Raw genomic sequence first — 72,089 nt, 5'->3', positions numbered from 1 at the left:
ATACATTCTTTGCCTGATGAAGCACATTTGTGAGAAAAAAGCTCTGACGTTTGTTTTTATGTTTTTGTTTTAATTAAATAGTACTTTTACATTGCCTTGTCTCTGGAGTACCTTCCTTTTTTGTTTTTCTGTTTTTATTTAAATATATTAAAACTATATACTGGTCATCTGAAAGGGTACTTTTAACTGTAGAATCTTACTTGATATATTTTCTTTTCTTACCAAAGTATGACTGACATTGTCTTTTTACCCATGTTCTATATCTTTTACCTGGAGTGTTTTTATTAATTCTTGTTATATTACTATGCTCAGCATACATGATGTAACCTGTTTTGTGTATTATGCTGGATGTACTGTATTTGTATAACTTGATGTTGGAGCTTTTCTCCCCGGGCCTCTGCTGAAAATGGACCTGGTCCAGTCGGAATTTCCCAGTTAACAAATGTAAAATAAATAAATAAATAAACTAATATTTCTGCAAGAGACACATTTATTAACTGAAGAGCTTAATTTACTCACCTTCAATGGTTATACAGTATTAACAAGTTCATCACATAAGAAAAAAACAAGAGGGGTAATGATTTTATAGAAAAATTCTGTCATTATGCCTAAAATAATAAGCTCATATCAAGATAAATCTGTTTTGTATTTCAACTATCTCAATAAATGGTAAACTATATACTTTTATTAATATTTATTGGATACCTGGGTTGAGTGCAAGTATAGTTAAACAATAGTTAGAAGAAGTAATCCAGCACTCCAAAGGGAACTTGCTAATAAGTGGGGATTTCAATTGTACACTAGATGATAAAGACACTGACTCTATAAATACCAGAAGGAAAACTGCAACATCAAAAACACTAGCAGAATTTGTTGAACTATATAATCTTAATGATGTTAATGAATATGCAGACAAAGATTCTCTACATTATACGTTTTTTTTCACATAGGTATAACACACACTCAAGAATAGATAGAGTATACAGTATATATCAAAGGAAACAACCACCTTCCTTAGCGATGTTAAAGTAACCTCTTGCCTATTAAAGACTACAATGCAATTATTTTTGAAGTAGAAGTTCATAACAAACAAAAGGTTCAATCACTAAAATATCATCCTATATAATAAGTCTAGAAGAGTTTAAAGAATTTTATATAAAAGAATTAAAACAATTTCTTGAATTAAACATAAACAAAGACACTTTGGAAATCTATGTATGGGATGCATTAAAAGCATACATATATGAAAGAACATTAACTTGGTACAAAAGTAAAAGGAAGCAATGGGACAAGCAATTAATTGAACTTCAAAAGGAGTTAGATATTATTAAACTTAATATACAAAAATGACATTGTCAATTAAATAGTGATTTAGCAATGAAGAATAAAGAATAGACTGAAATATCATATCATATCATAAAATACTAAAAAAAAATAGAAAAAAATCAAACATTTCTTATTCAATGAATCCGAAGAATCAAAGAAAAATAACAAATAGAACTAAAAAAAAGTTATTAAAATGAATCAAATTAAATAAATATATAATTTCGACATTAATAAGAAAGTCAGACTTAAACAGTATACTAGAAACATTTCAGTTGCACTATCAAAAAAGTAATACTAGCAACATAGAGATGAAATCGGAAAAAACAATTAGAAACTTTCTTCAGACTAATATAAACCTCAAGATACAGGAAGAACAGAGTAGACACATTGACAAGCAGATAACAATGTTAATCAAATTAAAAAAACTGAAACCCAATAAAGCACCAGGAAATTACAACATAACACCAAAAATGTATACATTATTGCCCAAAGAAGCTAAACAGTTATTGTTGATCATGTTAAACAAGGAATATTAGTTCCACCTTCTTGGAAATACAGTTTAATCTTACCTATTCTGAAATCTGAAAAAATGCCTTAGAATGTTCTTCCTATAGGCCCATTTCATTGTTAAATGTAGATTACAAAATGTTTATGGCAATACATACAGAGATAATTAAACATATATTAACATCATTAATTGGTCACAACCAGACAGGTTTAATAAAAGATGGAAACGCCTACAATAATATTAAAATAATTCTTGCCTTAATAGAGTATGTTGATTTAAGTAAGTGAGACATGACTCTGGTGAGGTCTAGACATTAATAGCACCTTTGATTCAATAGATTGGAATTATTTACTGGTGGTACTAGAAGAATATGTTTTTTTTTTTCACAAAAATTCACATTCCTAATTAAAGCACTATATGAAAATTTTCTGGCCTATGTTAAGATTGGGTCATGTCTCTCTACTTCTATAACTATTAGAAAAGGAATGAAGTATGGATGCCCACTTTCAACTTTAATGTTTGCATTAGCAATTGAGCCTTTTGCTAACTATGTTAGAATGAACACAAATATTAAAGGCATAGTAAATGGGAATAAACTTAAAAATGAAAATACAATTATTTGCTGATAACATCCTGTTGGCAATATCTGATAAGGATAAATCATTAACTGATTTTTTCCAAACAATGAACTTCTTTCAAACTATTTCTGGTCTTGCATTTAATGAAATCAAAACTAAAATTTTATTAATTAACTCAAATAAAAAGGAATTAAATAATGACTTTGTTAAATACTTACCACTTGATTATAAAATGAAATACCTAGGAAACTTACTAGCTAGCAACACTAGAGAAACAATAAATATTAACTATATTCACATACTAAGGCAAATAAAATCATTAATGCAGAAATGGAATAAGATGTTTTATACAATGGAAGATAGGTTGTATATAATTAAATGAATAATTTTCCCCAAATTGTTATATTATATACAATCCTTTTCCATTCCTTCTACTAAGAAATGTATACAGCTTCTTCTTCTTCTTTAGGCCTTTCCCGGTTAGGGGTCGCCACAGTGGATTATATGTCCACTCATGATTGGCAGTGGAGTTTTTACGGTGTCAAGTTGCCAGCCTGGCGCCCAACCTTCCACAGAAGGCACACACATGCACACTCTCACGCCTAGGGGGCAATTTAGAGTATCCAATCCACCTACTGCATGTCTTTGTGATGTGGGAGGAAACTGGAGCACCTGGAGGAAACCCACATGACCACAGGGAGTTCATGCAGACTCCACACAGAAGGCACCCCAACCGAGAATCGAACAGGGGAACCTCTTGCTGTGAGGTGGCAACGCTAACTGCTGCACCACCGTGGCCGCCCAAGAGCTGTATAAGAAAATTATACAGCAATACAATAAAATGATGCTGAATTTCCTTTGGTTTAACAATAAGCTTAGAATAATGCTTAACAGCCATTTAAAAGGTTGGGAGAAGGGTGAAATTAATCTACCTGATATAGAGATTTATTCATTAGCATCTATTACTAAAACAGTTACTCTGTGGCTGAACTCAGCCTTTACAGCCAAATGGAAATTAGTTCTTTGAATCTATATGTAATATCATTAGTAACTCATCCCATAAACAATATAATATAAATTCAACAAAAGTCTTTTATACTGTGACAAGAGATAACATAATATTTAATAAAAGTATAAAAACAAAGTATAGAATATTTACTGAAACAATAATCCTGTTTAGAAAATATATAAACATGAACCCAGATATAAAGACATGTTTTTTATACTGCATCCTATAGCTTGTACACAAGAATGTATAACTACCTTTGATTCAAATATAATTAAAGAGCTTAAAGAAAAGAAGTGATCTATTGGTGTCAGATACTCAATGGCAACACATTGCTCACATTAGATAAAATCATAAGGAAATTTGAGTTAGATGATAAATTGTGGCTACCAATACAACAAATAAGACAGTCCATCACAAATAAGTTGGAATTGTGACACCAACTTTTAAAAATAATATTCCTAAGTTTTACAGATCTTGTGATACTTTTAATAAATAATACTTATAAAGGACAAGGATATCTATCCAAAATGTATAAGACACTTAAAGAAACAAAGAACTATACCAATAATAGTTATTGGAATTATTATAATCAGGTTAATCAAACGGATCCTAATAGAAATGAAAAATAAATGATTCATTTATCACCAAGCCTTGCTACCAAGTCAGTTCAGTGGAAACTATATGCATGGAAATTCCTATATAGATCCATTCTAACCCCTCATATATTAGAACTAATATACAAGAAACATATTGATTGTTGGAGATGTAAAACGCTTACAAAAGCAGATTGGGAACACATGTTTTTTGATTGTCATTCACTGAATAAATATTGGTTTGAAATTATTTATTTCTTTCAAACAATTTTGAATGATACTTTTCAGTTAACCAAGTCATTAGTTTTGTTTAATGTACCCATACTACAATGTGCCCCGACTCCCAAAAGTAAAATATCCTTTACTGTGGACATTGCTTGCCATTGCACATAAAGCCATAACAACTTTCTAGAAGAATAAAGCACCACCAAATTTTCAAGATTTTAAGAAAATCAGTCTTTGTGTCTTGAATGGAAGTAGCAACATAAAGAACTGATAAGGCACATCATACATCACTTATTGGCAGAAAGTTGAATTATTGGACAAAAAATTGAACTGATAAGTCAGCACAGCATCTTAATACAAACTGCATATGGAAACGTGATGTTATTGATTTTATACTTAGGCAATTGTATATAGTTTCTTTTGAAAATTGTTGACTAGTTGACTGTTATATTATTTTTGTGTTTCACTATTTTTGGTTCAATCTATATGAATATAATGAAAAAAAATTAAAAATAGAAATCTCTGAGTAAAAAAAAAAAGAAAATACATGGTAACAGAAAACCGCCCCTTCAAGCAACTTTCAAAGAGCAAAATGCAACATAATTGGGGGCAAAGGTCTAAAAATAGTCACTTATTTTATTGCTCTTATAAATTTAGAAAGTTGCTTGAAAGAGACGATTTCTGTTCAACCATCCCTTCCTCTCGATTAGTCCTGTCACTGTCTGTTGTGCAATTGCCCACTTACGTGATTTAATAACTACTTCTTTAATAGAACTATGGCAAGTCTCTGCTTTCACATGCGTTATGTTTGTTGTGCCTCAGAGATAAGAGCTTGGGCTATTTATATTTGTGTTTTTATTAAACACCTTGGCACAGATCATAGACAAACAATAATTATTTATTTAACATTTATTTATCTGGAAAGTTTGACTTGGAATGAAGCCAATTTTCAGTGGAGGCCCAGGGAGAAATGCTCCAGTTGCATGTCTTTGTAATGTGGGAGGAAACTGGATCACCCAGAGATAACCCACATGGATGACATGCAGACTCCACACAGAAGGCACCCCAGCTGACAATCAAACCAGAGAACCTCTTGATATGAGGTGACAATGCAACCACTGCGCCATTCATATCCCAATGATTCTACATGATTCTATATGACTCTGTATCAGGTACAATGGTTTCTGCTAGAAGATGTATCTAACCTAACTGGTATGTTGATATTTCTATTATCCCACCTCTAGGTACTGTTGCATTTGCTATATAACTGCCTCCCCTGTACTTTTTAAATATTTCACAGTTGTTTGGTAATAATGTTTTTGTAAGTAAATTCCACTGAAACATAACAGTCACCCCCAACTGTACACCTCTGGTACCCCCCTTAATGGCCTAAGCGATCACCTTCTCACATATGTAATTAAGCACAAAACCATTAATTCCCAACAACCCTTACTCAGAAAGGTTAGAAACAATAAAAACTTTGACCCTGCCAAATTCCAACAAGAACTAAACTCATGTAATTGGTCTATTCTAAAACACCTCCCCTTAGAGGAAGCAGTAGCATACTTTTACAACAAATACCTTGAGATCCTTGATTTGCATGCACCTGTTAGTTCAAAGAGAACCAAGGCAAAAACTGCACCATGGCTTTCTATAGAGTCTAAACTCAAAATTACCCTTAGAAACAAAGCATGGGCTTTATGACATTCTTCTAAAGACCCTCAAGATCACATTAAATACAGGCAATCTAGGAACGAAACCAAAAAATCAATTTTACAAGACAAAAAAAACAATACTACTGTAATTTACAGACAGTAAATCAAAATAACCCTCAGAAGTTTTGGGCAGGTTTAAATAATCTATTATATCCTGGACAAACTTCAACCCCAATCCCTGCGGCTACTATTGATAAAACCCTTGAAGATGTTTCTGATAGTTTTAACCAATTCTTTACTGAGACAATTCAAGCCCTAGCTAGCCAACTACCTCCTAGCTCTCCTGGTCCTGAAAGTAGCACCCCTAGAAACCTACTCGCGTTCAGCTTCCAACCAGTCACCACTTCACTTATTCATACCTTGATCAAAAAATTAAAACCCACTACACTTTCTGCTGATCAACTCCCTGCCGAGTACCTACAAAAATCAGCTGATGCTATTGCTTACCCCGTCTCAATACTAATCAATCGAACCATAGTAGAAGCTAAAATTCCCACCATCTGGAAAATATCCTATCTAATCCCACTTCACAAAGGATGCAGCTCTATTGAATTCTCCAATTATAGGCCAATAGCTATACTCTCTCCACTTGCAAAGATTATGGAAAAATGTATTCATAGACAACTCATGCACCACCTAATCCAAAATCGCCTTATGGCAGACACTCAGCATGGCTTCCGTCCTCATCACAGCACTACTACAGCCCTCCTAGCCTTTACTAACACCATAAACCATAATCGCAAAAATAATTATATATCCGCAGCCCTCTTTTTGGATCTTTCAAAGGCATTCGATATGGTTGATCACCAACTTTTAATCCACACCCTGCAAACATTCTGTATAGACACTGGAGCCCTCCAATGGTTTCAATCCTACCTGAATGGTCGACAGCAGGCTGTCCTCTGGCAGAACAAACTCTCTAACCTTCTACCTTACACCCTTGGAGTACCACAAGGCTCTATACTAGGGCCCTTGCTGTTCTCCATCTTCATTAATGACCTTTATACTGTCATCCCAAAAGTCAGCTGTATCCAATATGCTGATGACTCTACTCTGATTTGCTCAGCCACATCTCCAGTAGAGTTATGGTCAGCTACCCAGACCTCCTTTAATACAATAGAAAACTGACTTTCTGAACATCGTCTGATCCTAAATCCCAAAAAAACTAAAATGCTGTTATTTTCACCAACACGTAGGTCTACCGCTTTCACCTTTACCATAAAATCAAATGATGGCACAATAATCTCCCCTGACCCATCTACAAAGCTATTAGGTGTCATCATAGACAATAATCTAAAATTTGACCCACATGTTAACCAAACTATCAAAACCATCAATAAAAAACTAGGGTCACTTTACAGAATAAAAGCCTTCCTAACCCCTCCAGCTAAAATTGCCATAGCTCGCTCTCACCTTCTTTCAACCCTTCTGTATGCATCCCCTCTACTCTCAAATTTAAACAAGACTGTCCTTAACAAACTCTCAATTTGCTACAACCACATTGTCAGGTTTGCCACTGGCCTGCCTTTTAGGACACATCATTGCATCAATCTAAATCAACTTGGGTGGCTTGAACTACCCAGCCTAATCCAGTATAACCAACTGATTATGGCCTATAAAATCCTCTATAATCCGGACAATACTCCTGCACTTAAAAATATTATCACCCCCTATAACAATCCTAGACCGCTTCGATCCTCTAACAAACTACTAATTCAGACTAGCAAAATTAATAACACAGCCGGTGATTCTCTCTTTGCAAACTCTGTAAGTAGATCCTGGAAGTCTCTTCCAGCTGATATTACCTTACTTTCCACCTTAGGTCAATTTAAAACTAGACTCAAACAACATTTGTCACTTAACTGGCTATGTCAATATATCAAGCCTGGCTAGCTCTCTCTAGAATGTGTAAAAATCTGTTAAGCAGTTTACTGTGTAATTTAATATAATCTTGACTTGTGCTCAGGACTAACTAACCTGTGGAACTTGTTTAACTTGCTTACTTATGTAATCTCTGTAAATAGTCTGTTTGTGATATGTAATGCTGGTATTATGTATTGCTGTATCTGCTTACCCTTGGAGCTTTTCTCCCTGGGCCTCCGCTGAAAATGGACATGCATCCAGTCGGACTATCCCAGTCAACAAATGTAAAATAAATAAAAATATTCCGTGAAACCTGTCACCTCTCACTGTCTCCTAAATACAGCTTCACTATATAGCAAACTCACAGCACTGGATGCTTAGTTATCTCAGCACCCAGTACATATGCCAGGGCACTTGATGCTGAGATAACTTCTTTTCACACAAAAACAATGCTGTTAAAATAAAAAAGTTTTTGCTTTCTTAAACAGCTTAGTGCTCAAGGCAATATTATGCTGCATATGTATCAATTGCAAATAGATTTATTGTAAATAACTTTATTTACATCACTTCACCATTGGCAGATTCAACAGTGACAGATAATATATAACTAAAAGAGTACTGTGAGACTGAGTTACCCCAGTCTATAATTAATATGTCTTTAAAGACTACAAATTCCATACCCATCAAATCTGCTTACAAATCATACTCTACAAAAAATCATTATATGGAAAAAGAAGTAAGAATCAAATGAATAATATTTTATTAGTACAATGAATGCATTAATGAAATAACTAGCCTAGAAACATTAATGAGATAGTGTTCCACAAGCAACTCAATTCCATCCTTTAGTCTTTGGGACAGTAAGACACCTTAAGTAAATTATGCAATTAATGGCCTTTGGTATTCAAAAACAGACATACTGATTGGACACCTGCTGGTGATGGTATTTTAGTTCAGCAATGAAATATTTTATGCAGGACAGGGCAAATATATAAAGAATATAAGGGGGAATACTGAAAAAGTGGGTACATTTGAGACTTCTGATTACTAGCAATGTGGTCCTCATACTACTGGTAACATTACTTCCCAATTACCCAGATATTTACTAAATGCCCTTGATTTTCCACATGCAAAATATTTGATGGCATTATCCATAACTTCTTATACTCACTCTTCTTATTGGCTGAAAATGTAAAGTGCAATTATCAGACTTTCAAGATAACTGCATGTTCAGTTTAGATCCACTTTACCTACTGAGCTGAACCCTAAGATAATAGTAAGTAAACCAAAAAAAAAAAAACAGACAATATAAGAACACTGAATGCCACAACATGTCAGATTCTGTAAAATCAAATTTTCTTGGCACGCCTGTGCTCAGGACTGTCAGTTGTTCTTTAAGAATGTTGAACTTTCCATATAAGTAAAAAAATGGCCTGGATTCAATAAAGCCTACACAGTAATATACCATTTTGTATTTAAACACGGTAAACATTGTGACATGCTAATTACAACATAAGCAGCTGAACTGTATGCAAATTAACCAATCCAAGATGGAGGAGCTATTCAATAAGCTAAAGCAATCATGTACACTCAGTGCAGGTTTTGGACTCAAATTCCAAAACTTACTGGAATACATCCATGAAAAATACTCTACAGAGAAACAATGTTAGGGGCTGCTGTTGCTGTTATGCATATGTATGTTCAACAGGCCCAAGTATATGCTGCTGCTGCTGATAGGCCTCGTTCAAAAAGAAAAAGGGTGTTTAGACCCCTTTTAAATTTTCTTGGTCTGCATAAGGTAGAAATTGTAGAGCACTACAGGATGAATAGAGACACACTAGAAGAACTCATCAACATCTGTCATCCTCAACTGAGAGCAAGGACAAACCAAGGGGAACCAGTACCTGTGGAGACTTAGGTATGTGTAACACTTCAAATATTAGCTACAGGAACCTTCCAGTGACAAACTGGAGATATGCTGGTGGTGTCACAGCCATCAGCATCCAGGATCCTACATCAATTTCTGAATGCAATGCTACAACATACCAGTGACTACATACATTTTCCCTGTACACCTGAGAGAGCTACAACTAATCAGGATTTCTATCTTGTATCAAGCTTCCCTGAAGTCTTGGATATCATAGACTGCATGCAAATTGAAATCAAAGCACCACCTGGGAACAGGGAAGGGTGTACATAAACAGAAACGGTTTCCACTCCATTAACAGTCAGGTTGTGTAATTAAGGGAGTTATCCTAAATCTGTGTACTGGCAACCCAGGCAGTTACCATGACTCCTATATCTGGCACAACTCTTAACTGTATCAGTGGTATTCTATTGGGGATATCCCACAAGGTCATTTGCTGGGGGATGCAGGGTATGCGCTCAAGCCGTGGCTGATGCCCATCAGAAATGCACACCCACCGGAGAACACTACAATGAGGCACACACTCAAACAAAAAATATCATAGACCATGCATTTGGGCTGTTGAAATCACAATTCTGGTGCCTAGATAAATCAGGGGGAGCCATGCAGCACAATCTCCATACTTGTGCTGAAATTTTCACTGTCTGTGCCATCCTTCACAATATTATTCTGAGAAAACAGCTTCAGTAAAATGCCAAGGGGGAAGGGGCACACATCCCACCACCACTGGCAAGGGCACCACAGCCACACACAGGTGAGGAGTCTAGGGGTGAACCACCATCCCTGTGGGTGTAGGTAGATATAGGCATGCACAATATGCACTTGTCCTGGCCAAGAGGAAATGGATAGCACACTCATGCTTACCTCCTAATAGGTTAAAACATTCATCCTATGTATATACATACAGTATAATTGATGTCAGGCAATGCTCACAACCTTTAATTACCAATGTAATAGCTGTGCACTGCTAGCATCACACAGAGCCCTGAATTAAAACACTTGTAACTGACAGCCTGTCAAGGTACGTGTTGGGCATGGAATAGGAAACTAAATGGGTAAGAACACAAATGAATGGCAGATCCTTACATACTGTTACTTGCTAATGTAACTAAGTAGATGGAGGGTGATTTTTACAGCAATGACATCAATATCTGACAGCACTGACTTATGTCAATAGATGTGTTCTCTATCGTCTAATAGGCCTCATGCATCAAAGATACACACAATATAAAATCCTCTAAGAAGGCAGTACAATTTGCAAGTGCATCACAAACAAATATACATTAAGCACTCAATCAGCTATGCACCTTGGGCATCAGAGAAAACACTTATGTATCCCTGAATCCAAAAGATAGAAAATCAAAGCTATGGCACAGTTATCATAATTTGCACAGGGTTTTGCTGGGAGGTGGGGGGGGGGCAGGAGGCCAAGGCTGACACAAAAGGTAATGAGTGCATATGAGTTAGAAAGACAGGCAGGCAGGTAAAGTATCAAAGGGCTACTGAGACAGAATGAGCTATAAATCTCACAAATGACCCATGTAACTGTTGTGTGTGTGTGTGTGTGTGTGTGTGTGTGTGTGTGTGTGTGTGTGTGTGTGTGTGTGTGTGTATGTGTGTGTGTCTGTATGGACACTCTAGGTGAAACTTGTGTGTGAGTGTATGCAAGAACACAGTCAAGCTCTGTGCTAGCTCTACATCCTGGTATTTTGGACAGGTGTGAGCCGTACTTGGTAGAGATAACAGTTCATCGTCATTGCCCCTGACTCTGAGAACTGGCTTTGCCAGGAGTTGTACTGGCCCATCCACCCCATGGGCAGATGTGCTGCTGCTACCTTTACATGACTGATGTCTGCTGGATGAGCTCTCTTTATGAGTACAACCAGGACCACGACCCCATGGCCTACAACATTGGGGTGTGGCCACTGCAATCACTGATGGAACAGTGGAAGTGGTGCTGCTACGGAAGCATGATCTGGCACGGCCACATTGGCTAAAATCAGATGATAGTCTTGCTGACCTATGTCCACGTGGATGCTGTCTCCCTCCCAGCAGATGTTCCATTTCAGACAATGCCCATTCCTTCATGTCATTCACCCAATATATTGAATCAGCCACATGGTGGAGGCAGTCATGCACATCAGCCTGTACCACATTTACAACCCTAAACATGTCTTTGAAGGCCCTAGTGGAACATGCCTGCACCTGCATGATGACCCTAGACATGCATTGAATGGTATGTAAAGACACACCAGGATCAGGTGGAGAGTGGACAGCAGGCCTCCTCCGAGCACCCCTAACAACCCTCCTGTGTGACACGTCACTCACAGTTTGACTATGACCAGAGACAACTGGCACTTAAGCAGCAGTAACCACACTACCCTGATCAAGGGTGTCACCCTCCACCTGTTCAATATCTGAGAACTCACTGGAATAGGTATGCGTAGGCCTACTGACTGTGTCTGAGGGAAATAACGAGAATGGCTGAATGTCAAGCTCAGTGTCACATTCAAACTCTGCACCTGCCCACCCCTTCCAAACTGTGCCTGTGTTTGGCCACCATCATCATCAGAGTCTGCTGTTACTCTAACATCAGGTGGTAGGAGTCCTACACTTCCACTGTCAGGATCACCCGTGATAATAAGCAACACACACAGGAATGAAATTAATAGCTACAATAAATATTTAAAACAATTAATATGAAAACAAGCTAACACTGGTCACACTATTGCAGATGGTATAGCAATACACACAGATATTACACCCACCTCACACATACTGATAAATGCAAATATCTGACAAATGGTCATCAACAATCAAAGAAAAATATTTGGCTTGCCATGTGCAGATGACTCCACACATCATAGGGAAGATGGTCCTGGAAGAAATAAGGCAAGATATGGATGCAATCATTACCATTGCAATATCTCAGGAGGACAGTGAATACACCATGTTTGTCTTTATATTAGTTAACAATACTTTTAACTGAAACTTGACTGACATGTTCACCCAAGGCCCATGTGTTATGAACAAAAATGTGTCATTAAGTCTATTAATTTATCAATAGGTTCATCAAAGCACACACACACAAACTATTAGTTGAATTTTTCTATATTTTACTATACAAGCAAATCTTAAAGCTTGACATATGTAAGCTTACCTGGGAGTTCCTCCTGCCACATATTTGTCCTCCCACACTCATCAGCATGGACATCAATCACATGTTGGTGTGCAGTTTCCACATATGTCTCTGGATCTCTGACAGTGAACAGAAACTCTTCATTTGTTGTCAGTGTTCTTCACGAGCAACTGCAGCTGTTCTCCTCCAAGCTAATGAAATTATATCAGTGGCCCTATAAAGTACCTGATCAGAAGTCCTGGTGCAACCCTCTATGCCATTGATATCATTCACTTACTGGTTTCAAACTTGCATTCTGTCAGTCATATCCCATGTCTTCTTTCAAGCAGAAAGGTGCCATGGTGCCTGAACCACTGCACTATGACATCAGCTTCAAAGTCATTGACAGGGGATTTACTTGGATTTGTATGCTTGGGTGTCATAATCCTATGTAACATAAAACAGAGAAGGATACAACACATAAATATAACATAAGTAAATTCCTGCTTATATACACACACACATATATATATATACATATATATATATATATATATATATTTTCACCATTAAGCACTGGAGACACACATTTCAATTATTAAAATTGAAGATTATGCAGTTGTACCATATCACACTCAGACACAAACAAATGTTTGGTCCAAAACAAAGAATGCCACTTTAGTAATATATTGTTTTCCATGGAAAAAACAGGACAACTACACAATTTCAAGAGCAAAACTCCTGAAACACAACTTTTGTTGTGGCAATACACAAATGGTACTTGGCTCCCCCACCTCAAAAACAACAGGCAAATGAAAGTTTGTACACACCAACAAATACTACATAATTCAATTGTTATATAACCTTTCAACACAATTCTCACAAAATGTGTGCACATTTACAACAGAAGAGACAATGTTATATGATTGTCAGTCATTTTTCATTTGGCCCACCACTCCCATGGAGGTGTCTATGGGCCATCTTAGAAGCATAGAACCCCAGTGTCATTCATACATACAGTCGTCATTCGTCATATGTTATTCATACATTACACTTCCTTGAAATAACATGTAAGATTGTAAGAAAATCAGTTTTGACAATAACACTTCCAATGAAAGTTAATAAGCTGTCTGTCTGAGAAAGCAAATGCCTGCCAAAAATGCCTATGCCAGCTATGAAATACAAGAAATATATACAGATAAAAGTTCCATTTTCTAATGTGTGTGTGTGTGTGTATATATATATATATATATATATATATATATATATATATATATATATATACACATATATATATATATATATATATATATATATATATATATATATATATATATATATATATATACATATATATATATACATACAGACACACACACACACACACACTCACACACACATATATATATATATATATATATATATATATATATATATATATATATATATATATAATTTTCTTTGTAACATGATAACAAATCTAGAATACACTTGAAAAATACAGTCATACTTAACAGGATCAGAAGCCTTCACTGAAGATAAATCAAAAATATAAATTTTTCTCTGTTCTTCAAACACAAAAGTCTATTCGCCTTTAAGTTGCCTAGCTACACACTTACCTTTTTATAGTATAGATTCAGGCCTCTAAGCATGGTAAAGATGCAAATGAGGTATGAACTTGTTAGAATAGCAGAATCCCAAACTTTTGACTTTGTGTAGCACATGTAAACATAGTACTGGCACTACCTCAAGTTTTATTTGCTAATGAATTGCAACTATGAATTATAGTGTGAAGGAGAAGGAAGACACAAGAGCAATTCAGACTACCGTATCTACAGTGGGTGTGTTACCCAGGATACACTTACAAAGTGTAGATGTAACTTTAGCAGTCTTTTAAATGGAAATAAACAGTGCATATTTCTCATTGCTGTTTACTAATAGTCAAACTCTCCTGCCTTTGCTGAAAACTGTTTTTCACTGTCATGTAATTTTATCATTCATTTAAAGGACAATGATACAAAATGCCATATAGACTGCATGTCTGAGAGTACAGCACAGGTAAGAGATGAATGAACACAATACAAAGAGAAGACAGAGCTGCATTGGTGGAAACAATGCTCATAAATGATTGTTTGATGATCACTTATTTTAATAAATATGTAAGCAACACATGTACAAACAACTGAGAGTGTACAAGTGTATATGTCTTGGTAATACTGTGGAGGAAATTTTGCATTCCTGCTGCATAGTTGTCTCTGTGTTAAAGAGAGAGATAAGACACTCCTAGTATGTTTTGAAGGCTCATGTGTATGATAGTTCAAATTCAGAGTTGTGTAATAATTTTTAAGGTGTGTTAAAATGTATTTAGTAATGTTGTTTCTGTTTCTTTTTTTTTGTAAATATTAGTATGTGTGTGGCGCATGGCTTATTGCAAATATGGTGAAATGGATAAATACATTAAAATTAATTGAAATTGCTTCTACTATAAGGGAAGCATAATTACAGCTGTGTATCAAGTATGTGTGTAGCACACCTGCTAAACATGATGATGCATACAGTATATAGGATATGTAGATCATGATTCAAGTCCCACATTTATCTTTAAATGATGAAACCTAATAAACAATTTTTACAAGAATAATAAATGTTGAGCTTTGCCTGTATTCTTTGCACATTGCTCAGCTCTGCACAAAAATGATGTAATGCCTCAGCAACAAGCAGACATTGTCAATTTCAGAAAAGAGATATTCTTAATATTTTGCTTCTATTGCACAAGCATGCTAAGCAGTGCTACCTGGTGGTAAGCATGTTTCCACAATACCTGCAGTTCCACAACACCTGCAGACAATAGGCAGACATTGTCAAGTTAAAAAAGATACAGTGTAACATGTGTGGTCTTTCATCATGCAAATGCACTAAATGGCAATGCACGATGGTCAGTATGCATACACAGTAATGAGTGAGAAAAATACAGCTCTTGCCTACCTCTCCCTGTGGCAACAGATGTAAGTTAAGGGCCATAATACAGCTGAGCCAGAGCTCTAATTCAGAAAACTACTACTATTATTAATTTTTCCACTGTAATTTACATAAAAATTAAGAATATAAAAATAACTATGCATAAAAAGAACTATGTGACCAAAGTGGCAAAGTGGTGGTCAAGAGACATTGCTGTCAACCTGTGTATCTAGATCTCTTATAATGCCTTTTTTGTTCAGGGGACTACCATCAATGTGGTAAATCATGGGAACAAGGTTATCCACACAGGGGATGACAACACATTTTTTGACATTTACCTCAAGGCCATGGTTCTGACACCAGTCATTGGTCTTAGTGAGGCCTTTCAGTAGGATGCCAACATCACTTGGGTAGTTAATAATAGCTCCCAACTTGCAACTGTCTGCAAACTTTGTTAGCCAGAGCCCCTTCATGTTGGAATGGACTTAACAGAAGGTGATACCAAACATGAGAGGACCCAGGACAGAACCATGTGGGACTCCACTTATGACTGCTCAGCAGTCTGACTTGGAGTCAGCTATTTCCACACTGTGAGTTCTGTCTGTGACCCAGTTTGCAACCCACCTAGTGATGTAGGGATTTATGCCTAGCTTAGTGTGTTTTTGCATGATTCCTGAGTGGGGAATGTTATCAAAGGCTTTGGCCAGATCAAGGTAGACTGTATGTGCCACCTTGCCTTCATCCACAGCTCAGGTGACTGACAGCAAGAAGTTGACCATGTTGATTGAGCAAGTATGACTTACCCTTCACAAAAGTAAACTGTTTGGGATCCTGAGTCTGCAGATTCTCATATCCCTGTTTATTAGGTGCATGACGATGCAATCCATACCTTTGCATAACAGACTTGTCAGGCAGTTGGGGCGGTATTTCCCAGGGTCTGTAGTCACACCTCATTTGTGGAGAGGGGTGACTGTAGCAGTGCACAATTCAGTAGGGACAAAGCCTGAGGTGAGGCTATGCTTGCACAGGGCACACAGGTGAAGTGCCAGGTCACTCTGTAGTTCATGTAGAACACATCCAGGAATATTGTCAGGCACCATAGAAGCTGTATTCTTGGCCTTAGACAGTGGTGGTTTAACCTGTGCAGCAGTAATACTGAGTGTCTGGCAGTGTACTGGTATTGTGACTGGTCCTTTGAGGGGGGAGAGAGGGATAAAGTTTTCACTCAATATGTCAGCCAGTATATTGGCAATATTTGTTGGCTCAAGTCTAGGAGGTACCATTGTCTAGTAGCTCAGAAAAAATCTTGGTATTTCCATGGAGATTCTTTACATAACTGTACGAGGCCTTGTGATTGTCTTTACTATGTGCTTCAATTCTATTTTCATGGCTAACTTTGTAGTATTTGATGATGGATCTCAACTTTTAATTGAGGCTGATAAGGGTTTCTATCCAGTCTTGGGACTTCACCTTATTCCATATTGGTTCCCTTCTTCTGTTGTACAGTTTCTTTCTGGCTGGGGACCACCAAATTAGCTTCCTTTATTCGGAAGTGAGGGTCCTGTTTCTATTGGGTATGGCGGTATCCATACATCTGTGTACGTGTTCATAGTGCATTGTTGTTTGATTCAGCAGTCCTCAAACTAGTCTCCATTTGCATGGCTGCCATGAGGTTAGCTATCTCTGTTGTTATGAGGCCATAGGTAGCTGTGGACAGACTTTTCATGGTGCCTACCTGTGGAGGTGGTGGGGGAAGGCTGTGGATTTCCAAAGGTGATAAATTTGTGTTAAGATATAACAAGGGAGGAGTTGACTATTGGTGTAGAGCAACATTCACCCATGTTTGCAAGGACCAGGTCAATGTGATGGGTATGTGCACCGGTACATGAGTAGCTTTCCCAGGTAATGGTGGGATAGTTGGAGTCAGTGAGTATGGGAGTGTTAGGTTGGACACTAATATTCTCCAGGGTGTTTAGGAACATGAAGTAGTACTGTGTATATCTCTATTTAGCTTCTTTTGATGTCCAAACTCTGCTATCCATAGCTGCATGATGGGCACACCCGCTCAACTACACTTAAACTTTATTGCACACAGGAAAAAAATAGGGATTATATTTTAAATATTGCTTCTAGAAACTTAGAACATTGATAGAATGACAGGCTTTGCATTAGCATGTATTTTGCAAGGGGTATGCAGTGTGTCACACTGCCATTTTACCAGACTGTGCTTCTTTTCTGGTGTATGGTGTACACACATATGGCAGAATAATCCTGTCATATATGTGTGTTTTTCTGAGGTAGGCTGTCTGTTATTTTCTCCACAGACACTAAAGTGTCCATGGGGACTTTCATTCATTTTACATTGTTGTTTGGCAATTCTTGAGTGTAAGGGGCATATGTATTGTGACAGCACTGCTCTCAGACACACCCCCTGTGCTCCTGCACAGAACAGTGTCCGTTTTAGAGCATGGCAGTGCACCTTCAAGAATATGCATGGCATGCTACCAGGCTGCATGGGAAAGGACACTTTCATGCAAGAGTAAGCTATTCTTGCATGGAAGTTTGCTGACTCTTGAGGTTAGTCTTTCTAAACATTCAGCATGGGCTTTCCTGTTCACTGCAATCTCCCGAGTAGCTGTAAAATAAAGAGGAGAGAAAAAGAGAAGACATTACACATACCAGTCTTGCCTATCTCCAGCTTTGACTATAATTTAAGGTATCTTTATCTGTATACTTACACAACTGTGAGATGTCAGCAGTCCTAAACTCATCCAGCCGCTGGTTGAGTTGTTCCTGCTTGCACCTTTTCAAGCAGTAGTGGTGCCTGCATTGCTTTCCAGTGCATGGAATGCCAATCACACTGGAGATAGCCTTAGCAAGACTAATCCAAGCCTCTGATTTATATTGAAACCCAGTATAGTCCACCTGCAATAGCCTACAGTTGTGGTGCTTTACTAACATTCAAATATTCTATACTTCTCTACACCCCATCTTTGAGCTCTAAATTGGGTACCTTCCTTTCTAGCTCCTGCCATGCCAATCTGCAATGAATCTGGACCAAAGCTGACAAAGTGGTGAGTGGAGGCATTGAAAATGTGGATGTATCTGAAGTAGTGGCATAGGTATGCTAACACAGTTGCTGTAGTAACACCTTCCTGTGTGCTCTAACATATATTTACTGAAATAGAAGAAGTAATTGAATTAGGACATCTTCTATGGGTAATTACACATGTATTTGTACATATATCAGGCAATACAGGGATGTAACAGCAGTAACAAATATACACCAGTGTAAAAGTGCATACCCACAACCAACATCACCACAGTCACAGTCACATATCGTTAAATCAAGTAAACAGTAGAGTACATGGACTGTGTGAACAAATACATCATTGTTTGCCACCCACACACTAGCCTTACATATAGAATCCCAACTGTCAGTGTAATCTGAATCCTGACCTTGGTACAGGACATGTCTCAGTCTGCCCCTACAAACACATACAGCCAATAGATCAATGGAAACTGGAGCAGCATGCACAGTCATATAAGTAAGGAGCCACAACACTTACATCCACCCCCCTCCATACAAGGCCCAAAAAACATGTACACATGACATGTTTATTTATTTTATTTATTTTACATTTGTTGACTGGGCTAGTCTGGCTGGATACATGTCCATTTTCAGCAGAGGCCTGAGGAGAAAAGCTCCACTATACACTAAGTACATTACATAAAAATTGATTACTCTAAGATATAGCTAAATCAGAAATTACAAAAACAAAAAGAATGAAAGATACTTTCAAAGAGAAACAAATTTACAATATGCAGTTCTTAAATAGCAACAATTGTACAAAAAATGTACATACTTAAATCTCTAACAATAATAGCAACAAAACTGAATAAGGTAGAGATGAAAAGAGTGGAGGAGAAACAGAGTAAGAGAAGATGGTTAGTCAGGTGTACTGCAGGAACAAAGCCAATGATTTTGGAAGTACAGTTTAATTTTCTGTTTGAAAAGTGGCAGGGATGTAGTCAGAGTTATGTCACTAGGTAAGAGATTCCAACTTCTACCTATTGTGTTAGTGAATAGAGAATCACCTGCTGTGTTGTTTGCTTTTATAGATCTTGTCATGAGTTTACTAGAGGAGCGAAGTGAGTTAAGATTGTTGTAAGGGATTAAAAGTTGAGAGAGTATTGGTGTGTTGTCAGGTAGGTGTAATATGTTGTGGGCAATAGTAAGTTGAGGAATTATAAGGTAGTTTTGGAATTCAAGCCAGCCTAGTTGTTTTAGGTTTATACAATGGTGGGTCCTAAAGGGGTTACTAGTGGCGAGCAATGTTGTTATAGCAAGTTGCAAGTTTGTTAAGATTAATTTTCTTAAGGTTTGTATAAATAGGGGAGGCATATAGGAGAGTTGATAAAAGATGAGATTGTGCAATCTTGGTTCTAGTTGCTGGGGTTAGAAAAGGTTTGACACGATATAGGGATCCTATTTTTCTGTTAACTAACTTGATGTTGTTGTTAATGTGCTGATTGAAGGAGAGATTATTGTCAATGGTTATTCCTAAAAGTTTTGTAGTTGGATCAGGTGAGATGATAGTACCATTATTTGAGGAAATGGTAACGTTTAAAGGGGGGACCGAGTGGTGGGGAGAAGAGGAGGAGTTTTGTTTTTTTGGCATTTAGTAGGAGAAACCATCTAGAAAACCATGTTTCTACAGTATCAAAGGTATTTTGGGTCAGTGAGATCAGTTCTGTAGTGGATGGTGCAGAACAGATGAGGGTCGATCGTGATCTGTATGCAGGTTGCTTGTGGGATTGCAGTCTGAAGATCGTTAATAAAGAGGGAGAACAGAAGTGTACCAAGAATGGAGCCCTGGGGAACTCTGATGGAAATGGGCAAGAGTGATGAGATATGGTTTTCCCATAGTACTGCTTGTTGTCTGTTGTTAAGATAAGATCTAAACCAATTTATGGCGAATTTATCACAAGAGAGAGATTCAAGAATGTTAATTAAGAGAGAGTGGTTGACCATGTCGAAAGCTTTAGAGAGATCAATGAAAAGAGCGGAAGAGAGAATATTGTTGTTTCGATTCTTGGTGATAGTATCTACAAAGGAAAGAAGGGCAGTGGTGGTACTGTGGTGAGGTCTAAAGCCATGCTGACAGTTTGCTATTATGTTGTGAAGAGAGATATAGTGCATACGTTGCTGATGAATACATTTTTCCATGATTTTTGCTAGGGGTGAGAGAAGGGCAATTGGTTTAAAGTTGGAAAAGTCAAGGGAGTTACCACCTTTATGTAGTGGGATAATATAGGAGACTTTCCAGATGTCAGGGATGGTTCCCTCTTGGATAGTTCTGTTTATAAGTAAGGATATAGGGTATGCAATTTCTTTGGCAGCTTTCTGAAGGAAAAGAGAAGGGAGCTTGTCTGCAGAAGGGGTTCAAGGTTTCAGTTTGTGAATGAGTCTGTAGATGAAAGAAGTAGATATAGGTTTTAGAGAGAAGTTGTAGGAGGAGTTAGCTGTATTAGTTGGAGTATAAGAGTTGTTGGTGTTCATTTGTTTGGCTAGGGATTGAATAGTTTCAGAGAAAAAAGAGTTGAATGCATTAGCAGTCTGGAGAGGGGTTTCTGGGTCAGCATTTAGTGGGGAAGGAGTTTTAGCAATTCCTGGGGAAAGAAGTCTATTTACTGATGACCAGAATTGTTTAGAATTGTTAAGATGAGTTTCCTGAAGTTCACAGTAGAATTTTTTCTTGTCAGAGATTATTGATTTCTTAGCCAGATTTCTAAGCTGGCGGAAATGAAGTAAATCAGGGTTTTGTCTATGGCATCTCCATTTAGTCCATGCTTTGTTTCTAGTATGAATGAGTTTTTTAGTATCGTTGGTAAGCCATGGGGCTGTTTTAGTCTTTACTCTAATAGAACGTTCTGGAGCATGTGTATCAAGTATGGATAAGAAGGTAGTATTAAAGAATAAGACTGCCTCCTCCAGGGGAAGTGATTTTAAGCAATTCCAATTGCATGCTCTCAGTTCAGCTTGAAAAAGGTCTATGTTAAAATGCTTGATAGAGCGAATTAGCCTTGTATTTGGGAGGTTAACACATTCTGACTTTTGTCTAGTAATGTAGGTTAGGGAGTGGTCACTAATATCATCTGGCATAGTACCTACTTTATACTGGTTGTTGACTTTATTTGTGAGTATCCAGTCTAATATACTCTCTCTCTTACTGGGCTTATTGACTCTTGTAGTTGAGGTAATAGTTTGGGTGAAACCATGTAGGTTAATATGAGAGGAGGGATTGTCAGCATTAATAGTGTTCCAATCTATGTTAACGTCACCAAGAATTATGGTTTCTTGGGGGTAGGTGGTAGAAACCCAGCTAAGAAAGTCTTCTAATATTGGAATGTTATTACCTGGAGGAAGATACAAGCATATAAAGTAAAGGGCTTTTTTGGCATTAAGTTGGAGTTTAATAATGATGGCTTCTATTTTGCTATCTTGGTTTGGACATGCTGATTGAGTAGAGATGTTAAGTTGATTTTTGAAAAGAATTGCTACTCCACCACCTTTACGTTTTAAGCAGTCATGTCTTACTATATTATAACCTTGGGGTATAATCTCAGAGTCTTTTGTGCCTGGGTTTAGCCAGGTTTCAGAGAGGCATAGAATGTCAAAAGAGTGGATATCTAAGAGGGCATGGATGTAGGGTATTTTCTTATTTATACTTTGAATGTTAAGGTGTCCTTTGAGGAAGTTATTATTGAGGTTAGATGAGCAGTTTTGGGGAGGAGGGGAGATAGGGTCAGGGTTGGGGTGGATGTCACCATCTTGTAAGGTAGGATTAACTAGTTTAGTTAAATAGTTGCTCTTTAGAAATGTTAAAAGTTTTGTTTTTTTGTCTGATTGTAAGAGGTAGGTAAGGTGATATAGCCTGTGGAATTTAGATAGATGATAGCTAGGGGTGGAATTAACATTAGAGTATGATGTGAAAGTGAATATAGTAGAAGTGTGTTTTTGTAAGGAGTTATGATAGATGTTAAGTGAAATTTCAAAGAAGGTGAGATGGTACGTTGAGAGAAGGGTGGTCAAGAGTAAGACTGAGAGTATAGGCATAGTTGGTAGGTAGGGAGTCATTATTCAGTAATCTGAGAAGTGAGGAGGAAAAAGGAATGTAAAAAGGAGAGAGAATGTGTGTGGTAAGCAAGAGAGGGGGCAGTATATCTGTTAAAAATGTTGGTGAATAAGAATTGGATTCTATAGGGAATAAAGAATGATATGACTGGAGAAGAAAGAGGAGGGGTAGAGAGAGAAGTATAAGAAAAGGAGAAAGGTAATATAAGAATTAAGATAATAGGGCAAAGAAAGAGAAGGGGGGAGTGGAAGGGGTGTGTTAAGGGTTGGTAACAATTTGGCAGGAGGGAGAGGGATAGGATAGGAGGGATAGGGGTGTGGCTGTAGAGCTATAAGACTAGGACCCCTGGGGGTGGGTGGGAATTGGGGGTAGGGAGGGGAGTGGAGTGAGCCCACAGGGAAAACGGAGCAGGTAGACACCACAGAAGGTCGGATGAGAAAGGAGACAATCAGAAATAGCAGGAAAGTAACAGGATAGGTGAGAGTCTAGCAGGAAAGGGTAAGAACAAGACCAGTAACACTAGTAAGTTAAATAGCAGAAGCTAATATAGAGCCAGTGTAAAGCATATAGAAGTAAGGGAGCAGGAGTGAGATAGGTATGGAAGTGAAAGGCAGGAATAAGGATAAGATAAGAGTATGGAGTAGAGGGAGGAACAGAATAAACAGTAAGGTAAAGAGAAGAAAGCACAGCAGCGGATAAGGGCAAGTAAAAGCTTTACAGCCAGAGAAGGGCTAGGTTAGAGCCAAGAGTAGCTGCAAAGAGGTCACTAGAAGAGAGGTGTATCCTACTATATAGTGCAGGTAGAGAGATAGGGACAGGTGGTTGTAACTGAGGTAGGGCAGAGAGGAGGCTGAGTGAACAAGTTAAGGAGAGTAGAGGCAGTAAATAAGAAGGGAATGCAAAAAAAAGGGGGGGGCAAAGAATTAGAGGTAGCTGGCTGTTGGACGCTGGAGCATAGGTAACCTTAATCCCTTGTAGGGAGTCCTAATAGGAGCCAAACAAAATCAAAATTACTGCAAGTCCAGACGTACTTTCTATTCCCAGTTGAATAGTATGATGTGAGGCAGGCGGAGTAGCCTGTATTTGACTGTAGGAAAGGCCAGGTTCGCCAGACACCAGTTAGCAGTAGCTTAGGGCAGGAGTCAGTAGAGCTAGAGTTTAGAACTTTGGGGAAAAAGGAAGAAAGGCAGGGTAAGGAAAGTGAAAAAGAAGGACAGTAATTAGCATATGTATTCAGTTAAATGGCATAAAAACAGCAATAAGTAACAGTGGTAGTCTTGTAGCAAATATTAACCAATCTAAATACAGGAAACTAGACAACACATTAAAACAGCAAGTATGTTAGTTCTCTGTCTTAGAAGCAGGTTGGCAAATGCAAAACAGTTAAAAACAATTCTGTAAATCCATACTAAGAGACAATAATAGTAGACAGACCAGGTACTAAATACAATATACGCAGGATAAATTAGCTAGGTTAATCTAGATATGCCTGGGGAGTAGGTAATGTATCTTTAAAGAGGGTGGCAGGCAACAACAAGGGCATGATCATTTAATTCCCAGTTGGTGTTGCACTATACAAAAAACGGCAGGTAGAGAGGCCACTATTAGGGTGTAAACTAAAAAAGAATTAAGGTGATGCTTAGTCGATACATTTGGAGGACAAAATAAAAGGTATAGACTAGAAACAGGAATTACAGTAAATAATTTAGAAGTCACTATGGGAGGGAGGGTAGAGAAGTAAGACACCCTAGGGATTACTGCAGCAGAAAAGCGCGAAATGCAGTAGTGCGCGTTGTCTGCCAGTAAGGAGTTTAACTGTATAATTGCTGCTGTCCGCAATCATGGGCAGATTAACTGCAGTGAAAATGATAAAAATAATGAAGCAGCAGTGCCTTTTCCAGGATGAACTGCCTTTGCTGGGTCTTACCTAAGGCGTTGTTAATGTAACGAAGATGCCAGCTGAACACGTGGGAGAGCTCCACGTGAGTGGCGCAGTGTAAATAGCGGCGAAATTATCAGGTTCAGGGAACCGAGTAATCTAGCCTAAAAGGCAAACAAGTCTAAAAAACAAATAAGCCTAAAAGGTCTAAGTGAGGAACTACTTACAACAGGCGAAAACAGCGCTTGGTAAAAGCAGACCAGGCACTACAAAAAAGTATAAAGCTTTAGGCAAGGGAGCACCTGAAAATAAGTAACGCTTTAACACAACACTGGTATCGGGGAGCTACAACCTATTAGTAGGTCCAGCAAAAGCATCAATACCTTCTGTAATCCTCATGCACAAACAGTAGTAGGTTGTTCCGTCATATACAGCATATAAAGCATCAAAAAACTTTCTGCAAACCTTATGCATAAACAGTAGGAGGTTGTTTCGTCATATAAGGATAAACGCCAGTGAATATTATCAGTAAATAACTGAGCGTAGGAGTAAAGAACACACTAGTGTTGTGTACACAATCATGACAGTCTGTTAACAATGGCCAGACATACACAGGCCTCTCACATGCACCGTTCACCTCAGAATGCATAGACTCAAGACTCATATCTAAGGCCTCTTCCCTGACATGTCTGTGGGTGTACTACATCACTGGGATGGTAGCAGGAATGAAGCCAAGAAATAATGAGAATAAATACATCTGAGCCTGATTGACATCTGGACAAAGCCTGACATCATTTGGGGGCAGAGGCACAAACACAGGGGTATACTGGACATACTGCTGTCATACACTGAGACATGTGCAGATGTCACTGGGTTCGCTGTAATGTCCTTTATGAGGAATATGATTTTGGTAATACTAATAGATGTGAGTATTTACTGACTGCATTCCCCAGAGTCCATGACTGATTTACCAAGGACACCAACTGTCTGGGGAACAGACAAAACATGACAGGCAGACATGTAGCCAGCCTGTACAGTGTGCAAGTGGAGAAGTATGTCAGTGACATATCATTGTGAGTCATGAAGTCACTCACTAAATGCATGTCGACACAAATCCTGTCAATCTATCAGTCCACCATGTGTATAACAGCACTGATGACATAGAATTTGTTCACAAATCTGGGGATATCTCCTCCATGTTGTTTGGCTGTCTCCATATGTCCTGTCCTTTGACATACTGCCACCTACTCTATGTGAATCTGTAGGCCACCAGCTCTGTAATGTCCATCACACAGGCAAGGAAAAGGGGCAAGGCACACATTAAGGAATGTCCCATATGTCGGAACTAGCAATAATGTCCAGGCCCACAGCACAATACAATGTGGGCACCTACATAGTGGTATGGCCGTAGAAATACCTGACATCTGCACATCTGTACAGAGGAGAGACAGAAAGTATATAGCCAACAGGTTATGCATTAGGATGAACGTTTTGAAAGGTAGATGTCAGAAACTGAAAGGTATGCCATTACTACATGACAGCAGTCCTCAATGACATGTCCAAAAACATAGTAGTCTACAATTAATATCAACATATCAGATCAGTATCTAATAAGAGATACATAAAAACATACAGCTCAAACACCAAAAGCAAGATAGCCAGTACTCAGAGTCCGGCTTTGCATGCAAGGGTGTATGGTTCCAGTACTACAATCTGCAATCTACTCTTACTTGGAAAATCACTGTTAAAAGTACTAACATAATGATACATATGTGTTAAACTATATTTGTCAACCAGTGCACTGTAGCTGGTGTAACATGCAAGTGTGACTGCATATAACCTGGGATACTACCCATGAATGAAACAAATACGAAGAGAAAAGATTGTGGTACTACCCTTGTATACTCAGTTGCCCCATACAGTATACTCACACCCCTTGCTACTGTAATGACAGTACATAGAAGCATGTTATGTACAGGGAATTAAATACACTTATTAAAGATGTCATGGAATGTGATCACTGGTTATCAGGGCTGATATATGCTTAGCAGGTTTAAGCATTGCTTACATGTAAACTCTAAGCAGATTTGCACACTGGTAAGCGAAGCCTACATGATGTAAGCACCTATTCATTTAACTGTACATTAGCACTGCTTACCATCACACAAACATGCACAAACACACTTACAGCTGCTCAAAACTGCCTAAACCACTCTGTATCCAACAGTACTTGTTCTGCCTAGCAAAAAAATAAACAGCCCTTGCAGGTCTTGAGCCCAGGACCCTGCAGAGTATAGTCAAAGCAATTTACTAGTAAGCCACCTCAGCTGTATGGCTTTAGGATGTTTTCTCAAACATACCCTTTTTACAGCCAGTTTACAATAGGGAAGAGACACTGTGAGATTAGGAAGGACTGGTATATAATATATGTGTGTATATATATATATATATATATATATATATATATATATATATATATATATATGAATAGAAACATACATATAGAGAGGGAGATCAGTATATATGTACAACAATATATAGATATATTACCAATAAATACTGAGGTATGTGTGTGTGTGTGTATATATATATATATATATATATATATATATATATATATATATATATATATATATATATATGTATATATATATATATACACACACACACACACACACACACACACACGTATATATATATATATATATATATATATATATATATATATATATATATATATATATATACATGTATATATGCATATATGTCCCAGAATGCCCATACAAACATATGCTGCTGATAGACCACCCACAACTGGGGCAGCATACCCCCCCCCACATTCCTAATAAATAAGTGAACAGTACACTGCTACAAAATCATGACAGGCCATACAGAATGGCCAGACATACAACAACCTCTTAGCAAAATAAATAAAATGTCTGAACATAGCAAAGGAAAATACAACCAGCCAGTAATTCACACATGTGTTATACTTTGATGACTTGGCCAAAACTTTCAAGGAGTAAAACATTACCAGAAATACATGTCTTAATCACAAGAAGCAATTAACACCTAATTACATAATTAAATACACAACCTCCGATTACACTCCTCATTTAACCCCTATGGGATAAAGTATCACAGTTAGTATTAATACATTGAGTCTGTACATAACAATTGTCCTTTTATGAATGTTTCATCAAACTGAGGAAATGACTGTTTCAAAAACAGTACCTTGAAATTCACTACTGTCCTCATGGTGAGATTTATTCAAATATACGGCTATAGAGCTGTCATATTTCTTATCAGGAATATGTCTCACATGTTCTAACAGCCTAGTTTTAAATTGTGTGTTACTGTCCCCCCACATAAAATATGTTACAAGGGCATCTAAGAACATTCTCTGAACACCAACCTCTTGAATGTACAGACTTCAACATGTTTCCCAGCATTTCTCCTCAGCAGGAATTAGAGCACTAAATAATGATAGACCAGTATACCTATCAACCTACTACTGTATGATATCTGGATGAAACCTGACATAATTGGTGGATACAGGCACAAATACATGGCCATACTTGAAATACTGCTATTATACACTGAGAAAGTTGCTGGTGTTACAGGGTTTGTTATAACATATCTTTTCTGAGGGATATAAAGTCAGAAAAACAAATGGATGTTACCATTTACATAATGCAATCACCAGAGTATGCTACTGATTTGCCAAGGACAACACCTGTCTGGGGAACAGTCCATACATATCAGGCAAATCTGTGGCCCTTATGTGGATGGCCCTACAGTTGAGAGCTATGCAGAGACAGAACTTTGTCAGACTGAAACCCATGCAGAAGTAGCATGTGCAGAGAAATGCTGTTAAACTAGCAGTATTCCAAACATATAACAGCAATATTCACATTCTGTCCCTAAGTCTTGAACCTTCTCCACCGTTTAGTTGGCCTGTATCCACAAGTCTTGTTGTAAGAGGTAGTAGCTCACACAACTTCAGGATGTCTTCCTCACAAGTAAAAGAAAGGGCCAATGCCCACATGGAGTACTCATTTATAAGAGTGTGTTTCCATGACATTGGCTATTGAAAGAACTACACAGCTCCTCTGCATGCAATTAGCAAATGTGGAACCCCAATAGGTGCACAGGCCATCACCCGGTCATGAACATCACCTACAAAAGCCATGTTGCCACCTATTCAAACCAGGTCTATCCCTGTAGTGCACAGAGAAAGAGAGAGAGAGAGAGAACAAATAAAACATAAACTGGAAAAGAGAAGAAAGAAAAAGTAAGTGGAACATGTAAGCATGTAATTGAATGTAGTACTTGGTCTGTAATAATGGGAAATATGATTTGGAGGAATATATGTCCCAAAAATACTTGTTGTACTAATGTCCTGCTAAACAGCTGCTATGGCCATAGCATCTGGCCCTCTCTGCAGTGGGAGAGATCACAGACATACCTCTCAACTGTACAGATCTTCACAGATTGCCCACATTTTACCATCATATTTTTTTGCCTGTTCCTCCTGAAATCTGTACTTTTCTGGGAAATAGCTGAGGACTGAAGTCATCAAGTAATGACAAACACTTGAGTTTAAGACTCCACATCCTCAAGAATATTCACTGTAATGCAAAATGTATCATTCTACAAACTTCCTAAGTTTGTAGCAGGAATATTTAAAGTATGCCCCTATTTAATCCCCCATCATTTTAGGCTTTGTCCAAATGTGAAGCTCTGAGAGGTTGTGAGGTAGGATCACAGCTCAGGAGCCTGACTCACCCTTGGAAAGGGCAGCTCATATATGACAACTGCAGGGGTGTCTGTCAAACAGTTATGACTGTGCCACTGCCAGGCCAGTGAATGGGATGTTTTCCATATCCATGTTACCTGTGATTATGAGTCTAACACATGTTTGCCTTGTAAAGCTAAAAGATCTATAGAGGGCATGTGCATAGTAAAGTACTGTTGCAGACATGTGTGTTGAACTGCATGCGATATATTGAATTAATAACATTGAACTGTACAGTGTTCTGCTGGACAATAAGCACATTTGTGACTGGTATCTGTAGTCACATACACATATACCTGTATTATGTCAGCCAAACCATTGGCAGGTCTGTGAGCAATGACATTGTAACATAATAGCCTACTTATGACTGCTGGACATCTTCCAGGTTATCACAGTGATGTCAAACCCTGCTGTGCAATCAATGTACTAATATATGGTGCAACTATATTAATACAGTATTAATATTGATGTGCCCTTTTGACACTCATTTATGTGTGCCATTATCCAGACATACTGTTGTAACAGGTTGAGAAGTATGATTGAGCAGCAAGACTGTAAATACAGTGTGCCATACTAACATCTAACAGAATTGTATACCAGGTATCCCCTGAGTACATGTATGTATGCATATGTTCAACTGGAAGGCACAAAACTAATCACATGGGTTTCAAGCAGTCAGGTACATAGGTTGTGCATGTTGCACATGTGTGTAATATCAGTGTCAGTGCATAGTACAGACATAAATGTGTACAGCTATTGGTTGTTGCATTGCACTGACACTGATATGGGTACTAGAGTAGGCATGATTATCAGATATTAATCAGAGAAGTGTCCACCTGTGTTATGACCCTCTGTCCATGCCTGCCACTACCAGCTATATCAACACCTATATACAGTGACTATCACAAGTGTACACACCCCTGTTGCAATGCCAGGTTTGTGTGCTATATGACAATCAGACCACAGAGGATCATTTCATAATGTTTCTCATCTTGAATATGACCCCTAACCTGTACAATTCCATTGAAATAGAATCAAAAGTGTTTCTAGGAAGGTGAGCAACTATTACCAAGTGAAGATGTGCCATGATGTTAGAGTCCAGACCAAGATGGATGAATGCTGTAACCATCTCAAGATTTGCATACACAACATATCATCTGGCTTATTGTACTGAGTATTATTGCCACGTTTTTACAGACCAGATTGTTATGTTTTCAATTGAATTGTCCAGGCTATATGTCACATTACAGGTGGGAATTGTTTTGAAATGAGTTATTGTGGTGTCAAGTTCCAATTACACAAATACCAGCCAGTGTAACAGGGGTGTGCACCTTTATATCCACTGTAGCTATATGGACACAGCAGTACCTGATCTGTATATCCAGCTTCCACCAAGGTAGAGTAATTCCCTTTGGTAAACAGCAGCAATACACAATCCACATAATAGATTGCTACATTGGCTGTACAGTGACACATAGGTGCAGGCAACAACTTGGAAGCAAGTCCACCTATATCTAAGCAAGCATGTAAGTTCACAGGTGACATTCTGTAAGGCTGACTATGACTATAAAGCAAACATATCCACACCACCAAGGACAATTGCAACTGTGTCTTCACATATGTTGTCAGTCTCAGAGGAAACAACACAATTCACCCTATACTGGGGGTAAAGAACACTTCATACACACATGCCATGGATATAGGAAACCTGCATCACACAGGTTAGGTGGGAACATTGCCACCCTAACCATCCCAATTCTACATTACATCAACCACACTCCTCCCCTCAGCAATGGTGAACATGTACATATTGCCTACTGATGGCAACAACAGCATTTCTCCTTGGGGCATAATAACATCACTGTCTGCCTCCTACATGAACTCAGGCATGTGCTCACAACTCCATCACACACCACAGTCAAACACAGACCTGCCACCATACACACACCATCCACATGGAAGATGCCCACTTTCAACCCTCTATACAGAAATGAATGGAGAAGATTGAATTATGCAATCAAGTGTCCAACATCGGGGGGAATAACATAGCTCAGGGACAGGAGTGTAATGCAAGCTACTATAGCCTTGATAGCTTGGAGGTTTATGAGGTGATTTGGATTATTTGCAAGTAATATCCATTGTTGTTGTGCATTTGACAACCATATGAGGTCCTGTGACCTTTTTCCTGTTTATGTCTTCCAGATAACATGCAGAGTGCCTACCAGCATTCTCATCAGCCAATATGTGATTGGACATTATGCCCTGTTATTTGGACAGAAAGCAGAAGATGTGCGGGAGAGGACCACCCTGTAGAACAGAGTGGTCCACAGGGTAAATGATGCCGACCTGCACAGCCGAACTTATGAGCATGTGCAGCATCGGGCCACCAACCACATTTGCCATGCCTGTCAATGGGCTGCTGCTGTAGCGAGGGACTGACTAGCCACAGGTGGGGGCCCAGCCGTCCAGCCCCCCACTGACACCCATCGAGGAGCTCCTCTCCAAACTTGGGGCATACGCCCAATGCACAAGCCATGAAGCTGAGGGAAGCATTGTGGAGGAGGGTTACACACACACACTGGATGAGGAGCGTGCAAGTAAGGGCCCAGTGAGGATTAGTACACTAATGTATCAGACAGACATGCATCTGTATTGTATCTACATCCATGTGTCACGTCCGATTACAGTTGTGGATGGGGTTTTCTAATGCACAGAGGTGCACATCTATAGTGAGGACAGGACATTGTGTATTATTGCAGTTAGTACTGTAGATGTGCAGACATGGTGCATCCATCCTGTACCAAGGCCACATGTGAGTCTGCTGACAATAAATCCCTCTCACAACTACCTAGGACCCTCTGGTCTGCATATGGGACAGCAGCCTGAAGCTGGTGAGTATGACATTGCTCTGTTGTTGCCTGGCAATACCCCAGGCATGTGAAGCACATGCAATTTACCATGCACACAACCATCAGTAATAGCTATATTGCTTTATGTAATAGCTATATTGCATTTTGTGCATGTTCACTTGTACTAGGGTTAACTGTATTGCATCACAGTGGTCACACTGGGGCCTATCTGATGTGAATTCAACATTCCTGTAGCATACCTCTCAACTTGTCAGTGCCAAGACATCTAGTCAGAGGCCAGCAAAATGGGCTGGACAAATGGCCTGCGACTCATTAGTGGTATACAGTGGATATAAATTGTGTACACACCCCTCTTAAGATGCAAGGTATTCCTGTTACATACTAATTTGGACCACAATATGTCAGTCCACACCTCTTTCGGTCTTTAATGTGACCCATAACATCAACAGTTCACTTGTAAAACCAAGCTTCTGGATTCATGTATTGCACCTACAATGCTGGCCACCTGAGAGGGGGCAGACATCGTATCAGCATGATGTTTCAGTCAGGTATGATACCTAATGCTGCCATATCTGTCAGCACACTCACTGTGGTCTATTTGGCTATAATATCACATACGTGGCCATTAAGGCACACAGACCACTTCCGGCCACGTATAGGTTGCAAACATATGGATATTCCAGACACATCTGTACAGAGGACTGTACAGTGATTTAACCTGCTGTATGTGAGGCCGATGCTGTTACCACACTATATAAAGTAATGGCAGCAAGAGGTGGTCATCAGCCGTATATAGTATACAAATCAAAATGGTATAAGCCACACAAGATATGATCCTCATACAAACAGTTGCCAGCATTAGGATTAGAATGCCTGCCTATCTAGGCACTATAGTGGAGTTATCAGACACACCACAGAGATTACACGGTTCCACTGGTAATTCTATGGTGAATGACATCAACAGAAATATTAAATTGGAGTGAAGGGAAGTGTAAAGTGTAGTACACAGATCAAAAATTGCATAAGCCAGACAGTATATGATTCACACACACATACACTTGTCAGCATTGGGATTAGAACTTCTGCTAATCTAGATATTCCTGTTACAGTGCTATGCAGTTATCAGACATGCCATAGAGCTTATACATTTCCACCTATTCCAAAGATACTTCTAAGGTAGATGACATCAACAGGACTACTAAATTGAAGTGAAGGGAAGTGTAAAGGTCAAAAATGATATAAGCCAGACAGTATATGATTCACATGCACACACACACACACACACACACACACACACACACACACACACACACACACACACACACACACACACACACACACACTTGCCAGCATTGGGATTAGAACTCCTGCCTATCTAGGTATGTTGACTATAGTGTTACACAGCTACAGGATGTGCTAAAGAGCTTACTGAACTTTCACATTGCCAAAGCTGCTATTAACTGCACAGCTGTGGTAAAGTATTACAGGTGGCAGACAGTCTGCCTTCTGTTCCACCCGTACATCATGCTAGTTCTTTCTGTCTTGTACTTCATTTAGCATTATGGCTTGGCATTTCACCAGGTTATTGTATCAAGAAGTGTGGCACACCTGGGAGCTGTCAGCAGTACTCGTTCATCACAGATGTAGCCCCAGTACTTGCTGGTTATGTGCACCCCTTCTGGCATGTTTGAAGGGCAGTTATCTGTGCTTTCACCCTTTAACCTGGTGCACTTGTCCATTCTGAGGCACTGATGCAACTGCCTCATGTACACAGACAAGCTTCCCCTCTAAACTCCAAACAGACCTGTGAGGGTTACCCATATATCACCCAATGTGGACATATGCACTCTCCAAAAAAGACTGGACTAGCAGGTCAAGAGGATAAGATCAACACCTGCACCACACCATGTGGAACACATAGCTCACCATGACACCCACTTTGACAGCCATGATATACAGTAAAACACCACACACCCACCTTCCCAAAGGCACTCAATGGATATTTACCAAACAGCACAGACCAGCAAGACAGACACTCACTCAGACACCGCAACATGGCACATGCCAAGGGACACATATTTAACCTATACATTGTGCCCCTCAACCTAAGCTCCTAAGGCTAACCATCTTGCACAATACAGTGATCATGGGTAACTCAATACAGAGGCACACACATATCCCACTCACTAAGCTGAATATGGAGTAGGTAGCAGCCAAATATCTATCACATGCCAGCATCCAACACATGCCACAGCCAGTCATGGCACTCCACAACAACTACGAGTATCACTTTGTATCCATGTGGGTGTAAATGAGTTGGGACACACCTCCCTGGATTACATGACAAGAGACATGGTTGAACTCTCTGATTATGTGGTCCAAGCAGGTTTGACAATAGCCCTGAGGAGTGTACTGCCGTCACCCAGAATGATGCTGCGGTACTATCAAAAGATGATTGACTGCAACATTGGCTTACGTGTTATGTGTCATTCTCAGGGGATCCAGTACCTCTCTGCTTGGGATGACATGATTGACAGAACCCAATGACTTGCCACAGATGTCCTACATCTGTCACCACTGGGTTTCCAGGTACTGGCTAAGTGTCTTGCCACCCCTATGATGTCTTATTAGACAGTGTTCCTAATGTTATTTCCACCATAACAGCTAGACATGTATGCAATCTGAAGGTCATACTGCTCAACAGTAGACATCTAAGTGTCAGGGTGCAGTCACACAAAGCACTTCTTAGAGTGGAGGACACATGTCTACTGTAATGGAGAGGTGGTTCACAGCAGCAGATGGCAGACCTGCAGTATCAGGCTATGATGCATTCCACAGCTGTCAGCCCCCAAACATGGACCACATCACACCTCCACAGGTGGTGTTGTCTCCATATTCATTATGGCTAGGAACACCTCCAGACTAGTATCCCAGCATAATGCATTGGAGATACTTCCCGGTACAACTGCCTTGTGGTGATAGTGCAATCCAGACCATAGCATACTATGGGTCCACATCTGTGTCCCTACACTGTCAATGCACATTCCTCAACACCCTGCCATCTATGATGGTCCAACACAACACTGACATAGTATGAGTCTACAACTACCCCTCAATCACCTGGGGAAAGTAGCCAAGCACCAATACAGTGGCCCAACACTTCTGGCATACATCATTTCCAATGCCCTGGACCAGCTCATACAGACTACAGGTAGAGGATGGAACAACCTTAACCTTTGTTGACTACTTAAATATGGGACTGTTGCTCATCCACAGATTCCAATCCCTGCATGGCGAGATTCACATAGGCATTAATTAACATGGAATTCAACATGTCAGCCACACCCCCCACAAAGGTAACCACCTTGCAAAACCTCTCCAAAACTGACTTGAAGCAGCCATGAAAACAGGGGTGGATGTGTTCACTGCATCCATGGCAATGGGAAATAGCTGCATGACTGTGGAATCATACACATATGGACTGTACAAATAGGTACATGAATGCATGATACTAGCCAGAGCCAACAGAACCCAGACAATGTCCTCCAAACACTGGGAGACAATGTGGTCCCCAGCCGTTACTAAAATTTACATCAGAAGGAGAACACTGTTGCAGAGAAAGGTGGTGTCCCATGACTGTTGAACTCCCTTATTAGCCTCAAACACAACTTTGGATCCCTCACGGAATCCCCTACAGGCATCTATGACAAGAGACATTCAGCAGACACTGACAACAGACACACCAGCCTTTGATAGGTACATCAACAGCCTCTACAGCATTAAACACAAGTGCTGCGAGTTACTGCACAATGCTAATACATATCCTGAGACAACAGATATTGGCCTCAGTCTTGGCAACATGTTCATAGGTTCATAGGTTCATAGGCTTATACTAGGCTATCTGCCCTAAGGCATTTATAAGCCTAGCCCAAATTTTTGTGGCTTACGCCACCCCTTATATGAAAAAATACTGTGCCCATTAGTTTGCTGTGCCTCTGTCCAGCAGTGACACAGAGATGATTCCCGGGGTAAACCTACGATCTCCCATCCACAGGTCAAGATTTCTCTTGAACAGAGCCAGCGAAGTGCTCTGCCTCACACGGACCGGGATTTTATTCCACAGCATAGGGAGTCTCTGAGTGATAAATCTATCCCTCCAGCATGTCCTATTTATATCCGTGCTAAGGTTTAAGTCTTGCTCTAGTGGTTTTGGTGGATTTGGATTTTTGAGGTGGAGCATGTCCATTAATTCCGGGTTGGACATGGCCTTGTATGTCAGGCACATGTCACCTCTGAGCAGATGGTATGCGACTGAATAGAGCTGGAGTTTCTTCAATCTGGCTGCATATGACAGATTTTGGAGTCCCTTTATCCTTTTGGTGAGGAACTTTTGGGGTCCCTCCAATTGCTGCAGATGTCGGGTGAGATACATCCCGAATGGGGCATTGTACTCGATCATTGGTCTGATAAGTGAAGAGTACAGGGGAACAATGACCTCACTAGATCTGGATGTGAATCCTTCATGATCAGGTGGGCAATGTAGAAGGTCTTTCTAACCACTTTAGCAATGTGAGTGTCAAAGAAAGGCCACTGTCAACCTGGGTCCCCAGGTCCCTGATAACCTCTTCTGTGCTTAGTGGATTGCCACATATATGGTAGCTTGTTACCTTGTTTTTCCGAAGGGTATGACTAAACATTTTTGGCGTTTAACTTCAGGCCATGGCTCTGGCACCAGCTATCTGTTTCCGTGAGTCCCTTCTGAAGGATATCCGTGTCTGATGCACTTTCCACTATGGTGCCCAGTTTGCAGTCGTCTGCAAACTTTGTCAGCCAAAGTCCTCCCATGTTGGCCTGTACTTCTGAGAAGTAGATGCCGAACAATAGGGGGCCAAGGACCGAGCCCTGTGGGACACCACTTGTGACCGGCTTGGAGTCTGACATAGCCAGCAACTCTAACTCTGTGGGTTCTGTCCTTAAGCCAGTTTGCAACCCATCTTGTGACATATGGGTTTACATTTAAGCTGGTAAGTTTTTCTACAATACCTGAGTGGGGTATTGTGTCAAAAGCCTTTGCAAGGTCAAGGTAGGCTGTATGGACTGCCTTTCCTCATCAATGGCCTTGGTGACTGTTTCAAGAAGTCAACCAAGTTCAAAGGCATGATCTTCCCTTGACGGCCAAACTGGGTGGGTCCAATGTCTGCAAGTCCCTATATCTTTGTTTATGAGCTCCATTATGATCCTCTCCATAGCTTTGCAGACTAGACTTGTTAAGCTTATGGGGTAATTACCAGGGTCAGTAGAGGCACCCTTTGTGGAGTGGGACCACAGTTGCCATATGCCACTCCTTGGAGTGCATATCCTGTGGTAAGGCTGAGATTAAACAGCTGCCTTATGTGTGGGTTTAATTCCTCATTTAGCTCATGTAGCACACAGCCGGGGACACCATCCGGTCCCATTGATGCTGTGTTTTTAGCTTTAGAGAGAGCAGCTTTCACCTGCGCATTTGAGATGTCTGGGAGGCTACACACCGCTGGGATAGTTATCTCTCCTTTAGGGGGGGGGTGAAGTTTGCACTGAACCTGTCTGCCAGTATGTTGGCAATGTCTGTGGGTTCAGTGATTTTTGTATCATTTTGGACTAATTCTGAGCATATCTGGGAGTTTCCACCCAGGTTCCTAACATAGCTGAAAAAGGCCTTATGATTGTCCTTTGAATCCATGGCAATTTGTCTCTCAAAATTGGCCTTAGTTGATTTTATGAGTGCTCGTATTTTTTTACTAATAATGATCAGGGGTGACTTCCCTTTTATGGAAGTTCAGTGCCAACTTTATCCCTCTCTCCCCCACAAGTGAAGTATTGAGTGAATGTGTTCTCACATGCTGTATCCCATTCCATTTTAGGCATCTGTGTGTCACCAGGATGTGGTCCTGCAGCAAGACCATGGGGTATGGCAGTGTGGTAACACATCCACCATGTCATAGGCAGGGTACAGTATGTGCACGCAAATCCCAGATCTGTAACACAGTAATTGCATATGCCTCACAGATTATAGAGCTGAGGGTTGTACATAGGTATATATTGATTTACAACATCTGTTGTAGAATGGAGAATGGTACATGTTGTGGTTTGGACACACCTCCTGTTGCTAATAATCACAGTCACAGGGGATATTCATCAACCAAACACACTGAGATTACTATTCATACACACACACACACACACACACACACACACACACACACACACACACACACACACACACACACATGCACACACTTCCCAGTACTGAGATCCATAGGTTCATTGCTTCATATGTGTGTAATAGGTCAATGGGTCTAAAGGCTCTACAAAGGCTAGCACAAAGGAATACCCTGGCATCAGACCACATGACAATAGTCGCAAGTGTGGTTCAGGAGTATAGTCACTGGAGTGGTCCCCAGGGGTGGGTATTGCATTCCCCATCCACTCATCCAGATTTCTAGTTGGGAGGGTGGCCTAATGGTTAAGGTGTTTGCCTTACAAACACAAGGTGCAGGGTTCAAGTCTCATAAGGGATAATTGGCTAGGCTTAAAATGGCTCACAAGGGCAGTTAGCTTAGTACTAACCTATGAAGTATTGTGGGTGGTCAGTGATGTGCACTGCTTCACATGTATGTGATTTATATTCCATAACATGGACAGTGTCTGGGTTGTGCACATGTCCCACATGCATGTTCTTTGAAGTGTGGAAGTATACTTGAGGCTTCTGGGGCATATTGTGTGGACAGATTGGTATCTTCAGAAGTAGCATTCCTGACCTCATTTGGTGAGACCTGGCTATGTAACTGAGTTAGTGATTGCACCTACATAGACAGTATGATGCAGGGATTCATTGTAGTTATTGGCATCTGTCCATACAGGGCATGTGTATAAGGCATGTTATCCCCTTTGTGGGGTATGTTTGCAGACTCTACAAGTTGTTGCAGGCATCCAGTGGGGAACATGGCAAAAGGGTCACTGTACACATTGACTGGGCTACTGAGGGGATAGAACAGGGTGCCATGTCCTTTTACTTGTGGATAACACACAATTAGGAGATGCAACACATCAAAGTACTTTCTGATGTCAGTGGCACTATTGTGGTCGACAGGCATGTAGTCCTCTACAATTACACTGTGGGTACTATCTGTGAGGCAATTTGCAAGATAATTACCAATATAGTGGTTGCTGCCTAGCCAAGTGTGTTTTGTGTATGATATGAGGGTAGAGTGGTCTCTGAGTATAAGAAGGGTTGCCTATATTGTTAACTAATCCATACTGTCACATAGTCATTGCACATGGCACTACACATTTAGGGCTGTGGATTGTCTACTCCAACCTATATGGTGTTTGACACTGTTGACCTTGTAATGTGGACATTGGGACATATACTAGGTCAAAACACCAGTGGCCAGCATAGAGTACACCAAGCACTATTGTATAATAATTATAACATAAATACTTTATTCAGACCGGTTTCGGCTAACCAGCCTTCTTCAGTGAAAAAGCATTTTACAAATATTACATTACATTTCAATATATACACTCCCTCAACCAATAACAAATGTGATCCAACCCAAATACTACAAATAAATTAAATATTAATGAGACAACATTGTAAATCAAAAAAATAATATAAATTATAGATATAAATGTAAAAATTATACAATTTACACAAAATACCAAAAATTTTATATACAAAAGTTTATAAACATACTGTATACAAATGTAATATATAATGAATATATAGAAAAAGCAATGATCTGTGGTATACATCATAAATGGTCATTAAATCCAGGAGAAAATAATGCTCCTAAATTAATAATCCAATATTTCTCTTTATGATTTAGAATGGTATGCCAGCCTTGCTGATTACTCCTATCACCAATGATTCTAACGGTCGGAATTTGAGAAACATGTACATTGGTTGTGGAAAGGCCTAGTGTTGTCCATTGGGCTTAGTTAGGAAACTCAACGTTATTGGGACTTCTTCATTACAAATTATGGTACACTTTCTGACTGACATCAGGAACGAAAGGCAAGCTGTTGTATTTTGGGACATTTTGAACATTATAAACATGTTATTTGTGGACTTTATGTAATATCATTTTCTGGATGCTTAAATTTTTCTCAAACAGGCAATTTTCATATTTTTATATTCTGATATGTTCATCTTTAATGAAGCAGAGGAGATACTGACACCATAATATATATATATATTTGTTGAGGGTTTTTCTCAATTTATATACTATAAGGTGTGCATGGTTCAAATACATGTAGAATGTTCTGTATAATTGCAATGTTACTCTCTAAGTCCGTTTTCGGATATGATATTAAACTTATCCGGACAAAGTATAAAAGAAATTTGTAGCAAATCGGAAGTTGGAATTTTCAGACCATTGAACTTTTAGTGGGCCTATACCATACATATGTTGGGCTTCAAATGGTTGTCGTAATGTGCTATTAAGGCATTAATGCAAATAAATTTGGCTCCGATAAACATAAGGGTGATATTAGTTTTGATCATATGGAACAACACTATATATGATATGGTATATATGATATGGTATATGACTCATGACAATATTATTGTATTAATAATAATGCAATTGTACTACATTTAACATAGAAATGTTTAAGTGTTGTTACAATCATAAGTTATCATAGGTCACAATGTTCTATCTTTATATGGTCTGAGAGTGTTGTCTTTATTCATATGTATTATTTACCAATACATTTGGTACCATTAGTGTAGCTTGTTTGTATTATATTCATGCTGTATTTTCTCCTTTCTTGAAACGAATGCTTGCTTATACCTTTATTATGCCTTTTGTTTTCATTAGGATATCATAAGGTGGTTGGCATACTATCTATAGTGAATAGGAATGACAATGGTGGATGAAACATTCATTATTTATATGATAAACCACTTAATATTGTGGCTTTGGATGAACATATTTCAGACGTGATATTGAATTATATACTTACAAAAATTGAGTTAGTTTATTGACCCACTTGTATGGTCTGTTAGAGGCTTTTTTAGGCCCATTTTTCATGGTGCCCTATAGTTTTCTCTGAATAGTGGTATACTTATGACAGCTCTATTGGTACTTATAGTTATAGATTTTGGACTATATGATCTTCTGATACCCATGGTGATTTAGTTCTGTCTCTAGTGTACCTTTAGAATATAATATCATTTTGTTTCCAATCTTTATATTGGAATCTTTTCTTGGATATCCAGCTCCCCTTTTTGCTATAAATAATTGAGTTAGCCTCCTTGTGTCTTAAACAATAGGATTACTATTATAATTATTGATTATCAATATGGATCTGGAAAGCATTCTAGATGGGTTATGTGACGATAGGGATAATATCAGAGTATTTAGCATTGATACCTGACCAGGCAGTAGCCAGTATGGTTCTGAAATTGATCCTTCAGATGGATGTAACATTGCTTTCAATAAATTGGGAAAGGGTTTGAAAAATCTAAGGGCCAATATATGGCATCTTAGGCTATTCAGAGCATATCTGAACAGAGAAATAGTACCTAGAGGCCTTAGAATTTGGATCCAACCCCTGGTTGGTAGGTCGGAGGATACACTGACCAGGGAATGGAATTTAGCTTCGCAACAGGCTTCAATGATGTTTGTTCATATTTTGACTTCATATTATCAAAGGAGAGTTGATATCAATGTGTTAGAGGTGAAAACATGTTGTGAAGACTCTAAGAAATATGAGGCGATACCACAGTATGCCACTTCTCTAAATAAGCTATCTAGGGAGTTGGCAATCTATGAAAAGCAAATACGGGAAAGAAAGATTAAGAAATGTAACAGAAACATAACTGACTACCAAAGGGGTCAACCTTTTGAAGTATCGAGAACAGTTAGGTTTTCAGAGACCAACAGAGCTGCCAGAATGAATACTACAAGAAAAAGACCTAGATCTATTTTAAAGAGAACAGAGAACCCATACACTAGTACATCAGGGAAGGAATCTTCCTTCACCGATAATGACAGTGTCAGTACTAGGATGTAACCCATTTGTAAGAGGTCCAACGAACAGCACGCTTTAGATGGGGTAGTAACCAGTGTGGGGGCCACAAGCATAAACATGGGGGCAGGCATCAGTTCATATATTGAAATGTAATGTAATATTTGTAAAATGCTTTTTCACTGAAGAAGGCTGGTTAGCCGAAACTGGTCTGAATAAAGTATTTGTTATAATTATTATACAATAGTGCTTGGTGTACTCTGTGCTGGCCACTGGTGTTTTTACTGTGTATGGTTTGGTCGTGCTTTTTCCGTATGTGCAGAGCGTCAGGTTTTTTCAGTTTACATATACTAGGTCCTCAATATAATGATTTAGCAAAATCCACCCCCAAATTGATTCTGTTATCACACACACACTTGCCAGTACTGAGTTTTGAACCCCTACCTAGCTATGTATTGTAATTACAGTTTTATGCATTTATCATACATGCCACATAGCTTATAGTATGGGTGTTGTCCCAAGGTACTTATAAGGTGAGGAAAATCCCCAGCCCTTGTAAATACTGGTGTTGGGTGATGTAGTGGGTGAGAGATTTCACAAAATATTTTACCCTACTCACACATTTGCCAGGAGTGAGGTTCAAACCTCTATCTAACAACATTTTCAGACCATTATGTTTACGCATTTACCACACACACCACTGACCTTACATGGCTTACAGTTGCCAACAGGTACTTCTAAGGTGAATGATATCTGCAGGACTGCTAAAGAAGGGCACTGAGAAGTGTACTGGGTGTAAATGTGGCCAAAATCTTTAAGGTCCGAATATATATATGTATACACACACACACACACACACACACACACACACACACACACACACACACACACACAAACACTTGCAAGGAATGAGATTCAAACCCCTACCTATGTAGTTATTGGTACTACATTGTTCTCCATTTATCACATGCGCCACAGAGATTATATGCAGAACATTCTCCAAACATACCTTTAAGGTGAGTGACATCAGCAGCAGTGCTAAACGAGGGGTAAGGAAAGTGTAGTAAGTGTGAATGACCACAAAATCATGTCTCTTCAAAGACACACACATTTTCACAGTTGCCCGGACCAGGATCAGAACTTCTACCTAACTAGTTTGCTACACTATACTATTATGCAGTTATCGTAAGCACCATGGAGCTTATACATTGGAGAGCTGTCCAAAGGTATCTTTAAAGGTGAGTGACATCAGCAGCAGTGCTAAAGGAGGGGTATGGGAAGTTTACTGTGTGTGAATGGCCTCAACCACATTCATCTAGAAACACACAGTCACACACAACTTTACATTTGACAGGACTTGACAGGAGATTACAGCTGCTACATGGGTACTTATTTGTACTGTAGTGTTACACAGTTATCACAAGCACTACTGAGACTATAAGGCTGAGGGCTAACTAAAGGAATTTCTACAGTGGATGACATAAGCACATCATGTGATATAGGTCAATGGGATGTGTACTGGGTGGAAAAGGCCTCATAATGGGATTCTCACTGTCGCTGTCTGTCTTTCTCTTCCCCACATCTCTGTTTGTGTATGTTTGACATATTATATTATGTTGGCCTAAGATATTTGTGAGTATTCCTATCCAATGTGTGTGTGTGAAGTATGAGTGGTGTACAATTTGGTGTGTGTGCAGACATCTGCGAATAACCCTTATCTGTAGTCCACTGTGTTGTGAAACATGAGATTCATTTCTCTAAGTATAGGAGCATGCCCAGTATGCCCCTCTATATTAAGTGTGTGTATCCATTCCATGGAGGGCTGGACTCCATTTTAGGGTTTTGTGTGCTACAGCTACACCTAGCAAACTGTTTCTGCAGGATATCTGTAGATAGGTTGCCAGTATGGAGACACAATGGGCGTAACATATGGGGATGCTGTAACTATTGCTGTCTGTGCTACTTGTGTAACATGGTTGGTTGTAGCATAGATTTTCTGACATATGTACTGTTTTACAATGTGATGTATCATGTCACCAACTACTGACAATTATCATTCTTTGCTCAAATTTATTTATTGTAGCAAACTAGTTAGGTAGGAGTTCTAATCCTGGTGCTGGCAACTGTGAAAATGTCTGTGTCTTTGTAGAGACCTGATTTTGTGGTCATTCACACTTACTACACTTCCCTTACCCCTCCTTTAGCACTGCTGCTGATGTCACTCACCGTAGAGGTATTTACACTAGTTGTTTGTTTGTAGAGGCTGTGTGTCTGAGCACATGTTCCAGGCCATCTTAGTGTAGCCAAAGTCATTCTTGCATTTCAGTGAGAGGGGAGTGTTTATGGTCATTGGCTGATTGTGGTTAACTGGACTACGGCTTGGAGTAAGCACCTCATTGGTTCTTTCGAGCTTTTTTAAAAGTTGTTTCAGGTTTCAACTTGCTGTTACTTAAGAAGTTAACTTGTGAGTGTTTTTGCCATTTCACACTAAGCTAATCAGAAGAAGGGCACTGAGCAAACCCTGATCTGTGATATATAACATTAAGTATCCTGTTTTTTGCTTATTTTTACGAGTTATTTAGAGCACTTTTATTGTCTACTGCATACTTTTCTAGCTAGTTTCATTGTGTGTGAGGTATTAACTGGAAATTTTCTACATTTGTTAAGCACCTGTTTGGCTTTGTTTGTTCTGATTTTTGTCTTCCACCCTCCCTCCCTATTGGTATCCTGTTCTTATACTTGGTGGCTTTGCAGTTGCCTGTCCTTACTCTAAATTTGATCTGGGACACTCCTCCCAATTTAGTGTCATTACTTCATTCTACCTAATGCAGGGAGAATATTTGAGAAGGCCAACCCACTTAGTTCTTAACCTTGAGTTATCTTCTGCTCCTCCTTACTCCCTTTCCACTTTACAAAAAAAAAATAATTCTAAGCTTGTTTTCTTCCTTTCCTGTAAGTAGTCTAGTCCAGATACAGATTTGCTGTATCCAGGACTGTTTGTAAGCTTCTGAGCCCCCGCCACTTAGCTAGGGTTAAACTATTCCCAGCGCTATAAAGTCTGCTCTTCAAATGTTCCCTTATAACTAGCCCATTTTTTAGTTTTAGCACTCAAATTTGCTTCTTTGAGCTCAGCACTTGTTCAGAACTCATTGTAAGTGTTAAATAAGCTACAAATTACTGTAGCACTCAACTTTATTCACTTGTCTAGAAGAAAACAGGTTTTAGTACTTAATAAATAAGCACCTATCTAGGCATGTCTAAGGGTCAGCTCCTGGTGCTTTCTCCTGTCTACCTGATGAATCTAGGCATCTTGGGGCAATGCAGAAATTGCCTCATGTACACAGACAACCCTCTCCTCCTACCACCTAACATTACAACCTGTGAGAGATGCACTTATATAGCAAAACTGGAAGCAAAGCTCTTTTCACCCAAGACTGGACTAGACAGTCAAGAGGAGAAGGTAAACACTTGCACCACACCACACTCATCACATAGTCCCTCAAAACCTACACCACAAAAACACATACATAGAAACACAAAACACACACCTACATTTACGGAGGCTCTCAATAAAAATCTGCACAACCAACAGGGACATCCAAAGCAGAAACACAAGCAACCACCACCCCCAACACAACCCAAATGACAGATAGTCTACAAACTCAGTGTGCCACTCAACCACAACCCATAAGGCATAACAACGTACCCAACACTCTAGTCATAGGTGACTCTATAGTCAGGCACACTGATGTTCCACTCACGAGGCTAAACAAGAAGAAAGTTACTGTCAGCTGCCTGTCGGGTACCAGGATCCACCACATAATGCACATACTCAGGTCACTCCACAACAACTACAAATATGACTCTCTCGTTGTCCATGTTGGTGTGAATGACCTGAGATGTACCTCCCTGGACTAAATGAAAAGAGACATGAAGCAGCTGTCCGATCTTGTAGCCCAGTCAGGTATGACCCTAGCCCTGAGTAGCATCCTGTCATCACCCAGAATTATACCACAGTACAAGGACAAAATGATTGACTTCAACAATTGTCTAAGCTACTGGTGTCATTCTAAGGGGATCCAGTATCTGTCTGCCTGGGATGACATGATTGACAGACCACAATGCTTTGCCAGAGATGGCCTGCACCTGTTGCCCTTGGGATTCTGGATACTGGCTAAGGCTCAAGCCACCCCTATAGTGCCTTTTTTAGGCAGGGTTCAAATGATAAAATCACCACCATAACAGGTACAAGCAAGCAAAATCTGAGGGTAACGCTACTCAATGCTAGAAGTCTAAACCTCAAAATGCACTCTTTCAAGACACTCCTTAAAATGGAGAAAATCGACATCTGTGCAGTGACAGAGACCTGGTTCAAGGCTCCAGAGAGCACCCCTGCATTAACAGGCTATAATTCATACCACACCTTTCTGCTACCTAACCTGGACCAAAACACTAAAGGTGGAGGTGTGTCCATATTCATTAAGGATATCCACACCTCCAGGATAGTTGCTCAGCATAATGCATCCAAGATTATCCAAGTGCAACTAACTCTGGGCAAGACCACAATCCAAATTGTAGCTTGCTACAGATCCCCCACCATGCCCCAGGATTCCCACTCCTCATTTCTTGATACACTTGAAAATATTAGGTTACAACCTAATACCCTAATAATGGGTGATTTCAACTACCCCACCATTAACTGGGAAAACTACTCATTACCAACTCTTTTGCTCAGTGTTTTCTGGAATCCATAAATTCCAATGCCTTGGATCAACTTATCCACTCCCCTACCAGGGGCAGCAATATCCTGGACATGGTCATTACCAACATGGTCAACCGGTGTTTCACACCAGAGGTCAATTCCTTGTTGGTCAGATATGACCACAAGCTAATCACCCTAGACATCCACATCCAACCCTCACCCCCCATTAGGGAAACCACAGTAAAACATTTCTCCAAAGCCAACTTCACGCTTCTTAAGACAGAAGTGGCAAACTTCACAACATGCAGATGGACAATAGAGATACGACTGCTAAATCCTACACAAATGTACTTTATAAGCAATTACATGAGTGCATGGATTGTGCAATCCCTAACAGAACCAATATGCTACCCTCCAAAAAAAGGAAGCCAATCTGGTGGTCCCCTGCCATAAATAAACTCTACAACAGAAGAAAGAAACTGTTGCAAAAAAGAGTAAAATCCCATGATTGGAAGAATTCCCTGGTCAGCCTCAGTAAAAACCTGAGATCCCCTCATAAAATCCTCCAAAGCTAGTTACAAAAACAAAATCACCACTGATTCTAAAGACAACCACAAAGCATTCTATAGCTATGTCAAGAATCTCAATGGCAACACTCAGATCTCCTCTGAGTTACAGCACAATGGCACTAAATATACAGAACCAACTGATATTGCCAACATCCTGGCAGATAGGTTCAGTGCTAAATTTACCCCCTCTTACCCTCTAAAGGGCCCATCTCTATACCGGAAGAATGCAAAGTTCCAGTAATTATGGCTGCACACATAAAAAACACACTCTCCAAAGCCAAGAACACAGCATCCATGGGATCTGACAACATCCCAGGCTGCATTCTACATGAACTACAGAATGAACTGGCACCCCACCTAAGTACCATTTCAATCATAGCCTCACCTCAGGCTTTGTGCCTACTGAATGGTGCACAGCAATGGTTATCCCACTCCACAAAGCAGGGGCCACCACAGACTACAGGAACTACCACCCCATTAGTCTGATGAGTCTGGTCTGCAAGGCTATGGAATGTATCATCATGAAACGTATAAACAGTGACATTGGTAATCTCCAAACTCTGGACCCCACCCAGTCTGGTTTTGTAAAAGGCAGATCATGTCTCCTAAATCTAATAGATTTCTTTGAGGTGGTCACCAAAGACGTAGATGAGGGTAAGGTGGTTCACACAGCATATCTAGATCTTGCCAAGGCTTTTGACACCACCCCCCACTCTGGAATTATAGTTAAACTCACTAAACTAGGTATAAATCCCCATGTCACAAGATGGGTTGCCAACTGGCTCACTGACAGAACCCACACTGTGAAAGTAGCAGACTCCAAATCTGACTTCAGACCAGTGACAAGTGGAGTGCCACAGAGCTCAGTCCTGGGTCCTCTCCTGTTTGGTATCTACTTCTCAGAAGTACAAGCTAACACAGAAGGTCTTTGGCTAATGAAGTTTGCAGATGACTGCAAACTAGGAGCCATAGTCAAAACTGCTAATGATGTGGACATCCTAAAAAAGGGCCTCACTGAGACAGATGCCTGATGTCAAAGCCATGGACTCCAGCTCAATGCCAAAAAGTGCATTGTCATCCCTTTTTGTAAAAACTCTTTACCCATGAACTACCACATAGGTGGTAGTCTACTTAACACTGAAAGTGTGATAAGCGACCTTGGGACACAGGTGGACAGTAGTCTCTCCTTTGATAATTACATCACCACAGTAGTCAGGAAATCCTTCTATGTGGCACACCTCATCATAAAAGGCTTCTCATCCAGGAAAAGAGAGGTCATTGTTCCCCTCTACTCATCACTCATTAGACCCATTATAGAGTACAATGCCCCTTTTGGTATATACCTCACAAGACATCTACAACAACTAGAAAGGCCGCAGAAATACCTCTTAAAGAGGATTACCAGCCTCAAATAGATGGCCTATGCAGACCATCTAAAAAAACTCCAGCTTTACTCCATCACATATCGCCTACTCAGAGGCGATCTCTGCCTAACATACAAAGCTATGTCAAACCCAGAGCTGTTGGACATGCTCCACTTAAAGAAATCCCAATCCCTCTGAGCTACACACTCTAGGGACCTAAACCTTGTCACCACAATAAACAGAACATACTGGAGGCATTGGCTCCTGTACCAGAGACTTCCCATACTCTGGAACAAACTACCTATTTATATCAAACAAAGCTCCTCATTAACACTCTTCAAGAAAAATCTTGATGATTGGATGGGAGATAGGAAATTCACCCCGGGGATCACTTCTGTGGCTCTGCTCAACAGGGGCACAGAAAAATAATTTTATTGGGTGTCGAAAACCAGGGTACCCTTTTGGCTAGGCTTATATAGGCCCTAGGGCCAATAGCCTAGTACCTACCTACGAACGTATGAAACACAAGATGAATGAAGATGAGACCAATATTCTGAGGCATATAGACTACACATTCTGGCACACTCCTGCCATTGTGGAATGGTAGCTACAGACAACAGAAGGAGAAAGCTACTTCATGATAGAGAAAAATCCCTAAAAGGGAAGGCATCCCTGATCAGTACTAGCAAAAAATTACGATCCCTCATAAAATCCTCCAAGGCCAGCTTCGAGAGAAAAATTGCACAGGACACTAAAGACAATCATAAGGCTTTTTTCAGTTATGTTAGGAACCTGGGATGCAACTCCCAGACTTGTTTTGAGTTGATTCTAAAAGACAAAAAATACACTGAACCCACAGACATCGCCAATATCCTGACAGACAGGTTCAGTGCAAACTTCTCCACCCCCTCCACCCCAAAAGAGCAAGTATCTATCCCAGCAGAGTGAAGCCTCCCAAACATCTCTGATGCTCAGGTGAAGGCCGCCCTCTCCAAAGCAAAAAACACTGCTTCCATGGGACCGGATGGTGTCCCGGGTTGCATCCTACATGAACTCCAAGAAGAACTAATCCCTCAAGTAAAACTGCTGTATAATCTCAGCCTCACTACAGGATATGTGCCCAAAGAATGGTGTACAGCAACAGTGGTCCCACTCCACAAAGGTGGCGCCTCTGCGGACCCTGGAAACTATCGCCCCATAAGCCTGACTAGCCTAGTATGCAAGGCTATGGAGAGGATCATCATGGAACTCATAAACAAAGACATTGGGGACCTACAGACACTAGATCCTACCCAATTCGACTTCTTCGAAACAGTCACCAAGGCCATAGATGAAGGGAAGGTAGTCCACACAGCCTATCTGGACCTCACAAAGGCATTTGACACAATACTCCACTCGGGAATCATAGATAAGTTATCCAGCCTAAATATAAACCCCTATGTCACAAGATGGGTCGCAAACTGGCTCAAAGACAGAACCCACAGAATCAGAGTTGCTGGAGCCATGTCAGACTCAAAACCGGTCACAAGTGACGTCCCCCAAGGTTCTGTCCTGGGACCTCTCTTGTTTGGTATTTACTTTTCTGAGGTACAGGCCAACGTGGGAGGACTATGGCTCACCAAATTTGCAGATGACTGCAAACTGGGCGCCATAATCGACTCTCCAGCTGACACAAACATCCTTCAAAAAGGTCTCGCAGAGACGGATAACTGGTGCCAGAGCCATGGTTTAAAGCTAAATGCCAAAAAGTGTATAGTCATACCCTTTGGCAAAAACAATGTGCCCACAAATTACCACATAGGTGGTAACCCATTAAGTACAGAGAAAGTAATTAGGGATCTGGGGACCCAAGTTGATAGCAATCTCTCCTTTGACAACCACATTGCCAAAGTGGTTAGAAAGACCTTCTACATAGCCCACCTCATCATGAAAGGATTCACATCTAGATCAAGAGAGGTAATCGTGCCCCTTTATTCATCCCTCATCAGGCCCATCATAAAATACAATGCCCCCTTTGGGATGTACCTTACACGACACCTGCAGCAATTAGAAAGACCCCAAAAGTACCTCACCAGGAGGATCAAGGGACTCAAACAGATGACATATGCTGCTCGGTTAAAAAAACTCCAGCTCTACTCATTTGCATACCACCTACTTTGAGGTGATCTATGCCTGACATATAAAGCTATGTCCAACCTGGAATTAATGGACATGCTCCACCTCAGTAAATCTAAATCCCTTAGAGCCATGCACTCGAGGGACTTGAACCTAAGCACAGAAATAAATAGAACATGCTGGAGGGACAGATTCATAACCCAGAGGCTCCCTTCACTCTGGAATAGAATTCCAATTCATGTTAGGCAGAGCACCTCACTGACTCTCTTCAAGAAGAATCTTGATGAGTGGATGGGGGATCGTAGGTTTGTCCCGGGGATTACTTCCGTGTCACTATTAGACAGAGGCACAGTAAACTAAACTTTAAAAAGGGCACAGTATACTCAAATCAAGGGGTGGCATAAGCCAAACACAATCAAGGCTTATAAATGCCCCAGGGCAAGATAGCCTAGTATGAACCTATGAACCTATGAACAATAGACTCCTGGTTCTATGTAAATGGTGCAGCACGTTAGTATGCTGGGGATCCCATCCTTGTGCTTTTCTCAACTTCATGGAATGGCCATATCCTGCTGGGGCCATACCTCTCAGCTGTACAGATACACCCAGGTTATCCAGAGGCAGGACTCTTATATCTGGTCAGTTTAACTTCACATTGTGGTTCACAAGCAGTTTTGTGGCTATTCATTCAAGGGTTTCAGTCATGGGGTAGTATGGGCAGACATTAGAGTTTCAGACTTCACACACTCCATGACATCCATGCTTCTACACCCCACCTTTGTTTTTCTCTCCTCTTCCTAACATTATGTAAGCAATATCTCAGAGGTATCCCCATAGTTGGGCCTTTATCCCAGTAGTATTTATAGCCTGGTCTGCAGTCCTTGCAGTAGAACATGGGGAGGCATGCTACTGGCATTTGTCAACATGTCCTTGCATTTGTTTTCTGTTTACTGTATTAGGCTGTTAGTTAGGACCCCCTGACATTCCATACATTGGCACTATGGGTGATGCATGGTTCTTTGCCAGAGGACTGTAGGCCATTTTAGACTGCTGAATGCCATCTGTAGCAGGCCAGTGCATTCTGTCAGTCATACTTTCCCAGGCTGCAAGCCAGTGGATTACCCTGGGGTGACAGTGGTGAGTGGTTGAGGTGTTCCTGTCAAACCTTCCTGTTCATACTGATCCACAGGTCTGGATGTGGTCAGGTTGCTGCTTACAGCTAGGGACACACCTACATTGGACACCTATTCAGCATGCAGCATCATGTATGTATTTCCATACAAAGATGGGTTCATGCTGTACTCATTCCCTACAGCAAGGATATGACCTGTGATAAACCTGTGGCTGATGTTGGGGTGAGCTGGGCGCATGTGTGGTATGGAAGCTACTTGCAATTGGCTCACAAATATACCTGGGACATTCCACTTATGCTGGTTTGTGTGTGGACATGGGCAGCCTGTCATCACTTTTAACTGTGCCTTTTGTGGTCTGCCAGTGATTGGCCAAATTACCAGTATTCCATACTAGAGGGGCAACTAATGTGATGCTAACCTCTATGTATAATTCCAAACATGTGTGCAGCTGATAGTTATTTTATATGCACTTTGTGTAGGTTACTTCCACCTGTGTACTGTTTCTATGTATGGGCTCCCGTTCATGACATATCAAGCTTTCCAACAGTAATAGATATTGACATCTGGACAATAAGTATGTACAATTGCTGACATGGGTGTAGCTGAGAAGCAGTGTGGTTGGCACTGCAGTTGTTGGAACATGGCCCTGTCATCCACTGTACTGTTCCTAGGCCACTGAGACACAACTATCCAGGCCCACATGCTGACCACTTCCAGGCAATATTAAGCAAACAACAAACTTACCACACTGACTCCTGCATATTGTACACATGCAACAATGTAGACTGGGACAGCTCTGTCAATCTGTGCTCCAGTAATATTACTCCTCGAACTTACGTTACTGCATTTTTACATGGGATTGTGGGATGGGGTGATGCACACCTGAAGACTTTAAACATTTGCAATGACTGTACTGGTATTTTGTTTTCTCTGTTGACTTCATTTCATATTGTATTATGACCTATCATGCAGAAGGAGGCATATCAGTAGAGTACACATGTTAGATCTTAATGGAAACATTTCAGTTTCAGACCTCCCACCCTTCAGAACTAAAATGCAACTGCCAGACCTGTTGTAGTATGTCTGTGTAGGTCTGGTGGGGGGGCTGTTCACCATTGCCATCACTTGGGGGCCTTAGCTCGGCCTTCTTTTATGGTCATCTATACCTGTCCTCCTGGGTGAGGCTGGTGGTGGGTATTTGACCCTCATTGACATCCATGTGTGTGACCTATTGACATCCACAGTTATTTGTGCCATCACATGTACTGCGGTGGGGTTTGTCACTTTGTGTAGTGTTGCCTAGTATGTTGACACCAGTATTTGTTATGAATTTCCTGCTGTCCCATATAGCTGTCTGCTGCTATCCTATTCAGCCACCCAATTCTCTTGCCTGCTTGAAACCATATCATACATACAAGTATGAGAACATACTATTCCATTCAGTAATTGATAGGAAGGGTGACTTACCTTGTTGCTGGGCCAGTACTGAGGATGGTGCTGGAGAGCTGACTATGTTGGATGCACATAGTACACTCCCTGTACATGGTAAAGCTCAGGTAGTGTCATGTTTGGCATCCCTTTTACTGTATATGCGAGTCAGAGAGAGGTAGCAGTTCCTGAGTCACTACAGTGTCAGTGTGTGTACTATGCATTGCCTCTTTACTAAGTCTTGGGCATACTGGGCATGCCCCCTTCTGTCTACAAGGGCAGGCTCAGGATGTTCCTCCTCCGAGTCCCTCTGTGGCTGTGCTGGCCTTGGCAATGGTGGGGGGCTGTGTGGCTCTGCCCCATGCTGTTCCTGCTGCAGCTGTTTCCACAGGATCATATTGTGTAGCATGGCACATACTATGAACATTTGTATACATGTAGGTGGAGTGTACTGCAAGGCTCCACCGGATATGTGAAGGGAGCAGAACAGTGACTTGAGCATCCCAAACACACACTCTACAATGATCCTGGTTTGTACGTGTGCCTCATTATGGTGTTCTTGTTCAGATGTGTGTGCAGTTCTGATGGGTGTCATCAGCCATGGCTCCAGTCCATAGCCAGCATCCCTCACTAGATGGCCATATGTGATGTACCCCCTGACAAGCACCTGATACAGCTGTAATCAATTCCAGATGTGGGAGTTGTGATAGCTGCCAGCACACACATTCATGATAATGCCCTGGGCAGTGCACACAACCTGGCAGTTGATGGAGGGGAAGCCCTTGTGGTTTATGTAGACCCTACCCCACTCACCGGGTGGTGCTTTGATGTGGATGAGTGTGCAGTCTATATCACCGAATACCTCAGGGTATTCTGCTATATAGTGGAAGAGGTGCGTACTTCTGGTCAATGCCTCACGGGAAGTGGGGAAATATATGTGCTCATTGGCATGTGGTGTCATGGCATCCAGGAACTGGTGGAGTACCCTGGATGCTGATGCCTGTGATACCCCCATGATATCCCCAGTTGGTCTTTGGAAGGCACCTGTGGCTAGTATTCTTAAGCCTACATATTCCTTGGTATCCACTGGGATGGGTTTCCCTCTGTTAGTTCTGTGTATGAGGCGTGGCTGGCACAGCTCAAAAATTTGCTGTAGAATGTCCATGTCCACCCTATAGTGCTCTACTAGAAGGTTACCCTGGGTCTGTACACTCTACTCCTCCTCCTCACTGTGGGTTGGTTGTCAGCATTCTCCTTCTCACCACCCTCAGTCTCTAGCACATATTGATGGAGTAATGCAGTAGCAGCCTCTAATAATTTTAGTTAGTTTTGCCAGTTAAAAGTCCCCCATCAGTGTACACCAATGATGTAGAGTTTGTGGGAAAAAACAGTCTGTAGGGTGTTTGCATAGTTTATAGTAGTGAGCTGGGCTGCTGCATGTGTAATTGGCTGATTCTGATACATTCCACCTGCCAGCTATGCTAGTTCTCATTGATTGCCTTCCTACTGCTGTTTCCACAAAAAACAGTCTGAAAGGTGTTTGCATAGTTTATAGTAGTGTGCTGTGCTGCTGCATGTGTAATTGGCTGATTCTGATACATTCCAACTGTCAGGTATGCAAGTTCTCCTTGATTGCCCTCCTACTTTTGTTTCCTCTTCCCAGTTCCTCCCTATTTAAGCCACAAAGCACGCTGCACATACCCAGTGCTGAAATGTAAACAGTGCTACCATTTCCTCTTTTTTTTTTTTTTTTTTTTTTTTTTAATTTTGGTGAGCGGTGCGCACACCCGTTTAGGCTATGTACACACTGCTCTGGCACATCTGACACATCCCCTTCCTTAGCTGTGTTTAGCTAAGGGCAAACATGGGCCATAGAACTCTAATGAGCTTACAGCAAGCATGACACACCCCCTTATGAAGTCCTTCAGCTCTTACACTTGCACTGTTGTATTGCTGCACCTACACGGTTAGGTACAAGTTGACACTTTGAAGAAATATGTGATTCAGTATAACTCCCCTTACATGCTTATCCCAGTGTGTAGGTTGTTAGCTACTGCACTAACACAGACACTTTCCCCTTCACAACTAGTGCTCCCTGTTATTGTTTACATGCTGCATGCCATTGACTATAATGGCAAAATACAGAATTAACTTAAAATTGACTTTTCTCATTTTTTTTTTTGTTGGCATGATCCCGTTTGCACGTCGCTGCCCTATGCTTAAACGGCCAAGATCGTCCAAAAAAAATAATTTAATTTTCATAATAATTAATCACTTTTCAATGCCAATGGCCTTATATTTGGGCACTGGCATGTCTAATGTACATAATACATGCTTTTCCATGAGCTGTTGGATCTACTACTTTTGATCAACAGCACATTTGATTGAAACTCATTTGATCGACAGCACATTTGATTGAAAACCAGTATTCATGGCAATTAACAGGGATTTGTCCCCCTCCCCAAAGTCGTGCAACCCTGGAGTTGATACATAAAGATAGGGGGTGTGTGTGGGGGGGGGTTGGGGGACGAAGTCCCCCACCTATTTTCATTTAAAATATATACATTTTCTTTTATTTTCTTCTTTTAAAGTAAATTAGGTGGGGGGCTGTGCCCCCCACACCCCCCTACCTTTATATATAAACTCCAGGATTGCACGACTTTGCAATGCTGCTTAAACTCACTTCTCTAAAGGAACACTTCTCTAAAGGAACACACAGTTAAAGCAGAGTAAAGGGACTAAAATTATATATGTACTATTACATTTGTTTACACTGATGAATGTATGATGTTGCAAACCCAAATGTGCACTGTTGACATAAATCAATTGACTGATACTCGTTGTTAAACACTACTACACTGTAGTCATTGCCTCTCATATTTGCAAATATTATCACATTTAAGTACGTAATGCCATCTTGAAAACGTATGGAAAAATTAGATTGAGCTGGATTTAATCCCTGTGGTTATTTGTCTTCAAAATGTGACCTCTCTGCTCTTACACCTGTTGCCACAGTGAAAACTAGGCAGCAAGTGTTTTTCTTACACTTAGTAATGTTCAAAGTACTGACAGCCACAGGTTTAGCATGTTTGAGCAGAGGAAGGGGAACCAATAGAACTATTACTATTTTCCCAATTAAGTCGAGACCCAAGTTTGCTGGTTACTTAACTTCATGCAAATGGGGAAGGCAATAGTAATAGTCCTTAATGTCATAAAGGTTATGGCACAACATTTCTTATATCAACTACATTATGAACACCATAGTATCTGTTAGCTATTCCTACCTTAGCCTATATAAATATGTAATTCTCAAGTTCAAGTCATAAGTCATTAAATGTGAATCTCACATGTACAAACACTTTGCTAATGATTGCGCAAAGCAGTTACTTGATGGTACACTATGCAACCAGCTGATTGTCATGTATTACTATGTTGACTGAATAGTTAGCATTCATCCCATTATAATCCATGTAAAAACACAAGAATAAGGGATGGTAGTTGTTACTGACTGAACACATATTTACTCAAACTCTTGTGTGCCCTGCACTCATGCACTTGAAAAGAGATATGTCTGTAGAAGTTTCCAAATGTCAACTACACTACAGAAATAAATAGCACAATTGCATTGTTACATCATCTAAAGTTTTATACTGGCTATAGCCATTCAGATTGTTTTCTACATGTATTAATGTGGACATCAATTTATCACAAATATGAACACGTACATACACAGTTGCATCCATGCTCATCACAAAAAATGTGTGTATGTGTGTGACTGTACGCATGTAATGTATATGACATATTGAGAAACAGGTGCATATGTCTCACTTCTGCAATGTGTATTCTTGACAGCTTTTTATGTGTAGTTTGAGAAGCTGTCTTTTAAAGTATACTTGCACATTGGAAACACAGCAGAAAATACAAATTCCACACTTTGCACACCATTGTCACAACAGGATATGTTACCCACATCATGTAATGATGATGGCATCATCTATAAAGACCAGTATGACAAGGCAAAAGCAAACTTCAGGGATGGTGCAGTTATTAACTACTGTATTCTGCGGACGGGAACAAAATACTTACACATGGGCTAACTTATCACAACAGTCACATTATGTGTCTGTCTCTATGTATGTGCAAGTGTGCGTGCATAGTCAGAAGGACATATGTATGTATTCTACTGAATTCAGTCCAGTCCCATGAAGAGCAAATGTTTTGATGGTTGCAGATGCCTACACTGCCATTTCATACAGGCCTCCAAACATCTTCTCCCAAACATACAATGATGATGTCATGGTGTCATCTGCTATAAAATTGCCAGCATCAGTGTAAAAGCCAGACTTGTGACAGGGTGCTTGCCTTAAGTACTGAATTCTCTAGCGTCTGTATGTAGTTAGGTAGGGGTTCTAATTTCACTGCAATCAAGGTGTGTATGTGTGTGTTTGTGCAGTCAGAAGGCCTCAGTCCGTATCATACTGTCATCATTCCAGTCCCACGCAGAACAAATATTTTGACAGCTGTACCTGCCTACAAAGCCATTTCATACAAGCCTCTCAACATCTTCTCTGAAGCATTCAATGATGACATCAACCACTATGAAATTTTCCAGCAGCAGTGTAAAAGTCAGACTTGTGCCATGATGCTTGCATTAAGTACTGGGTATTCTAGCTTGTGTAGCTAATTAGGTGGGGGTTCAAATCTTGCTGAAATGAACTAGTGTGTGTGTGTGTGTGTGTGTGTGTGTGTGTGTGTGTGTGTGTGTGTGTGTGTGTGTGTGTGTGTGTGTGTGTGTGTCTGTCTCATCAGAAGAGCATGAGCCTTTATCCTACTGTCATTATTCCAGTTCCATACTGAACAAATATTTTGGCAGTCATACATGCCTGTACAGCCATTTCATAAGACTCTTCTCCCAAACCTCCAGTGATGATGTCATACACTATAAATTGTCCAGCAACAGCTTAAAATGTAGACAAGTGCCTTGGCACTTGAGTTCAATACTGTGTTCTCCAGCATATGTAACTAGTTAGTTAGGAGTTCTAATCTTACTGCAGTTAACTGGTGTGTGTATTGTTAAAACAATATGAGTTTGTATACTACTGTCAGCAACCATGTCCCATGGAGAACAAATAATTTGACAGTTGTACATGCCTACACAACCATTTAATACAGGTTTCCCAACATATTCTCACAAATATACACTGCTGATGTCATTATCTACAAAGTGCTGTCTGACACTTCAAAAGCCAGACTTATTCTGTGAGACTTGCATTATGTACTATGTTCTGTAGATAGTAAGGTAGGGGGTACTAGTTTCACTGCAGTCAACTGGTGTGTGTGTGTGTGTGTGTGTGTGTGTGTGTGTGTGTGTGTGTGTGTGTGTGTGTGTGTGTGTGTGTGTGTGTGTGTGTGTGTGCTTGTGTTCAGTTAATTCACCTTCTATAGACCATCTTGGAAGAGCATGTGAGACACTTCTACTATCATCTTCTTCTCAAGAGGCTTCACTGATGTCATCAGCTATAAAGTGTTGTCGGACATTATAAAAGCCAGTCTTGTGCTATGGTGCTTGGTTTATGTGCTATGTTCTGTAGATAATTAGGTAGGGGTTCTAGTTGTACTGTGGTCCACTGGACTGTATGTGTGTGTGTGTGTGTGTGTGTGTGTGTGTGTGTGTGTGTGTGTGTGTGTGTGTGTGTGTGTGTGTGTGCGTATATATTTGCATTCAGTTAGTTCACATTCTAGAGACCATTTTAGAACAGCATGTGAGACACTCTTACTACCATCTTCTCACCAGACCCTGCTGCTGTCATCAGCTATAAAGTGTGGTCTGATACTGTTAAAGCCAGATCTGTGCTGTGGTGCTTGCATTAAGTACTGTGTTCCCTAGATAGTTTGGTATGAGTTCTAGTCTCACTGTGGTCAACTAGTGTATGTTCATTCGACAGTCCATATGGTGACAATTTTAGAACATCATGTCAGTTCACAGCTATGTCAGACACTCTTCCAAAGATCTCCTTGTAACATACACTGAAGATGTCATTCTGTATAATGTGTACCCTGTCAGTATTCAAATCAAACTTGTGCTGTGACAGAAAACTACTGTAACTAGATATTTAGTGGCTCTAATCTGACAGCAGGCAACTTTAGTGTGTGTATACTTAAATAATATTTTTGCAACAATTTTACACCGAGATGTGACTCCACATGTTTTTCTGATCATACAGTGATGATACCATGCACTATATAAAGTACAACATGTCAGTGTTAAAGTCAGATTCTATACCTACACTGGTGTAATGTTCAAATCATACCCAGTCTATTGCTGTATGTGTTGTTGGTGGTACATTATGCTCATTGTATGATCTTTTGAATTGCTTTTCATTTAACTACCACTTAGGAGAACCTTTAACACAGCTGCATGCATCCATCACCCCCTTTTCCCTATGTCCACATGACATCCTTCCTGCAATGGAGTGGAGGATGTTCTCATCTCAAAGATGCATACACACATCATGAAGCAGAGTCCTTCCATGAGCCTCTGCAAGACATCTCCAGATCACTGGATGTTTGATTATTAATTCTGTCATGGGTAAGTGTACATGTCACATACAGACAGAAGCAGTATATAATGCAATCTAACAAATATGCACATATGCACATAGCTTTACTATCTTCCATCATATTGATATAGGGAGTTTGGTTTAAATCATATAATAATCAATAGGATTTTATGTGATGTTGGCTGTTAGCTTAGTAATGTCCTATGACCCAATGGACATTTCAGATGTCAGTCTTGTTGTCATTGATAGACACTATGTTGAAGTGTGGATGTATAGCAGGCCTACAAGAGGATATTGCAATCTGATGTGAAGTAATGTATTGATGGCCGCTGCTGCCATTTGATTACATTTCTTAAATAATAGCTGTAGTAATATGTCTCCTGAGACTGCTGAGAAGGGATGATACTATGTATATTATTGACTTAGTAAGGCATGTGTTTTTGTAGTGGAGCAGATCAACATTCTGCATAGTTCTTATTTAACCATCACAGTGGCACTTGCAGTATGGCACATGTGTGCATGTGTATATAATGACCATTAAATTCTCTGTGACATACCTCAATATTAATCCATACTGATTACATGAGCACATAAGTCTTGTTTTATCCACATGTTGTAATGTTGTGATATACACACAAGCATTACATGTTTTGATTCAGTTTCTTATGGACTTCATTGTATGTACATTTGTGCTGCTATTCACAAGGATTACTGAGGTGGTCACAAGCAACATTGTGTAACTTTCAGCATTTGTGTCAGTAACTGTTCTCCATGAGCCACAACCAACTAATTTGTAATGTGTCCATATATGGCATCAGCCCGCTCAAACATAGCATTCCAATGAAAAACATATAGGCATATGTTGTGCAATTGATATAATTGTGTAACATTGGTAGAGTTTTATGACTGTGTGAACAGTGCCACTGTGTGAAGTGTGATGCATAACCAAGGTTGTATTTGGAAGTATTGTCACAAGTCATTTATTTAAATAAATGTGAAATATTAAGGGGAATACACATTTAAGAGCAGAGTTGTTTGTGGATGCCACCAGCCATGCTCACTTGGATAAAATAGACAATCTACTAGCTGACAGTTTGTCTCACACTTCAGCCCCTGTCCCCACTGGCCATCAGCCAAAGTATACATGCAAACATTACTCAATTTATTTTCTCAGGAAAGCAGATCATTTGTAAGCTTGCTAAGGTTAGAAACACAGAATCAACTGCCCCTGACACCATCCCAGGTTGCCTATACAATGACTTAAAACTTGACCTAGAAGACACTGTTGGAACCCTACTTAAACAAAGCCTGCAGACAGCCTACATTCTGGCAGAAGGGTATACAACAACAGTCATCTTAATCAATGGGGGGACCATCCCTTGATACAGGGACTTATAGACCCATAATCCTGACTCTTCTCAGCTGTGAGGCAGACCAGTGACTCACTATGGACCTTATAAAAATGGACACATGTAATCTTCCAACTGTGTACAAAACCCAATTTTGATTTGTTAAGGCTACATCATGTCTGTTAAATCTTGGTGATGTCTTCAAGAAGGTTACCAAGGGCATGCATGAAGAAAAGGCTATCATCCTGCATAACTTGATCTAAGGCATCTGACACAAATCAACACTCGAGTGTTACAGAGAAATTGTCTTAAGTGGCATAAACTCCTATGTTATCAAGTGGGTAGACAAATGGATCACAAACAGGACATATAATGTCAAAGTGCATAAAGTCACCTCTATCTAGAGTCCAGTGGCCAGGTCTGTACCTCAGGGTTCTGTACTAGGCCCTTTCTTGTTCAGTATTTAAGTTTCATAAGCCAAGACAAACTTACACATCCATTGTGTAACCAGCTTTTTGGGCAAACTGCAAATTGGGGGCATTCATTAAATCCAAGAATGCTATTGATATACTACAGAAAGTATTAACATGCACAAATGATTGTTACCAAATCCATGGAGACGCACTAGATCAACAAAATGCATGATTATTTCCTTTTTGAAAGCCAATACATAAGCTAATGTGATATAAAATTGCAATGTAAAACAAACCAAATCACAGGAATGCACACCAACTGAAACTAAAAACTTAAAAGAAAAGGTGTTTTTGTGATACTTCTTCAATGGACACAGCACAAAGCAAAAAAAAAAAAAAGAAACAAAATATGTAAAATCTAATTCTTTAATTTTTTAATTAAAAATTTGAGTGCTTTCATTTCAAACAGTATAGAAACCTCATCAGAACCAAACTAACAACAATTATTGGTCATTTGAATATAATAGCCAACCAATCATGTCCTATTACACTTTTAAAGCTACATAGCACTAGTATCAATATATTCCTTAAAAAAACTACTTTTTTTCATTTTATTTAAACACACCTTATAATGTGTTAGTACTGCATTCATTGCCTTAAATTAAACCCTGGTAGTCACTATAACTCTGCATAATCTCACAGAACAAGTTTGCCTATAGGTAAACGTCACTGCATGTCTGAATGTGTTCATGCTGCTTTAAATGGTTTACTGGCCATGAAACCTCACTTGTATCTGTGTAAGTGTGATGAGCACATGCATATGCAATTAGCACTGCTGCTCATCGCTTAAACATGCAAACTCTGTGTAGGCTTTGTGCTCATCCTACACATAGTTTATTGGATCCTTGGGAATGTCTAATAAAAGCCTTAAGTCTAATCAGTAAAAAGCAGGCAATGTTAAGAACCAAAAGCAACAGCATCAATATATTTTCTAGAAAATGCTCTAAGAAAAATAAATGTTTTACTAGACCTCATGAACAGCCCAAATGAAACCTTTGACATCAGCTAGTGAATTTCAAACCTAATGAGAATAATAAGACAATTTTAACTCAAAATGTACCAGAGAAACCATGGAAAGCACTAGCAATCTCCCTATCAGTCATTGCAAAAACTAAAATGGTGGTTAGGGTACCAGAAACTATACAGCTCAAATGTCCATAATTTTGTATCTGCAGATGATATTATTTTATAAAACCAGAAAATGACATTATAGTGTAACTTTTGGCACATTTTGAGACAGTTTTAAAATTAATGAAGCTAAAACAAAGACAATGGTAAATTATATACCAACACATGAATTGGTTTGGCAATATCCATATTTATGGGGACATGATAAAATGAAGTATTTAGGAGTATGGATTAAAAATTATTCCAGTGTAGCAGCTAAAGATATCTGGGAAGAGACAAAAAAGATAATACAAAAACTGAGAAACTAGAAGTTCTGTTATATAGATATGCATAGTAAGATACAAACAGTTAAAATCTGTGTAGTCCCTTTAATCATATACATGGGGTCAGGCATATTTTTATCAACCAGAACAGAAGTTGTGGGTAGCAATTAATAAAGATCTGAAGGATTTTATCTGGGGGGGGGGCAGCAAGAGACAAATGGGACTAGTTGATTCTTCCAATAGAACATAGAGCAAGATAGATCGGGATACTCCAATTTGAATGGGCATTTCAGAGCTACACAGATAAGGCTACTATACATAGCACAAACAGAAACCTATAATTCAAAGTGGAAAGTGAGGATGATGAAATAGGGGGGGTAAGCTTAAGAAACAAGGGCAGACTGTGATTTTGGATGAAGACCTTTAAGGAAAATAATAATCACACAGAATGTTATACTCATAAAGTAGCAGAAAGTAGTCTAAGAATTAAGCCAACATGGGAATGGAGAAAGGAGATTCTGCTGATAAGTATGACTGCAATCAGGGATACAGACAATAGGCAAGAGGGGGTGGAATTCATTGGAGAAAACTGGCAAAGGAACCAGAGTATTGGGAGCAAATAACTAGGGAGGGAAAGGGAACAGCTTGGGAAGAGGCCACAAATTTATTTGGACTGCAGGTTAGATATTGCCTTCCCTATCAAGGATTGATATCAGAGTATAGACAAAGAGAAAGAAATGGGTGAGGGGTCCTAAATGAAAGATCAGCACTGGTAGATCATTTTAGTAGATTCTAGAAGAGAAGCTGCTGTTAAAAAAGGAATAATTAGTTGAACACATAAAATATTGCATGATAACTATAAGAATCAATCAGAGAATGTTAGAAAGGATTGGGAAGATATACTGGATAAGCAATTCACAAAGAAACAATGGGGGGTATGTGTTTGTCTCCCAAATATGCAACAAAATCTAGAAGATTTAGCATTTTTGCTTGGAAATATTTACATAGATAATTTTATACCCCAAGTAGACTCCAAATATTTTTCCCTCAGGTTGACAGCAAATGTTGGAGGTGTGATGGGGAAGAAAGAGGTAACTGGGAGAATATTTTCTGGGAGTGTAATGAGTTGTCAGACGTTAAAGATTAACTGCAGACAACTCTATCACAGATACTGGGTTAGCAAATTGGTGTAACTAAGGAAATTATTTTTCTGAGCTATGAAACAGAATTGGAACTTCCTAGACATAGTAAGGCCTTGCTAAGTCTAATTATGGTAGCTGCCAAAAAAGGAATTACTAGAAAATGGAAATCAAAGGCTACACCAACTGTCTTAGAAGTAGTGAATATAGTAAAAGAGATAAAACAACTGGAATCATTTTTATCTTTAGTAAAAGGTAGGACCAAGTTGCATAGGAAAAATGGGAATTATTGGAACAATACATACAGGGGAGAAATGAGATTTAAAAGAAGGCAGGATTTGAATGAGCAATGTAATGTCTGATTGACAATGATTGGGTAGGCTATAAGTCAGGTATAATGTTTACAACTAAAATTATGTCAATATAATTTGTGATGTAAAATGCTTGCAACTAAGATTATCTCAGTATGGCTTGTTTTCATTTATATAAGTGTATGAATGCCTATGCCATAAGTGATAATTTAATAAAGATGTTTCTTGCTTAAAAAAATGTGCAGAATTTTGCAGAATTACCAGATTTTTGCCTCTGTTTTGGTCTATTCCTCATAAAATATGAAGTTTTGTGCAAATCACTGAGAATTGAAATCACTAAATAATGGCATATATTTAAATTTTCAGACTTCATATCCTTCAGAATATGCATGATAATGCAAAACATGTTATTATAACAGCATTTAATGTTTTCAAGAGCAATATATAAAATGTGTTCTTCATTTGGACCTTTGTTCCACATTATTTTGGCTTTGTCCAGAATTCCTGCATTAAGAGGTTGAATGGTATACCAAAAATCCCTATAGGAAGCAATGGTTTATCCCATGGAAAGGTTAATAAGAAAAGACCAGCACTTCAAGTTCATCCATGAATGGCAGCATCAGTCATTCAGATGATGCAAGAGTGCTGGTATGTGTGCAAATCATGAAGTTCCAGGGAGCATTAGTGGTGTCATGTGCATTACAACCTGAAGGTGACACCAGTCATTACTACTGAACCTCAAACAAAGAGATTTGCAGTAATCCCAACACAATGAGGCCAAAGCATGCACAGCCACAGCAAGCTCCTCTGATTATGTAAGCTACTTTAGTTGGAAATGTTATTAAATGACAAGGGAAATTTAAAAAACAAATGAGTCATGTTCCTGAAATGACTGCTTGCCATCCAGTATAATGCCCAAAGCTCACTAATAAGGCAAAACCATTGGCTGGTGCCTCCAAAAGTGACCAAAATGATTAAGAGATGGAGAAGTGGAATGCATCAATGTGGCATGAATAACAGTCTTGGTCACACATGACTTGAACAGAAGATGGCTGCTCATCAGTCAGTCAAGGACACCATCTGGGCTTCTCATGAGTGCCAACAATATAGACACATGCTTTCAAAAAAAGGAAAATATAAATCAGTACCATCTACACAGAATACATCCTCACAAAATCTCTAAATGGAAGGATATGAACAGTGAGGAAATCATTTTTCAAACCACTATGTACATGCATCCCAAGATAATATATGTTACTTTTTGGGGATCAGCTAATGCTCCACTGTTGCTGTTGTTGGCTTGTTGAATCCCATGCATTGAGAAAGTCGATTGTTTGCATTTGTACTCTGTGCATGGAGTGTGATGTTTATATATGGTTTTGCATCATTGCATACAATTCGGTATATTTATGAAGGCGGACTACCTGCACTCCTAAACTAACATGGAGCCATGGACGAGTGCAGGGGGTGTGCCTGAGAGCTGAGCTCTCACAATATACATGCCCCTGCACTCAAGAATTGATGTTTGGCAATCAAAATGAACAAGAATGCTCATAGCACCCAAACATGTCAGGATAGCTGTAAAATGTATAGATGCATGCAGAAACCCACAGCAATATGTTAAATCTGTCCCTCCATTTGTTCCCCCATCATTTCAGGGTTTGTCCAGAGTTTGCACTCCAAGAGGTTGAGAGGTATGCCCACTGTGAAGCAGAAAGCTAACAAAATAACAAGTGTAGCAGGAGCAGGGATATTTGTGAAAGGTGTAGATAAAAGAACACTGCAAGATTGTTTTTTATAAAAATGATAATGTTTAACCATAGCTGCACAGGTGTGCACGTTGCTAATCTACTCATAGTTCAGCATAAACAGCACAAGAAGTTAAATAGCAAGATTCATTCAATAGCAGCAGTACTACTGTAGTGTAGTGGTTAGGGCATATTCTTTGTGAGCAGTTGTTTAAGGTTCAATCCTCACTATAGCAAATTGTCATTTTACATGTGAAAGCAATTCATAAACAATTATTTTGTGTATAACCTACTAAATAACATATTTGTGAACTGGAGTACTGCATTAAGTCCAGATGTCAGGTGTCATTGTAATGAAGTGGTGAAATTCCCAGATAAACACAGGTGACCCATACATTATACTTACACATGAATCAAGGATACTAAACAAATTTATCATATGTAATGAATGATAAATCAATGCCATACAGGAAATAGTGTATAAAATTAAAAATAAGCAATGCTAAGCATTGCATACCTCTTTCCTATCACCCCTTTTTCTTTTCTTTTAAAGAAATTAGAGCAGGGGTAAGCAGGAGTAAGCACTTTTAAACAGTACTAAGTGGGTTTAAGCCTGTTTGCCTACATAAAATAAGCAATTTTGAGGCTAAATCTTTGTAAGCATATTTAACTGGAAGTTAGCAATGCTTACCATTGTGCAAATGTGCACAAACCTACCTACAACTGCTTAAAAGTGCCTTAGTCAGTCTGTATCCAACAGCCCTTGTTCTGCCCAGCAACAAAATAATCAGCCTTTGCCAGACTTGAACCCAGGTGTCTGCACACTATAACCACTGTAATGTACCACTATGCCATACAAGCTGTATCTAAAATTTAGGTATTCTAAAACAAATCATGCAACACAGTCATTCAACATTAGGAAAAATATATTTATATATGTAGATGTATGTGTGTGTGTATATATATATATATATATATATATATATATATATATATATATATATATATATATATATATATATATATATATATATATATATATATATATATATATATATATATATATATATATATATAAAAACAAATGCATACCTCACAACTGTCCCTGATGTACACGCAAATGTTAGCATTGTCCCTTTGAATTCCTCTTAACACTGGTGCCATTGGAATTATACTGAATAAATAATGACAATAATTAAGGGCTTATCACTTATTTCACTGCAGGAAATGTACATAATTCACATTCTGTAATGCCGTAAATGTCTCAAGTTAATAGAAATAATATGTTAAAAGTTTCCCTGATTGTCCTCGATTTTGTCTGGATTTGTCCCTGATTCTGTTGAGAGTTGTCCCTGATTGTATGACAGCTATGACAACAATCACAATTTTATTTTTTTATTAAAGTGATAAAGTTTAACTGTAGCTGCATGGATTAGCCTGTTGCTTAGCTATGCATACTCCAACTTAAATGGCACAAGAAGTTAAATAGCAAGATTCACTCAATAAAAGCAGTACTGTAATAGTATAGTGATTAGAGGATTCGCTTTATGAGCTGTCATTCCACATTTGAGCCTCACTATAGCAAATTCACATTTTACACTTCAATGGACATTATAAACAATATTTTTGTTGTATAACCTACTAAATAACATATATTTGTGAACTGGAGTACTGCATTAAGTTGAGATGTCAGGTGTCATTGTAATGTTGTTGTCTTTCGGCTTTTCCCGGTTAGTGGTCACCACAGCAGAAATCTGGTCTGCTAATGATTAGCAGTAGATTTTCATGAATGCTGAGGTGCCAGCTCAATGTAGACAAACCCACTTATGCATGTCTTTCAAACACCCACCCAACTGCGTGGAGGACATGCAGACTCCACACAGAAGGCACTCCCCTGCACTCCAGCCAGGAATCGAACGGGAGAACCTCTTGCTGTGAGGCAACATCACTACCACTGAACCACTGTGGAATGTGAGGTGTCATTGTAATAAAGTGGTGAAATCCTCCGGTAAATACAAGTGACCCATAAAGTATACATACACATGAATCATGGATACTAAACAAATTTATAACATGTAATGAATGATAAATCAATGCCAAACAGCAAACAGTGTGTAAAATAAAAAATAAGCAACGCTAAGCATTGCACACCTCTGCTTACCAGGTGTAAGCAATATGTAGCCCAGCTAAATAGATTTGCCCATTGGTATGCCCCTTTAAGCAATGTCAACCTTAGGTAAGCAGGTTTGCCCATAGCCTAACATTTTCAAAACTGTCCAATCATGGCAAAGTGCAGGAAATCAGCCCTATTTACACCGCACAGGTGGAAATACATCTCATAACTGGTTGAAGCTTCCTCCTGTAGGCAGAATGGCTGGTGTTGTGGAAGGATCACGCTACCGATAACAGTGCTGGGGCATCCAAGAGTCTAAGGTCATGGCAGGACTCCTGGTAAAAGACCATGAAGATAGACTGTTGCAGGGCCAGTACCAGGGTTCCCAATATAAAGCAGAAGCCTGAGACTGTCTTGCCCATGACCTAACCAGTGTCACTGGTATCCCTCGAACTGGTGAGCAGGTCAGGCATCACTATACCAACTTGAAATGGAGGAAGAGGGAGCTCTTGGATCAGTGGATCCCAGAAGCTAGGCAGAGGGGTGATGTCCCAGCAGTGTGTAAGTACTCATTCTACTTACTGTTTAAAAATTGCCTAGCTCATGTATATTATGGATAGGTATGGCTAAATATTCCTCTAGGTCTCTGACAGCTGCAGCAGAGTGGGCTGTGAATCAGGAAACCCATGCATGTAGGCTTCAAAGGCTGCATCGTGAGGCAGGTTAGTAATAGTCTTGCATGTACTGTCATAAATCTAAAAGTAGTAGAAAGTGAATTGCCAGTATGAAACCTATATTGTGTATGGGATGTACTGAATAAACCAGATAATATGGCAGGAAGAGTCTCATATAGGTTGTATTTAAATAAAAGGGTAACAGCATGGCAATAAAGGTCTAACTCCTGGACTGCTTGTGTTTACTCTGGTATCATATGGTAATGTAGTATCGCAATTTCTTAATAGTACTGTTGTATTAAGCACTGTCACCCACACTGTGCTACATAAATAAAATGTGTAGAAATGTCTGTATAAGACTGTTGTAATCACAAGGTCATACTGTACAACTGAGAAAGACTTAGAAAACAGTGAAAAAGTAAACAGCAAACTCCAAATAGCATACTCTGTTGTGATGTAAACTGTTGTATTTTAGCACACACAGCCATGGTTCAAATCCTGTGAGTGGTAGTATGTTGCTTGGATAATCATACCCCTCAACTGTACAGATTTTTTCAGAATGTTCAGATAATTGACTTAAATTTTCTGCCTGTCACCCTGCCCCCTGGCAAATTAGTGGGATGATCCCAGAAGTTTAGGCAGCAAATAATGACATATAACTGATTGTCAGACATCATAACTGTCAGAAAAATACCTATAAGAACAAACCTGTCATTCTAACAAGTCACCAAAATGTTATGAGAGTAATATGCAAATTATGTCCCATTTCTATCCCCATGTTGTGAAGCTATGACCAGAGTGTGTGCAGTAACAGTGTGAGACATATGTGCATAATAATAACATGGAATATGGTAATATGTGTGGCAACATTCAGGTAGTGTTAACAAACATTCCCTTTATAGGTCTGTCAGTGCCTGGTAATAAAGATTGAAATTCGGGACTGGTACTGTTTATTCTGGGATTTTATGGCATTGTTAGTGTTGCAGTTTCTCTGAATAATAATGTATTAGTCATCACTGTCACCCACACTGTGCTACATAATAAAAATGTCTAGGAATCCCTGTATAAAACTGTTGTAATTACAAGGTCAGATTGTAAAACCATGGGAGACTTATAGACAGAAAACAATGAAAATATACACAGTAATATCTAAATAGCACACTCAACTGTGATGTACATGGTTTTATTTTTAGCAGACACAGCCATGGTTCGAATCCTGGGAGTGGTATTAAGCTGTATGCATAATCATACCCCTCAGCTGTACAGATTTGTTCAGAATGTCCAGATAATTGGCCCATATCCGCTGTTTGTTACACTGTCCCCCTGGCAAATCAGTGTGATGATCTCTGAATTTTAGGCAGCTTTTAATGATGTATAACTAATTGTCAGACCTGTAAATATTCAGAAAATGTATAAGAAAACAAACCTGTCATTGTAGCAACTCACCAAAAGTTTATTAGAGCAATTGTCAAAATATGTCCCATTTCCACCTGCATGTTGTCAAGCCTTGACCAGAGTGTGTGCAATAAGAGTTTGACAGGTACGTGCATAACATCAACCTGAAATCTGGGAATATGTGTAGAAACTGTCAGGTAGTGTTAACAAACAATACCTCCACAGGTATACCAGGTAAGAGGTGCAGATTGTAGATAAAACACAGTTCACGTATATACTTGTCTACAAACATACCACTGTCCAAACTAAAGCCATAGGGTAGTGTAATAATACCTGTAAGGTATAGATTACAGCAGTGACTAAGAAAGTTGTGAGAACTACAGGGATATACAAGTTGTTAATTGATATCTCTCTCCTCCCCCCACCATATCTGCAACAATAGTCTAAATACACAACTCAATGTGTATGAGTACAATTAAATCTACTGTTGGGACATATGCCCTATTTAATGAATATTGAAATGTGTTTCTATGCATGTGCCATGTTGAAATACTACCACATTGGTAGCATGTTGCCATCAATGTAACCTGCATGCTGTTGTAATAGCCACTGTGGTTCCATATATGCATGTGTTCTGTTTGCTAGTCAACTGTTCCAAATCTGTTGTTTTGGGTTAATGGGAATATATATGTATGCTGTTATACCTAATCCTGGAATGTGTTGACTATTACTAACCCACATATGCTTTAAAATTGCAACACCATAACACCCTTGGGAAGGCCAGTTCCAGTGGACCCACCTCTCCCACCTCATCTGGCCATGGCACCTGGCACCAGCACATCTGGGGCCCACCCTGGGACTTTCTCGTCCGCTGGTTCTGCATCACCTTCTAGTGGAACTGCCTCAGGGGATGCTGCTCGCCCCCTCTGGGAGTGGGAGTGGACAGGAAAATGTCACCCCATCATCAGGTCCAGGGTCTGGTACTTAGCGAGCTCTGCAGGGAGTTTGGAGATCTTCTATGCCAGTATGAGGGCTGCGTGGCACATTTAGAGGGTCAGCCTGCCCCTCCTACCCAGCTCCCAGCACAGCCACCTTCGGTGCCGTG

The sequence above is a fragment of the Protopterus annectens genome, chromosome 6.part1 (genome assembly GCF_019279795.1).
Source record: "Protopterus annectens isolate FY-2018-M chromosome 6.part1, PAN1.0, whole genome shotgun sequence".
In the NCBI taxonomy this organism is placed as follows: domain Eukaryota; kingdom Metazoa; phylum Chordata; order Ceratodontiformes; family Protopteridae; genus Protopterus; species Protopterus annectens.
Note: the sequence above shows the minus strand (reverse complement) of the source record.